Below are 72089 nucleotides of genomic sequence, written 5' to 3'. Positions count from 1 at the left end.
GTTGTTGTTGTTGCTGCTGCTGCTGTTGCTGTTCCTGGCTCTTTTTTTGTTGCATTTGGCTCTAGCTCTGTAGCTGCCTCTAGTACTATCCATGGCTTCAACACTTTCCCTGGCACGGGATGTGTCAGCATTGTCCCTAGCTTCAGCACTATTCCTGGCACTGGATGTGTCTCTGCTTCCAACCTAGGACTTAGTTCCCACAAGGATCCGATGTTCAGCTCCGTCTCCGCTTCAAGCCATGCATCAATCCTTGGCTTTGCTCTAACTTTTGGCACCATCCCAAGCTCTAGCTTTATTCCAAGTAAGTCTCGATGTCTCTCTGCCATTAGATGTTACTCAAGAACTCGGCGTCGACCCAAATTTCGGCATCGCCTCAAGTCCCGGTCTAGCTCCAACTTGTGGCATTGTCCATTGGGGACTTGCCGCCAATCCAAGAAGACTTGCGAAAACTTCAAAAATAGGAATAAGATTGAAGGCTCTAAAGCATCCTTCGGCCGGTTTTTCGTACTCACTTCGAAATAAAGGCGAACCACTCTAAAAAATGAAGGAATTGGACCTCATTGATCCCACCTCGAGGCGAAAGTTTAAAACTCGGAATGTCCTGACGGGCATCCAAATTAACTCGAAGATAAACTCTCCATTACCAACTAATAGTGTGGAAGAAAGTGACAACGACTCTCCCATAATTAACTACCAGTCTGTCTTCTCTTCGTCATGGGACTCCGTTAGTGTGTTCGCAATCGAAGAAGAAGAGGATGTGGCCAATTCCATGAAGGCCATGCTAGAAAACATGGCGAAGAACATGCAAGAGATGATGCTAAAAACTTTGGAGGAAAAGTTGGCAGTCGCGGGCTTATCTCATGAATCCCCGGAAGAAACTTCTAGAAATGCCGGTAAAAAATCGATCAATTTAGAAGACAAAGTTTCCGAGCCAAAAATTGATCTTGGCAAGGCTTCGGTCACCAAAAACTCTACCGCGGAGCAGGAAATCACGTTAGACGCTAATAACCCCACCTTACTGAAGTTATTTTAACATGTGCTCACTAAATGGGAATCCGCCATCACGAAGCAAGTTATGGGTTACGTGAAACCGTACACCGCAAGAATTGATGCTCTCCTATTTTTGGCTAAGTACCAACCTCCGAATTTTAATACGTTTGATGGGAAGCGCTAGGCAACATCTAGCCCATTTCGTGGAGACATGTAGTAACGCCGAAACTTACGGAGACACGTTGGTTAAGCAATTTGTTCGTTAGCTAAGGGGAAATGCATTTGAATGGGACACGGACCTTCAACCAGAATCAATTGATTCTTGGCCGGAACTTGAAAGGGAGTTCCTTAGCAATTTCTTCAGCATCAGGCGTAAGGTCACCAAATTAGAATTAGCCATTACATGCCAACGAGAGAACGAGTCAGTCTCCGACTTTATCCAGCGGTGGAAATCGCTTAGTATGAGTTGTATGGAGAAAATCCCTGGAAGCGAAGCAATCACGACATGCATGGCGGGAACGATCTACAAGATCAAGATTATATTGCTTCCGTTCAGGCCCACGACATTTAATAAGGAACTCATAACTTATCCCCACGGAATCGAAGTGACGAATGTAATTGAGGATGCAAGAATGAATGCCAAGAAAGGCGACGACGTGGTTTAATACCAAAGGATGAAGAAACCTGCTCCGAAACAAGAAACTAAGCAATCAATGGTGACCATGGTTGTTCCTCCACCTCAAAACTACAAAACCAGAAGGGGCAATGGTGAAGGCAAGGAAATAATACCGACACTCTTCATGAAAGGTTGGACAAAGTTTATTCATTCCCGAATGAAGATTTTAAAGCCATGCTTGAAAATTGCTTAGTAACAAATCTCATCACTATGCTCGAGTCGAAGCGTCCTGAGCAAGTTTGAAAGGAGGGGGAACCAAATTATTGTAAGTTTCATCATTGTCTTGGTCACCATACCAGCAAATGTGTTGTCTTAAAAGATAAACTCGAGGCATTAATCAAGGATGGAAAGCTTAAGGCTAGCGAGGACATGGATGAAACGGTCAACTAGACTTCAATCAAAGAAGATCTTCCTGAGGCCAGAGTTCTCCAATTCGAAACCTGCGATCCGATCACAGTCATGACCCCTAGCCAAGGATGCGAACCCTTAGATTCAAAATTTAAATTCCTCTATTTGGAAATCCTTACATGCAGCCCTAAGGTCGATGAAACGTACCTTAAAACCGATTGTCCGATCATTTAAAAATCCAAAAGGGAGGTTCCCTGGCGCAATCTCGCAAGTAGAAGGAGGACAAAGTGTGATAACAATTACTCACGAGAAGTGCAAAGGGCAGCGGACAAAGAAGACTATGCGATTTAGGGTCAAAACAACGGAATTTATCGTGAAGAGGCTACTCGTGCAAATGACCTTCAAAGAATTCTTAGCTACTAGGTTTAGACTAAGTCCAGCTTTAATAAGGACCTTCCTAGTGCTGGAAACCCTCTATGAATTCATGATGGAGGATTAGAGGAAATGTCATCCGAAGGAAAATAAGGCTCATAAACCGAACATATGTCACGAATGCTCCGCCAACTCCAAGCAATTTATCTGTTATCAATGTTCGTCCATGTCCCCCATTCGCGCTGCTTCTCAAACGGGCTGAATTATCGAAAATTTGACGACCAATGAAACAATGACACGTCATGCTAAGTCAATAATTAGCCCTAGGGCAAAGGACGATTATAGCCCTAACTCTTAGGTTTCCGACGCCGCAAGAATCAAGTCAATCAGAGGTCCGACGTTCGAAATACGATCATTATACGAAAATTGTTCAAGGTGAATTAGGGATGAAATGGAGAATGCTAGAAAGTTAAGGACTAATCATGCCAAAGCCAAAATATAAAAGACAATACATAAATGATTGTTACAGCCCATCCAAAAGCTTGCAGCCCAAGTGTTTTGAAAGCTAATGTAATTTAAAAGGATTCACCTAGCTTTGAGACGGTAAAAAGGAAAGTATTCTAGACTAAAACAACACCTTTGTACGCAGAATCAAATAAGAATTGAATTAACGAGAAATATTTGATACAAAATCATCTTCAAAATAGGAAAATTATATAATCACTCATTTATGACCCCAAGTCTCCTCAACACTATAAATAGAGGTCTCCTCTTCACAATTCACTCACTCCGAATTTTGGAGAAGTTATAGAGCTCTCGTTACGCCGCCCGAAGGCCAATACGTTGTTGGAATCCTTCCGTCGATACCCTAATACGTAAGTAAACCCAGCCACCGCGTATAAAGTATAAAGGTATAAGCTAAAAGGTCTATGGTAAGGTATAGTAGGAAGAAAAACTAGTTAGCATTGATCAAAGGATCAAATAGTTGTGAATTCCACCCCTTCTGTAATTTTAATTGTTTGAATTGCTAATAAATTAATTTTCATGCATTGTTTGTATTCCAAATACTTGGCTTGTTTTTATTCGCGTCTACTGATTGGCGCCCACCCTGGGGCAATTTCTACCCTTTATCTTTCGTTAATTCAGGAAGCTACTTGGAATGGAGTTGGCTATAAACTACCGTCAAAGTCGATGGCGATCAAATGACAGCTGTAAAAAAACGCTCATAAGCACGAGCTAAAACTGCATAAACCGCTCTTTAAGTATGAGCCAAAACTGCTTAAACCGCTCCCAAGCATGAGCCAAAATTGCTTAAAACATCATCTTTGATCATGATTTTGGCACCTCAAAATTGTCTAAATCAAATCGAAGACTTGTTGGGGGGAAAAGGCACAAACATGGGCATTTGATAGAAGGAGCGCAATTTGATATCTATTTTGACAATGACCGAAATGTAGTATAGGTGAGGAGCACGCGCCTCTTTCCGGTCGGTCTTCGAGTTCCGATTAAGGATTTAAAACATAATGGGGGTGAGAAGTATTTGAGCATCTACGGCCTAACGGGCCTACAAGGCTCGCCCCGAAGCCGAGCGGCTTCGAGGTGGATCTCGATCTAGAGAGGGAAGTATTCGCACTTCTAGAGAGAGAATGCCCTAAGTCTCATGTGTGTCTCTTACGGATAAGTCTTGGCTTATCTGGGACATCTGAGAAGGGTCTTTATATAGGAGAGTGATTATGGTTGACTTAGACTATCAGTGCTGTGAAAGCGACCCGTACAGTTGTGAGGCCGTAGGTCTACTCGGCTTTGGGCGCATTCGGCCTCTAGAGGAGGGCAAGGCCGATGCCCCCTGGCGCGTAGCCTCGCAAAGGGGACGGAGCCGCTGCATATACCTTGCCGATCCAAAGCCGAAGAAACCTACGGCAGCACGGTCCAAAATACCTAAAAGTCCTCATGCCAACCTACGACAAACATATGAGGTCTCGTTGCTCTTGACCAACATCTTGACCTTTTATGGGATTCAGAATCCTTACCTTTCCCGAACAAGGAGAGACGTCAGGGTGGGCGTACCTCTGAACCGACGACTTACTAGCGCTAGGATGGGCGCACCTCTTAACCAGTCAAGGGTGGGAATCCCTCTTAACCGACAACTAGCTCTAGGGTGAGCGCACCTCTTAACCAGTCATCTACATCCTTTGTGGACTGATCCTCTCCGACCCGAGTTGACGCCATGGTGGTCTTGACTCTTGACCGGTGCTAATGCTGGGGTGGGCGTACCTCTTAACCAGTCGTTATATTCCTGGGGTCCGAAAGTTACCTTTTGCATTGCCTTGATAATGGGAGCCACCAGGGTAGGCGTACCTCTTAACCGGCGCTCTGTACCTCTTATGTCTCGGCGCCGCAACCGCTCTGCTGCTTGTAACCAAGGTCGATCCAGTTAAAAAGGTCAAAAAAGTGACTGATCAATTCATATATTCGATCTGTTTCATTCGGCCTCTCAATTTAGCATAGCGTTTGTGCCAGGCTGGGGATGAGATGGTCACAGACCCATGCCCATCAAAGTGCCCATGTGGCCTGGTCTATATGCTTTATAAGCCAATAGGATAACCAATCGGAGGATGCGGCCTCGCTCCATGGCGGATTTCGGTTAAGACTGGCCTAGTCTATTTTCACCGAGAATCCTTCCAGTCATGCCTTAAGCATATTTGTCCGTCGGGACTAGTGCGGGGTGGAGGCCGAGCGGACTAAGATTTGAGGGTCTATATTCATTCTTTGCTCGAGGCCTCTTACGAATTTTTACGAGTGTCAAATGATGCCGCTCATGGGACTTACACATAGATTATTTTTCGTGCCTAAGAGGGGCTTACAAAATATTCCGCGCAAGGCTGAATAAGATTGCTTTCAGAAGAGCCCTATTAGATGGGATCTCATCCTATGCTAGCCAAGGATGACTTTCAGTTGTGATGAGACTTGGCAAAAGGTCTTGTGCGCAACAGTCGGCGGTGCTAGAGAGAGGTGGAACTTCTCACGGCTTGGTGTATCCTTGGCTTGGTACGGTTCTTCGGCCTTCGGGATGCCAATATCCGATTTGGGGAGTCCAACTGCTCGTGCGAGAGACTGGAACTTCACTTCGTTTTCGTTGCTACTGTTGAGGAATCTACCAACGAGGGTCGGCTTGGAGCTCATAGCAAAGCTTCCGGAGAGTGCTCTCCTTTTTGCAGCTGACATGCACGGGACGCGCTTCATAATCAGCCTATCAGCTTAAACTGAGACAAAGATGACGGCTGAGCGGGAGGTCTTGCACTGCCTTAATTGGAGAGGTCGATTGGGGGCCGAGCCGAACGGGAGTTTAGTTAGGTGCTCGGTCATTTCTTTCTACTTTACAGACCCTGCTGTGCTCAGACTGCACATTTCGGTGGTGGCTTGTAAGCCCTTTTCGGCCAGGATATCTCCTGAGATGGCGAACTTAAGTGTTCGAATGAGGTCGGACAGTTCTAACTTATGTTCAATTATGGCCAGGGTTGGAGCAAGTTTCCTAGCTTGAGGGCGGTCAACCCTAGTTGCAGAGAGTGCCTGGCTAGCGCAGGATGCTGGTGGAGGAACTTTGTCATCTTTTCTGACATGCGTTGAATCAAAGGCCGCAGTGGGAGCTGCAGGGGAGGGGAGCGGAAGTTCCTCCTTCCTCAAACTTGCCTGAGGAGTAAGGGAGGTGAGGTATCGCTCCAACTCCATGAAAGTTCCTCGATGTTGCGGAGTTCCTTCGAGAATTTTCCTGAGGATATCGAAGGGCGGGAGGTATTCATCTTCGCTATTATCGGTGCACTTTTTCACCCTTCCAACGCTATTCAACTTCAGCATCTTGGCAACAACCTTAGGTCCATCACGATTGAGACTTGTTCCCGTCAGGGAAACCATGAAGCCGCGTGATTTATAAGTCCTATCTAACATATGCTAAGGGCAGAAACAGATGGTTCTAAGCTGTACTTGCGGCTACTAGCCCTAACAGTTCTATCGACCATGCTATTGACAAGTATTACCAAGTGATAACTAGCTAGGGGTTTATGGGTTCTACTCACTAACCTTTGGTGGGAGATGCCTGCATTCCTGATTTCGTACGGCATGACTTTAGAGCAGGGCGGTCCTCGGCTGACAGTGAAGGAGGACTCGAGTACTTCCAATAGTGGCGTATGCATCTCCTTCGGCGCATTCCCTCCGGACTTGAGCTCGGCGAGCTTCTCGAACTGGGCCGGATAAACTAATATCGACACTGCGGCTTCTGCCAGCTCGGCTTAAGGGGTAATGAGGCCACTGCAAGCGTCATGATCCATTTTTAGGGAATGTCTGGTAGCTTGACGTGAGGCTTTCGATGTCGTAATTGCTCTCAGCTGCATGAACGAAGAGTGCTCTTAGGGGTCGGCTAATCTGTTGTGCACTTTTGACCCTACGATCTTCATACGACGTTTCCTAGCTTCGGCATGGGTACCATGGACAATACCAATACCATTGAAAGTGGGAAACTTTAAGGCTTGGTAGAGGAAAGATGCCACGCCGGAGAAAGCTGATATCCCTTTTCTGCCAAAAATTGCATCATATTATGTAGGACCTTCTATGATCAACCAATTGATCATCTTTAAGGCTTTACGAGTTCTGGTCCCAATGGTGACGGGGACGAGAATTCGATCTTTTACAGGGATTTCAACCCTACTGACCGCGTAGATCGGTCCTGGTGGTGGTGACATACGTGAGTCTATCAGGCCCATGGCCTTAAACACATGGTAGTAGAGGACGTCGATGGAGCTGTCGTCATCTACTAAAACTTTCATGACCAACATATTGGCTATCCTCATCGGGATAACTAGCGGGTCAGAATGCGGAAACTGGATACCCTCCAAGTCCTCCTCCGAAAAACTTAGGGCTGTGTTAAGCACTACAAAGCGGCCAACGGCGGCACATGCCTTTCTCTTTACTGGCGCTCTCTAGGCCGGTACGTCGTATCCAGTGATTAGATGTATAGTATCCCTAGCCATGGAGGAATCAGGGTCGGATCGAGCAGGAGGGTCTCGGCTCGATGGCAGGAGGAGGAGCATGGCTTAGAGCTGAAGGAGGTACATGTGGCTGCCCGTATGCAACATTGTAGTACATAGCGTAGCCGGTTGGAAATCCATTATGCGCAACTGTAGATGGGTTTGCCATGTAGTATGCGGGCATCCCCGACATATGGGTAAACTGATGCGAAGGGTAATATGGCTGCGTGAAAGTGTTGTAGTATGATGCGGCCGAGCTCTGTGATGGAGGGGGCGGCATTCTTTGGTCCAATTCTTCACGGACACGAAATTGGATATCTTCTTGCAAAAGTCGAAGCGACCGGCATGTGCCTAGTCGTGGAGCGCCTCTAGGCGATTGCGGAGAGCGAGGCCGAGGTTGGACGGGTAACGGCCTGTAGTATCGTCCAATCGAGGACGAATTCTTTCTCTGAGCCTACGGGTGTCATATGGTAGGGGAATGTCGGCCTGACGCCGAGAATCCTCTCGTATCCTCCGCTCTTTGATTCTTTCAAGAAGCTTTTGTACGTCGTCAAACGATTCTGACCCCTCTGGGACATTACGATTCTTCATTGTGTGCCGGAGGTCCTGGCCGGGTCTAGATGACCAGGTAGAGCGGCCTTGAGGTCATAATGTAGCTTCTTGTTGTAGTTGAGTCTGGGCGTGCCTGGGCAATGGAGCAGGCCACGGAGCCGAAGGCATAGGTTGCGAGTGAGGAGCGACCTGATTGCGGTATGCATGGTTCCTCTTGAGGAACTAGATGAGTGACTCAAACTGTTGTCATGTGCTTTCCTGTTGGCATATCTGGCAGGTCTTACGAGCCTCATGTTAATATCATTTTGCTCCTCAAAAGGAGTAAGATAAGATCTCCAGTTCCTATTCCAACGGTGACCGGTTCTGGTCCTAGGGGAAAAAACAGGTGATGCGGTTTTCGGTTCTAGATCAGACTGGGCATTAGCGAACCTGGTCTTCATGCTTGCGAGACAGCTGCAGTAAGTCTGTTGGACTTATGAAGAAAGTTACCCAAAAAGGCAACTGTGAGTTTGAACTTGGAAAACTCGATGAAGACTGATGCCGGAAAAAGGTAACTTTTACGTAATCCTCGCAGTCGGCGCCAATGTTTCGACAATGTCCGAAACGTAGTATAGGTGAGGAGCACGCGCCTCTTTCCGGTCGGTCTTCGAGTTCTGATGAAGGACTTAGAACAGAATGTGGGTGAGAAGTATTTGAGCGTCTACGGCCTAACGGGCCTACAAGGCTCGCCTCGAAGCCGAGCGACTTCGAGGTGGATCTCGATCTAGAGAGGGAAGTATTCATACTTCTAGAGAGAGAATTCCCTAAGTCTCATGTGTGTCTCTTATGGATAAATCTTGGCTTATATGGGATATTTGAGAAGGGTCTTTATATAGGAGACCGATTAGGGTTGACTTGAACTGTCAGTGCTATGAAAGCGACATGTACAGTTGTGAGGCCGTAGGTCTACTCGACTTTGGGCGCATTTGGCCTCTTGAGGAGGGCGAGGCCGGCGGCGTCCGTGCCCCCGAGCCCGTAGCCTCGCAAAGGGGACGGAGCCGCTGCACGTACCTTGTCGATCCTAAACCGAAGAAAACTACGACGGCACGGTCCAAATTACCTAAAAGCTCCCATGCCATATCAATATCAATAAAATCAAAAAAAGCATCTCCATTTTCTAGGAGCCAGATTCAACAGCCAAATATACAAATGTGAAAAGAAATACTGTCATGCTTCAATTCATTAAATGGAGGTAATTACATAAAATATAGAGGAGCCGATCCAGTGATTCTGCCAGTAATTACCAAAGAAGAAAATTTCTTTCCTTCTTGTCAACGTGAAATTAAGGAGAGAAAAAAGGCACAGTTACCTCTTTCCATTAAAAAAAATTCCTTTGAATGTGAAACGTCACGTCACTGTCTTTAGGCACTTGTAAAGAGCTAAGATAAATTCTTTAAATTAGCGATGAGATGGCCTTGGGGAAAGCGGTGCTTTCGATTTCGGTGAAGTGACGACCTCCAATGCAAGTCATCAAGTGATCAAGTCGGAAACTCCCCGAACAACACCCAATCAAGAAATATTGGGGCAGCCAATAGTGTCATAAATATGATGTGGAATCCAACTGTCAATCCGGAGAGGCCGAGAGATGAATGGAGCCGACAATCTAAGCCGCTGCCTAGCAAGGAGCAGGAGCTACTGTCAAGCCGATGGGACAAACAATCCATTACATGGACCAAATAGAGCTAATGTTGACCTGACCTGACCCGAGCTGATCAAAGACAAACCACTTGTGGCTGCCAAGCTAATTAACATCACTACGGACCAAGCGGAGCTGGAGTCTAGCCTGACCCGACAAACTGATCAGCAGAACCAATGCAGAGACAACCATGAAAGCACCAATCAAGATTGATTAGAGTAAATCGCTTGTGTCCACCAACATAGAAGATTTCCAACACGTCGAGACGAGTTCAGAGCAACAAACAAGCCGCCTACAAAGCCTACAGTTTGCGAGCTATTGGCGAATTGCTGTTTGCAGTTGAGCTATGCATCAAAATTACCCAGCCATCTTCATCTCATCAACTAAATCAAACAAACAATGACACAACCAGAGGATAAAAAGATCATCATCTTCTACCCAAAGAAATCAAACTGTGAACTTTCATCTGGTTCATTCAAAGTCCAAATCAAATCTCCTACATCAAAATATTTGAAGAATTGAAAGAGAGGATGAAGGAATTCTAATCCTTTCTTCCGCGGTTCATATCACCTATGGAGAAGATGAAGCATCACCAAAAAAAAAGAAATCATACTCTCCACTGAAAGAGGCGGCACCGTGGTGGTTGATTCTCAGAAGTGTGTTTAGGCTATAAGGTTGTGTATTATTCATTAAGCTATGATACAACATTAAGAGATAGATGTTTGTACAATTCCAATAACTAATTAATTAAATACATGATCAATTATCATAACAGATTACAAGTGTAGCTTATAATGTTACGATAATATGATTTGAAATAATATACTGATAGCAAGAATGGGCTGAGATAACAATTGGGCTGAGACCAATTGGGCCGAGATAACAATTGTTCACAGCCCAAGTTTGGACTTCAATGCCATAAACCTAGATCAGGGAAGAGGCTTCGTGAGCGTGTTGGCGTACTGATCATCGCGGCGACATGCGCCACTCAGAGAGCGCCAGACTGAACGCATTCCTGGATGAAATGGTAGTCGATCGCAAAATGTTTCATGTGCGAGCGAAATACTGGGTTGGAGGAGAGCTGTGTTGCTCTGATATTATCACAATAGATGATGGGGCACATGGTGGTGGACGACTGAGCTCGCAAAGAAGATGAGTGATCCAGGCTAGTTCGGAGGCAGTGTTAGCCATGGATTTGTACTCAGACTCTGTGGACGACCGAGCAACTGATTTTTGTTTCTTGGAGCTCCAAGAAATCGCATTCCGGCCAAGATATATGACATAGGCGCCGATGGGATGGTATGAATCTTTATCTCCGGCCCAATCGACATTCGAATATGCGTGAAGAAGAGATGAAGTCCACTGATCAGTAAACGCGTGCAAGCTCGAATTGGAGTGACGAAATAGCTATAGACCAATTAGAATTTATCTCTGCCAGATTCTCGCAAGGGAGAGATTAATTGATTTTTTCGGTCAATAATTTGTTGTTTGGTGTTGAGAGTTGCAGCAGCAGTAGAAGAGAGGAAGAGTCGATCTCTCCATCGAGTTGAGATCATAAAGAAGACGAAGAACTAATGAAGAAAGAAAAGTTCTATCCAGCCTTTGAAAAATAAGAAAAAACCTTTCAGGCACCACAACAATATCAAATTGTTTAAAGAAGTCCTTCATATTCTCACACGAGGGGTCAGTTGGAATTTAGCACCTGACTTACCAAAAATAAACTGCGAATTCAGTCCCCAAATGATAATGTATGTTTATCAAACGTCCCTCGTTGGTCTATACAAAGAATTCTAACTCATTGAAACAAAGATCATTCAATGGATTCTCAAGAATATCAAAGATGATTGAGATCCTCAAATCAACGCTCCGCAACGAGCTCATAATCAAACTTCCGTAATGAGCCTTTAAATTAAAATTCAAACAATGCTCCACAATGAGCTCATAAACTAAAATAAAATTCAACGTTTCGTAATGAGCCTTTAAACTAGAATTTAGCACCTGACTTACCAAAAAAAATTGCGAATTAAGTCCCCAAATGATAATGGATGTTTATCAAATGTCCCTCGTTGGTCTATACAAAGAATTTTAGGCCTTGTTTGGTTCGCAAGATGGGTTATTTAGATTTATCAATCATATTTTGATACAATAATATATGGTTTCAGAATCGAGAAGTTAATGTAATTACCTGTTTGGATAGAACAAGATACAACAACTTATTATCTTATGCAAATCATATGCAGTGTTTGGATATACTGACTTAAGATATGGTTTGAAGCCGTCTTTTACGTAAATACCCTTTTTACAACAAAATGAAGATTTTTTTAAATGTTTTTTGAAACTGTTTTATTTATTTGACGGAAATGAACATAAGTAGCCTATAATTTATTGTGAAATTTATGCAAAATTATTTATCAATACATTCTTGAACATAAGTAGATATTGGTTAATAAAATTTTATGCAAAGAAAACATGCTTGTTAGCTAGGTATTGATTAACAAAATTGTGAACTTTATGCAAAACTATTTATCAATTCATTCTTAATTATCTTATTCAGAGAAAACATGCTTGTAAAAATGCAATAAACAAGTAACAGTTGATGTTTCAAGAGGTAATAAACTAGATATGTTAACATAAAATACCATCTAACTGCCCTATCATTCGGAGTGGAGGTCGATATCCAAAAATTACGCTTCATAGAAGCGATCGACCAACCACCAATGTACGAATAGCCTTTACATCAACTAGGCATATACAAAAAGGCTTAAACAAAGCCATCAACAGGAAAAAGTTTTACAAAAAGGCTTTACACAAAGTCATGTTAACAGAGTTTTATAAACTTAAAAACTACTAACTAGCAACAGGTAACAACCTAAACAACCTTTCTCCACCAGCCTTCAAACCAACTCCACCTCCTCGACCTCACTAAAGAACATAGAAAGAAATTAGTTAACAAAATTTCAACTAACAGGAATAATTAAAATCAAGATTAATGAAGAAGATTACTTTACTTACACATTTCGACCAACTCGACTCAGTATCTTCAACACCCATTGCTCTCGGTTCTCTTCAGGAAACGACCAGAACTTGAGCACTCCATTTTTAGTTCTAAGGATATGGTCTAGTGCATCACATACATCGTCAAAATCAAGTGCAAACATCCTCTTAAGCTCTTTAGTAGCATCTATCCTTAACTAAATCTGGTTTGCATCAAATTGGAGATGTCATCCAGTATGGTCGTCAGCTTCTCCAAATGGTGGTTTTGCTCCTTGAAATAGTCCATCATCTTGTCACCAAATTAGCCTACGTCAGAACTACCATTTCCATCTTCAACATGCCTCTTCCTCTTAGTTCCACTCCCACCACCACCTCAACTGCTAGTACCCACACTTTTTTGAGTATTCTGTGTGTTTCTCTCCTCATCAGCATCTTCAAAGCTGACATTTCCATCCTCAATCTGTCTCCTCAACCCTTGATTCAACCTCCATCTCAGTCGGTGTAGCACTCATATTCCTGTTGGCAAGGTCCAATCCATAGATCTCGTGAAGCCTGTCATACAACGAGAAAGGCTTGTAACATAGATCCTTGGCAGCTGGGTTAGCCTATGACAAAAAAACAAAGTAATCACAAAGCACTTTAATAAATAAGTCACTAAGTAAAGCATTCACAAAGCATTGATAAATAAATTACTAAGCAAAGCATTCACAAAGCATTGCATAAATAAGTCACTAAGCAAAGCATTCACAAAGCTATCCATAAGTATTCACTAAGCAAAGCATCAATTTAATAAGCAAGTATTTACTTACTGCTACAAAGGCATCCCAAACCTCATCATTGTCCACCTTCACCGTGCAGTTATCATCATTCCAACCGAATCCACTAGTGCCCTTCATGATAGAGTAAATGCTATACAACCCCTTGAGCTTCTCGAGAGTGGACTCGATGTGGGGTTTCACCTTGATTGGAGGCTGAGCATCAGAAAACATCATATTGAGCTTCGCTTTGAATTCACGGAGGACGCCGGGCTTGAAACCTCCGGTGTCACCCTTATTCTTCTGAGCATAAGCTTCCTCAAGGCAATCAACTAGAGCAAACTCTTCTGCTTGTGTCCATAATCGATGAGGAGCTTGAAAACACAAACAAATGGTTAAGTGTGAAATCCTAACATCTTCGATGGACCTATAAACTCATCAATTTTTGAAAGCCAAAAAAAAAATTAAGAACCCTAATCCTAATTCGCGAATGAGAACTCAAAATTAACACTAAATCATGAATAAAAAACTCAGTAAATGACATGATTAAACAATAAATAGGAAAAAAACATGAATGGAAACCAAATCGGAGGAGCGTTCAAGTTTCTCGGTGGAACTGAACGAGGAGCGACAAATCCACGACGAGTTTCAGGCGTCGTTCCTGCTGCAGCGTGTTCGGCGGCGCTCCAACGTCCTTTGCACGTGGTCCTCATCGTCAATCAAACTCAGTCGGTGTTGGAAAGAGCTTTGGTTTTAAGAGCAACAAAGATCGAGAGAGAGATGGAGTTAAATGAGAATAGTGTAGGGTTTTCGGTTTTTATATGGCTGTAGAAGATTAGAGGTAGAATTTGTCTTTTGAGAAAATAAGTGAGGATCGAGTGGGAATTTCATAGGTTTTTTGCAAAGTCAGCGAATCCATTTGTTATCGATTTTGCCAGGAAGTGCTATCAAGCACTTACTAATTAATCTGCTACCAACCATATTCGAGCTCGAATCCATTTAACTAATCATGCGAACCAAGCATCGGATTAAAATGAATTGGATTGACGAAATCTAGTCCAATTCTTAATCCTAGCTAATCTTGCAAACCAAACGAGGCCCTAACTCATTGAAACAAAAATCATTCAATGGATTCTCAAGAATATCAAAGACGATTGAGATCCTCAAATTAACGCTCCGCAACGAGCTCATAATCAAACGCTCCATAATGAGCCTTTAAACTAAAATTCAAACAACGCTCCACAATGAGCTCATAAACTAAACTAAAATTCAACGATCCGTATTGAGCCTTTTAACTAGAAGAATTCACACCAATGCTCCGTAATGAGCCTTCAAACTAGAAGAGTTCAGGTCAACGTTCCGTAATGAGCTTAGATACTAAAATCAAATTCAACGCTTCGAAATGAGCTTTTAAACTAAAATTCGTACAATGCTCTGTGATGAGCTTATAAACTAAAATCAAATTCAACGCTCCGTAATGAGCCTGTGAACTAAAAAAATTCAAATCAACGCTCCGTGATGAGCTCATAAACTAAAAGTCAAATTAATATCCCTTCAACGGATTGGAACTTAGGCAAATTTCCTCCCAAGTAACGAGGATAAAAATTGCTACATTGATTGTGCCTAAAAAAATTCACTTGGCTAAAACTAAAGCTCTATTCGAATATGCTCTGAAGCTAACTTGGTGAAGAAGTAAAGCGTGAGAAGAACTTTCAAGCTTCAACCATTTGAATCATTACGCAAAACTCAAGTTCCATGCTCGAAAATTGAAAGGGGGCATTTTTAGGCACCGAAATTTTATCAATTTACCATGAAATTAACCCGAAAAGAATATACTCAATCGAAAATGAGTGAAAATGGTAATAAAATCATGATTATTGGTTGATAAAGGCTGGATTCGACTCAATTGGAAAGAAATCAGAAGATTTCTCATCAAGGCTATTAGGATATTTCATTGACTCAAAATGGAGAGCATCTCAAATGCTTGGGCTCCAAGTAATAAAAGTTTCACTTTGGTCCCTTTTTACAACTATAGATTGATGCATTCTCCTCATTGACAGGGGGAGCTACGCTTCACGCCCACACAAGGGGGCCATATGCCTTCAACTCTGATACACATAAAAGCCTCATGCCTACACGATGAGAGCAGAATAGAAAAGTCTACCCGAAACTACTCGCGACGTAATCAACACGCTCTAAAGTTCATACGGAACTCTCAAATAGCTTCAAGAAGCTAACGTCAATCGAGAGAATAATAGAAAATATAACCTACATATTCAACTATTTATATTTTAAGATTAGTAATACAAATCATTGATTATTTTGCTAACCCCTACATATATGGTAGCCAAATTTTTGGATCTACATGCATAACTTTTATAATTTGTTTTTTGTATTTCTTTTGATTGCCTTGGTCAGGCGCATGTGTCTAAATAGCTACATATATTGTATATTAAACTTTTTGATAATTCGCCATGTAGTTGAATCATTGTGTGATGGTAACAATGATTTGAAGTATTAGGAGTTTTTTCCGATAATTATCGACAATTTACGCGACTCAACTCGATGTTACCAATAATACCTTACGGTTCTAGTGTATAAATGGGAGTTTTAATTTAATTTCTTTTCTCAGTAGTGTTTTGTTATATCAACTATTTGAAGCATAAAAAGACAGGTAAAGAACATATAAAATTGTGTGCAAGTCAAACTCTTATTTTTTTTTACGCACGTTTCGTTCAATATATAATGTAGTATATATGCAAATGCAAAGCACCTAATTATCGGGATAGGAGATAATTAGAATTAATTACAAAAATAATAATATTTTTTGATAAATAGACAGAATATATTGGAAAGGGAAGGTTGTGGAGATAAACAAAGAGTTCGGGTTTTGAAAACCCGAACTTCATGTAATTAGGGATGATTAAGGGTGTTTAGGGCTATTAATTAAATTCGCGTTTCTATTACCCGAGTTATATCATGAAGAAATGATTGTCTAATGACAATTTTTATCAAATTCGGGTTCTGGATTAGAGATCGTGTGAGGAATTGAAAAAATTTACAAAACCGTAATCGGAGAATGCGAACTTGATAGAAGATCGCATTCTGGGAATGCGAACTTACTTTGGACAGAGGCGACAGAAGCTTACAAAAAACGTGATCATGGAATGCGAATTTGGTTTTACAAAATTGAAATCCAGGAATGCGAACATGGTATTGAAATCGCTCCCAGCCAAAAACGCATTCACGGAATGCGAACTTGCTTTTTTCCACTGCACCATGCTCAGTCACGTTACATACGTGTCGTTTTGGGGTTAAAAACAATCTTCTTTTTAAATTGCGTTCGGATAGAAACATTCTATCTTGTGTGCGGTGGTAATATTTACTCAGTCTTCAACTCTTTCCGTCTCCTTCAAAACTTTGTTCACAGTCTTCCAACTCTCTCCGTTCGTCTTTCTTCTAACTATCACTATCTCTCACTCAACTCTGTCTCCCAAATCTTTCGTCTCTCAAAACCTTCTTCATTTCTGTCTCCTAATTATTTCCGCCTCTCCTCGTCTCTCAAAACCTTTCTCCAAAAACTATATCATTTTGGTGATAATCTGTATAAATTTTATTTTATATTGTTGAAATTGAACGGATTACAAATTTTGTTAGAATCTTCGTTCATCATCATACTATACTAATTAAGGTATATTTTTTTCTTTATTATATTTTTATTTGTGATTCATAGAAGTTGCATGTTATATTGATTAAGCTTAAAAATAAAATTAATTTAGTTCTTATATTTTTTTTTAACAGAATTTTTGTTTGATATTTATGTTTTATAGTTTTTTTACGGAAAATTTGGTATATGTTATTGCATATAGTGAATTGGAACATTATTTTGATTAAATCATATTAAAACTATAATGTTGAGGGTTTGGAATATTTAATTAATTGAGTACATTATATATTATTTAAATGATTCATGTTATTATTTTTTATTTTTTATTTTGTTGTATTTTATGAATCTAATAAGAAATATTCATTCACGTTTAGGTTATGGCAGCGTCTACATCAGGTGGATCCCAGAGATCGTCGTGGGTTTTGCAAGGACCTAAACTGCGCGATCTTCTGTGGATGCAGCCGCATCATCGATCTGCACATATTTTTCAAAATATATCGATGTACGACAAGGAGTTGGGAGTCAGAAGGTCGGACGGAGTTATCTGGGATTTACTGGAGGATGTGGATTGTTGTCCAGACATCGTTCGAGCACACATTGACATGCTCGGGTTCGGATTGTTATCCAGGATCGGTAAAGTCCAATATGATCATCATCTAATTACGGCGTTGGTTGAGCGTTGGCGGCCAGAGACGAACACATTTCACTTCTCCATAGGAGAGGCCACCATTACGTTACAGGACGTGGAGGTCCTGTTAGGTCTACGTGTAGACGGTGATCCGATCACAGAACCAGATGGGGTACCCCAGGATCCACCTGAATTCTGCCAGAGATTGTTCGGCTTCCTTCCGGAGATTCATGAGCAAATTGAAACTTTTAACCAGTATGTCCCGGCTACATAGTTTCAGGCATTGCAGAGGGCGCGATGCTTCGTCGCATACTTGCTCGTTGGGTGCTTGTTCTGCAATAAGAGAAGCACACATGTAGATCTTTTTCTATTGACCCAGCTAGAAAACGAACACGTTTGTGGAAGGCTTAGTTGGGGCAGCGCCCTTCTGGCACATACGTACCGCCGGTTGTCTGTTGCTGCTCATTTTGAGGCTAAAGATTTTGATGCATGTGGGCTCCTCATCCAGACATGGGCTTGGGAGAGGATCGGTAGGATTAGACCGTCATTTCGTCGTGAGCATGTAGCGCCAATAGTCGGTCTTCCCGTAGCTGCGAGGTAAGCTTACGTTGATTTATCATTTCAATTCCCATATTAGAGTCATGTATTTGTTTAACATGGTTGGCAACATAATGGATTTCCATTTTATTTCTTCATGCAGGTGGAGTCGACGACTGAGGAAAACATAGGTCACAAGCCACAACTTTGTGGGATCAGTTGTCATGGTTGGGCCCTGACGACGTAAGTTCCCAATGAATGAATCTTATATTCGTCATTTTTTGTATTTCTACTTAAAAAATAATGGTCATATTTAACTTTCATATTTAAATTATTATTCTTTCAGTTCGAGTGGACGCCCTACAACGAAAGGTACGACACACTTCCAGAGGGTTGTCGTGCATGCCATGATATATGGGCGTCTATCACATATCTCCACTACTACCATATCGTGGAACTACACCAACCAAACAGGGTAATGCGACAGTTTGGATTGGTGCAGCCTATTCCACCCGCCCCTCTTCTTGATAAAGAAACGCGAAATCGTCTCCACGCATTGAAGAGATCATGGAGGAGTAAGAATTGGGCAGATAAGCATGCCGCATACCTAGATCATTGGAACATGCGGACACAGTACGTGCAACATGGTAACGCTACTGGGTATTTGACGGTGGAGAATAACTACTACAATTGGTACAATAGGCGGACCGTCCATTTTGTTGAAGATCCCCATAGTCGGCGTCATACGACGGGTTACCGTGGCCACACGTCTGTTGTACGGTCCATGGTGCGTATATTTAATTACATGAATACTATACTGATTTTGACCAACATTCAATTATCAATAAATCTTATGTCTTGTTTTATAATTGTTTGTAGTTGGGAACATTTAGCCGTATATTTAGTAGGAACCTCCCCCGGAATGATGACGAATCCAACTGGACTACGGAACAAATAACGGAGACGTGCCTGGCTACTGGTACACAGGTCTCCGACCCGACAGTGGGGTCTAGTCAGGGATACACACAGGTGGACCCCTCCCAAGGATATGACTTGCCCCATGCTCGTTTACGCTATGCCCGCCGCAGGGGACAAAGAGCCGTAGATGACGCTCCTCCACCTCCAGAGCAGTTTCCTCAGGCACATGAGGAAAATCTCTCCGAAACAGCTGGTAGAACACCCCAGGAGTTCTTCACAGGAGTGTCTTTTGATATTTTTGGAACCGGTTCAGCCACATCGGCCGCTACGTCACAACATGCGACGTTTTCGAATTATCCCGCATCCCGAAATTTGTCTGCGCTCCTAGATGATCCACAATGTCTTTCACAACCAATTGAGCGGCGATTTCTCGATATTGGGCGTCGTCATTCAACCAGCAGTGACTATGCTGGTCTAACCCTAACTGGGCAGTTAGAATCTCCAATAATCGATGATACGAATCGTGTCGGATTCGGTGCTCATACGAGTTCGCCTAGCAGTTTAGGTTTTGGATTGTTTGCGAGATCATCTACACAGGGAGGTTCTTCAATGCATGGGGTTCAGCCAGTGGAGGATCAGATAGTTGAATTTCGTGGACACCCTTATAATTTGCGTGAAAATAGAGGAAATCCCCCCATATATCCCGGGAGTTGTAATGAACCTAGACATATTGGAAGGGGACATCGGAATCATTAGTTCTTTTATTTTTTTAAATCACAAATGTACTTGTTAACTTTTTAATAATATCGTTATATATTTTTTTTAATTGAAGGAAGTTCATGGTTAGGTAATCGAATTCCCAACCTACTAAAATGTTAGGTTAAAAAAAGTGATGGAAAAAAAAGAAATCAAAAATTTATCTATCGTTATCATGATCATCATCGGAGGACGGATTTCCATGTAGTCTGTATAGGTCGTAGATCATGTTTATCGGCAATCTGCCCGATGGCGGGTGACTTTTCTTACAGCCAGTGATAATATGATCGAAGCTGCCGCATCGACTGCACGTCGGCGCTCTGCGGCCTTTCATATTTGCGTAGTCCATTGCTCCCTTTTGTCTTAGTAATCTTTTCCGACCAGGACCGGAATGGTGAATCATCCGGGTGTCATCTGGTAAAAGCTGCCACTGTACATTTCGGGGCCACAAGGAATCGTCAACCGGGTTTAATTCACCACCGAACTGCTTCTTCCATCCCTCCGTTTTGTAGCACGGAGCAACTAAATCCATCAGGTCGTACTCAATTGTTGCCGCAACGGCTATTGCATGCGAACATGGGATACGATATGTCTCCCATTTCCCGCATGTGCATTTACACTGTCCGAAGCGAACCGTATATTTATTTCTGCCTGATCCAGGACCATGTAATGCAGTTCTCACACTGTATTTAAATTCATCTGATCTGATCTTCTTCACCTTGTGATTCCTGGCACGCATCCTATACCTCTCAAACTGCTCCATTGGTTTCGGTGCAATGACTTTGCCCCAGTAGCTACTTTTTGTTTGCTCTTGGTCAAAAATTTTAATAGCTTTTTCGTGCGTTGCCTGAACGAAGGCCCTTATCGGCAAGAGACGGTCACAACGCAGAACGTTGTTGTAACTCTCTGCATTATTCGATGTAGTTATGCCCCACCGGTAGAATTCGTCTTCGAATAATGTCCATTTCTCAATCGGCAGTTTACTAAGCCACGTACAAGCGGCTTCACTTTTATTTTGCAAAGCTTCCCATGCAGCACGATATTTACGCGGCTGAATCTTGGTTCCGACGGCCCAACTACAAGATTTCAACCCTTTTATTTTTTTCATCTTGGATAAGAGATTTGCACGAACGTGCAATATACAGTACCTGTACGAATTAAGTAAATTTAAAATTACAAAATGAAATTGATAATACATCTTAAAAATTAGGATTTTATCATTACCTATGAACTCCCTACCCTGGAAATTTTTCATCAAGCTTCTCCATCGCAGCAAGAATGCCCTTATGACGATCTGAGATTATACAAGTGACCCTACGCCTCAAAATAAATTTCTTCAGGTATTTCAGGAACCAGTACCAACTGTGCGTAGATTCCTCGTCTATGATGGCATATGCGATGGGAACAATCCTTGTGTTGGCTGTCTGGACCATCGCAACAATCCTCTTTCCCTTGTATGCACCACGAAGATGCATAGCATCGACAGTAACTACCGGGGACTGTGGTCAAAGGTCGGTTTTGTGGCTCCGAAAGACCAAAATACGTACCTGAATAATATACATTAATAAAAAACTATGATGTGTAAAATTCTTAGCATATTAAAAAAATATCAAAGCACGGTTCATACCTGAAGATCTTTTTCGTCATATTTACACGTCCGTCCACCTTACGAAACTTCCACTGAATCTTCGTCCCATCATTGGAGTCTTGAAGAGCTTTCATATAACTTGGTAACTCCCGGAAATTTGACTCCCAATCTCCGTACACCATATTCATTGCTATTCTTTTACCGTCCGAAGCTTTTTTCTTTCCAATTTGAACACCGTATACTCTTTGGACGTCCTGTTGAATACTCTTTATATCGTAATTTGGACTATCTCGTATAGCGTCCGCTATGACATGGGCAACAAGACTTTGCGACACATTCATGTCGTTGCCTCTTGTATTTACTCCGTGACAATTGTGTTCAGGATACCATACAACCACTTTCCAGAAATCAATTTCGCTATCCACCGAAACTCGGATCCTCCAGTTGCAATCAATATCGTGAGATCGCTCTTTCGAATAACCCGGCTTCCGTGTAATGCATTCTGCAACCCACGTTTTCTTGTTGCTCTCCTTAACATAGTAGCCTCTACCGCGTTGGGTTGACCACCTAGTTATCGCATCATTAATCTCTTTCTTGCCCTTACTAAAATTCGTTCCGATCGTTATGGAATTAGGGTCGCCAGAATACTTGGTGGGTGCAGTTGTCATGCGGCGATTTGCTACGATGTCCGGTCCTTCCATGCTGCTGTACACGTGGTAATTAGGTGGTACATATGTTCCAACAGGCTCGATGTAATCCTCGTCTTCAGAGGACATGTATTCCTCGTCGTCAGAAGTCTCGTATTCCTCGCAATCTTCCTCCGACTGGATCAATGGGAGTCCCGACAATTCTTCCTCGTCACTCTCTATCCCGATGTCATCCCCATTGTCACAAATGTCTACCTGAGACCTACTTGACTGTACTTCGGTATGTATCCAGATATTTCTGCGGGGTTTTGGGAGGGAGCGACAGAGATGAAGACTTCACGACTAATTGTCGGAATTCGATATATCCACGATAGTGAATCGTCGTCATGGATCAGTATAGGAGCTTGCCTTTCGCCGTTGACGTCCGTGTACACAAATTGGAGATATAACTGTACCGACTCTTCAATACGAATACCGACATTATTATACATTAATTCTAAGAATTCCTCCAATATAAATTTAAATAAAAAAAAGACATATTTGTGAACAAATAATTGGGATAAGAAACACTTAAAAAAATGAAGAATAAGTGAAGAAGAAATGATTATCTGTTAAAAAAAAAAAAAAATTATGTAGATGATTTATGTCGAAGATGAGAGTATTTATAGGGGTGGGATTCATCTCATTCAATCGTTTAACTAACATTCAACTCACAACTAACAATATCATGTTCATAACTACACCATCATGTGTCTATCTACGTTTTCCGAATTTTTTATTATTACCAAGATCGCATTTGGTGAACCCGAACTTGTTTAATTTATAATTGAAAATAGAGATCACATTTGGGAAACCCGAACTTCATAAGATCGCATTCCCTGTATGCGAATTTGTTAAATATTTTTATTAATATGAAGATCGCATTTCCATCATCCGAACTTGTTATTTTTCTTAAAAAAAAATTGAAGATCGCATTTTCAGTCTCCGAATTTGTTAAATTTAAAAAAAAATAAAGATCGCATTCTGTAAACCCAAACTTTATTTTTTTATTTTTTTGGAAGATCGCATTTTGTGTACACGATCATTTACAAAATTTCATGTTCGCATTCTACGTACACGAGTTTCTTAATCTCAATTACCATGTTCGCATTTTGAGAATGCGAACGCGTTATTTTTTCTCCACATCCTCCGTTCAAACAAGAAGACTGTAGCGGACTCGAGATAATTAAGCATGTCACCAGACTCGTGTAGTACTCTGATCAGTTGTGAGTAGATAATGTATACATGTAATGTAAAGCGTGAAGGCTGATGCAATCTGTCTTTTAAAAATCGAAATTAAATTTATATATTATTAAGCATATATCTCAGAGATAATTTAAATTTATATTCAAAAACAGATCAAATTCAACACATGCATGTATATATTTGCCGATAAAATTTGACTGCTATAAAACTCATTGCTAGTACTCCGTTGATTTTCGAAGACCATGAGTCGAAAAACCGTCACTTTTTATCTCCATTAAAAACTACCAAATGTGATTCGTTGGTTTTAGATACATTGAATAACATAAGATATTATGAACACATAGCAAGCTCCGATAGGGTATGGCATCTTTGATACTGGCGAAACGATCGAGTTTAACATTTACAATTTTCTTCTTTGTTCTCGATCTACTTTCGAGGATTAATTGGCTTTTGGAATCGTCAAGGAATTCTCGATTAAAATAGGTTGAATGGAGTACTAATACTACTCCGTCTCTAATTAAGTGTCACATTTCAATATATTTTATATTAAAAATTACATAAAAAATATGACAAAATTAATTAGGAATAGAGAGAGTATTATTTTCGAAGTTTTATGTGTGAAAAATTTGTAAATTAGATACGGAGTTAAAACTTAAAGGAGTATTGGAAACATGGGGAAATATCAAAGAAAAAGAGATCCTAACCTTCCAAATTTCATCCGGCGGATCGGGATAGTCGATATTTGCAAACCCAATCATATTTTGATTAACTCAGATAATTAATAAAAATTAACATTCATCAAGGAAAAAAATCAAACAAAAGGAGGTTTGCGTAGCATTAATGAGTATTCCCTCTATCTCTTTAAGTGTCATTATTGACAATTATTTTTGTCCTTATTAAGGTAGTTTTTAAGAATTTGAAATGAAATTATACCATTATCATTTAAAATACTTATTATTCTCCATTCTCCTTCTATACTATTATTTTTGTATTTGAATAGATGATATTTTGAGACGTTTTACACATATCAATATCATCAACTCCAATACATTAATCATCTTTACTTTATAATTCTACCTTTTTTTTTCTTTATAAAATTATTAATTGTGTTGGGAAGAGGGTGGGTGGAGGGGTAAAAAGGTAAAAAAACGTATTGATATTCTAAAAATGTCATCTATTTAAAGACAAAAAATATCTCCAAAAATGTCATCTATTTATATACAGAGAGAGTATGTGTTAAGACTTTTAATTTGAGTTCTTTTTGTCTATTCAAATATATCATTATCTCAAATTTAAAATATTTTAATATTTTTATTTTCTTAATTTTGATGAAATGAGGAAAAATGACACTTAAAAAAAGACGAATAGAGTAGTAAACATACCACTTCAAAATCAACGAGTGTCGTGGCACTTGACATTAGCAGGTTTTAGGGTTTTTTAGGGCTAAGAACATGTTTAAGTTAATTTGACTCATGTATCTTTTGTCGAGTCTGATCTGAACCATCAGATCGATCTGGCCTGAACCTGACATTGAACCGACCATTGAGCATGACTAGAAAATTGGATTTTAAATCGTGTTATTTTCTCTGGTCCACTTCAGATGTTGCATAGTATAAATTTTGAATATTAATGAAATGATTAGTTAATCGAAATAATGATTTGTTTGTCCTTATTAATTATAAAATTTATTATATTATATATTTTTTCATGTTAATAGAATGAATTATATAGAGGATGTGATTGAAAAATTAACTAAAATATAAATAAATTTTATGAAAATAACACTTAAAATGGACTAACATAATTTTTTTACCTGACATTTAAAGTGGAGTTGTAAGGTGGTCCAAGCTAATGAATTTATGCCGTTGATGTTAGTTGACAGTTGACACATTTCTATGAATGTTATCTGTAAATAAAGTTTCTCTTTTTACTATTTTTGTATTTAATCAGCTTCTAAAATTTCTTTTTGTATTTAATCAATTTTTAAAGTTAATTAATTGGATCCAATTCTTTACACTCGTTCAGTCCAAAAAAATGAAAAAAAAATTATTCCCTTTTCTTTCAGAACAATTAAAAAATATATGGAGCTAGTTTTTCTTGACCTGATCAAACCTAGCTACTTACTAACTTTCATGACCCTTGAATCTCCTACATTTTGAATTATAATAATAGTATACACAGATACAGATAATTCCTGATCGCCTCGTCTCACCACATTCACATTTATGTTCTAACCTGCCTTTTGCAATGTTCTTTCAGACAGGTCAAAATAAAAACTCTTACACTTGTTTTTGTGGCCCTAAAAAACGGGAGCCAATTGATTTAATTGATTGTGATAATTAACACTCTTGATACTCAATTGACTGTGCTTACGATCTCTAAATTTGAAGTTTGCTCGAATATTTATATTTACATGAGATAGAATTTCATGAAAATAACAATATTAATTTAATAATATTGGTAGTACTAGCTTGTAAAGTTTTGGGTGACGTTATATATATTCTTTTTTGAAGTAAGACGTTATATATATTCCGTGTGTTTAATTCTTATTATATTAATAATACATAGTTTGTTTGTTTGTTTTTCTCCAAACATTTTGGCTTCTTTATGTCAACCTTCACGTGATTATTTGCATGACGTGTTAAGCAGTACTTAACCTGCTAATCAATGAATCTTAATTATAAGACTTAAAAATTGATTACTTTGCATTATTGTTTATTTGACTACCACTTCGAGTAGCCCATGGTATATACAACATGCATGGTTGGAATTTGGGAACCCTCTTATCCTTAGTTGTAGCCCTCCCCAGTTAAGCATTTGAGAATTCAAACTAATAATGTTAATTACAATACTAATTTATCCACACCCAGCTTTCCGGATCAATCACTTCACCCCAATATTAATTATATTAAACATTATACCTAAGACTAGTAAAGATGTGTATATGATATATCTTATAAATGTTTGTGACAATTCTTAACGAAAAGAATTGTCAATGTTACTTAAATATCTAAAAGTACTGCTTAGTATAGTCAGTAAATATCTAAAACATGCTTAGTAATGAGAACGAAGCTCGCTCTCTCAGTTGCTTGCTACACATGTTTTCGTTGAGCTTGACGCTCTTTTAGTAGTCTGTGGGAAGTTCTTAAAAATGAGCCGGGTTTGCTTTTTGTCTCGTAGAAAATCTCATTCTTGAGATTAAAACACTTATGTTCTCACGTTTTACTTCTTATAAGTTTTTATATACTATAAGAGATTGTGATCACTTGGCCAGTTAGCCCATTGTGTCGCGAATCTCCAGACCAATGAGCTTGGTCGTTTGCCTATCTCCTTAGAGCTTGTGGCCAAGTTGACTTTTGTATTATATATCTTCATTATGCGTGTTAGGAAAGTGGCATATTGAATATGACATTCGAATTGTATGATAACAATTACTTTGTGCGTCAATTTCCGATTTCGATCGATTATCTATATTATTGACTGCCAAAATTGCGATCACTACAAAGATTAAAAGTACATTTTCATTTGGCAAGTGATGATGACAATCCTGATTCAGCATATATGCATCTACTTATCGTCAATTGACGAAGAAAATGATAAGCACATTGTAGCGTTGCCACATCATAGTTGACAAAATTTTGGTTATTATTCTAATAACTAGCTAATATGTAGTGATCAGCAATATTGTGGTTTAGCTTAAAGTAATGCTAATTATTTTTATTGTTATTTTGAAAGTAATGCTAATGTTGTGATGCGCGTAATATATGTAGAGACGAGGAAATTCGAGGTTATGTTTGTTAATTAATTAACTCCCTAAGGACCCTAATTAACTAGGTACAGATGACTTGTGACTTGTTAATTAACTTTCTTTTTTAGGTCTCCGTAAGTATTATTTTAGGAAAGAGTAATTTTAATTGGGAAAATTGAGTTTATATCCGGAATTTTCCCCTATTGTATTGAAACTTGAGTTTTTATTCCCACGGTTTGAAAACGTTAAAAGATTTACCCTTCTACCGTTAATTCATTTTAGGTGGCAATTACTCATCCTACATGTCAAAATTAACCAATAAATAAGTGGTACGTGTCACTCTTACGTGGACAAACTGCCATGTCATATAAAAATATTTTTTTATAAATTTCCGAAAAAATTAAAATATAATAAATTTCATATATTTTAATAAATTATAATTTCATATATATTTCTAAAATAAATTTAAATTTAATCTAATTTTATATAAATAAATTATATTAAATAAAATATGAGATATAAATAAAAATTAATAATTAATTTAATTATGATAAAATCTTGTTGAGTGGTAGGAAAATATTAAATTATTAACAATAAATATTATTATAATTTAAGATTTGACTTGCATAAAAAATTTGAAATTTGAAATTATAATAATATTTTTTATTAATAAATAATATTTTTTATCATTAAATAAAATTTTATCATAATTTAAATAATTATTAATTTCTATTTATATCTCATATTTATTTAATATAATTTATTTTATATAAAATTTATTATTTTTTATATAAAATTAGATTAAATTTATAAATTATATTAAATTATAATTTAATAAATTATATTAAATTTATTATATAAAATATTTTTTAATTTTATAATTTTTTTTAGAAATTTACTTTTTAAAAAATGACGTGGCAATTCTGCCACGTAAGAGTGACACGTGTCACTTATATATTGGTTAATTTTGATATGTATGACAAATAACTGCCACCTAGGACGAGTTAACGGGAGAAGGGTAAATCCTTTTAACGTTTTCAAATAGTTGGGATAAAAATTTAAGTTTCAATACAGCAGGGATAAATCTCCTTCATTGTGAAACGGTGGAAGTAAAAACTCAATTTTCCCAATTTAATTTGTTTTGTTTTTTTATGGAAAGTAATTGTGTTTTACTAAAGTATATTTTTATATGTTCTTTTTATTATTATCTTTCACCAAAAGAAAAAAAAATTATTAAACATAAAAATCGAATACCTATACAATTTAAGGAGAAATTCGACTCCCACGGTCAGAAGGGAACCGGGACTGATGTAAAAGCATTACACCTCTTGTTGTGTTTAATTAAAAACCCATCTAGTTTATGACATCTCTACTAATTACTCAAAATAAAATAAAATAATAATAATGTACACTTCTCGATCGAATTGACCATATTATATATAATAAGATCGTCAGCTCACACGACCATTTTTGGTATTGCAAGTTGTGGTCCCGTCAAAACAAAAAATTATTGCAAGTTCTGTTAATTATGCAAAAAAAATCATTTATACTAAACAAATAGTTTTTCTCCATAACTATTTATGTTTGAAATTTTGGTATTAATAGAATTGAAAAATGCCGTTCATATTCTTTCAGGCCTTTCAAGAGCCAAAATCTACGAGATAAGACATGACAAGTGGCAAAAATAAAGATTAGTGAACTTGTATTATATGGGAGAGAGACGAAATCACCAAATTGATGACAGGCTAAGCTAACTAGTTTAAAATTTAAACTACTCCGTCATCAACTTGACATGCTACAGTTTGGTGATAATTAATCTGCAGTTAATAGATGCAAATATAAACAGTATAAAATGAATAATTTGAAATTTGAAACTGGCGTATTATGTAGGAATAGTTTGTTTAATGCAACTTGCATTCAGGAAATTGGGGAAGATTTTGTCTTGTGTTACAAGAAAAGCAAAGAAAAATAAAGGAAAGAAAAGCTTGCAGTTGAAGAAACAACGCTCTTCAATGGATAAGATGATCAAAGTAGAAATCAAAACATTCTTACAGGCATTTTTGAGTGAGTTGAAGGGTTCTAAGGTGTAAGAAACAAAGACAATTCAAGCTGGAAGCAATGCAGGAAAGATTGAAGAAGATTTTGCAATTGTGTCTGTGAAGAATGAAAGTGCACATCGGAAAAAGTTCAAGGACCTCGGTGTCTCTGAACGAAATGTCGAGGGTGTTGCAGTCATTTCCAGCCTGTGCGAACTCGAGGGTGTTATAGTCATTTCTGAAACTTCTATCGCCGGAAATGCATCAAGTTCGCACACGCCAGACGACAAATAGTCGGACCACAAGACGACATACATTCGACTCAGGACGATCTCGACTACAACGACATTTCCGGTAATTCACTCACAATTCCCTTAAATGAAAACGCCCAAATTGGATCGAGGGTTTTTATTTGAAGAATGCTACAATAATTTCAAAGTTTCCGTTTTTAGCTTCCGTCAAGAATAAATTAGGGTTTAGCTGTTCTTTTGCTATAGTTGATGAAAACGAGTGATTCAAAGTTTCAGTTTCACTATATTGGACACTACGAATCGACTGGTTGAATCAATTTTATCAATTACTTAGTAACGAATAATATGCACGCTCGATCAGCTGTGTTCTTGAGTTTACTGCAAGAAATTAGGAATTTCTACTGTAAGTTGTTTTTAGCTAGGATTTTGATTCAGAAAACACACATTGGTGTTTGTTAAGATGTTTGTATGCAAACTTGGTGATGGAAGAGTTCAAAAATGATCATGGTGTCAAATATAGCTAGTTTAGCCTATTTTCTACATTTTTTATTCAAGTTTTCGTTCAAGTTGATGAAATGAAGAAGTTTTTGTTAAGAAAGTTTATCTTTAGCATAGTCGAAGTTTCTACAATGGTGTTATGTCATTGAAGCTCTGAATCAAAAGTCAAGTACAAATCAACTATAGGCCTTTTGCGATTGTTCTTCTGCAATATTCAAGTTCAGTTGCAGTTACGGTAAAGGTTTCCATTTCAACTTTCTACAGACAAATTTGAAGTTTAAAATGGAATATGTTGAAGTGGAGAGTAAGCAAAAATTGATCACCTTGAGCATTTTGGCAGTTTGTGCGTTGAGATTACTATATAAGATCTCTAACTTTCCTTTTTCGATTATGAGCTTTAGTTGAATGAAAAACCAGATCTGAAAAATTCCATTAAAGTTCATCTTTCTATTTTACCAGTTTTAAATAGCCCTTTATTTTCTGTTGCAATGGTAATTTGAGAGATATTAAAACGAACCTAAACTAGTTTATTTATGATCCAAACACTTTAGATACCTAAGATTAGCCTCATAATAGATTCATTTTCTTGCACAAATTCGATTATTATCCTATCAGTTACAAGGATTTCAGTTTTATTGCTCGTTTTGCTCTGTTTTCTCTTGCTTTGATCATTTTATGCTTGTATTTCTTCCTGGTTAGAAGCACAGGTGTACCAACAGTAGTATCCAGAGCCCTAGATTTTAGGTCCTGAGGAAAAGCAAAGGAGAAGATGGCTTTAGCCTTGCTAAACATGGTGTTAGTGAGTTACTTGTAGAAATAGAGCCTATAGAGGCACAAAAGAAAAAGAGACAAGATGATATAGAGAAAGATAGAAGGGCACATATATGGTTCAGAAGTGTTATAGATCTGAGTGTGCTTAGGAAAGTTGTTGGTTGCAAGTTTGCAAAAGAAATTTGGGATACTTTGAAGGTAGAGTATGAAGGAACAACTTTGACTAGGAGACTTAGGTCTAAGAAAGCAGAGAAGTTGTTATGAAGAGACTGTTAGTGGAGCTAGGACTAGAATAAATAAAATTTTATAGCAAACTTTATAATGTAGTTTGAGTCGAAGAAAAGCTAATAGATAGGTTGTTAGGAAGAATGCCAAGGAGGTTTGAGAATGTCATTTTTGTGTTAGATACAAAATTCAATAGAGATCCATAGTTGGTGAGTTTGGAGGAGTTTTTCAATACACTGGAGATTCATAAGAGTATGTATGGAATTAAAGAGGAGAAAGAAGAAACTGCAACATTCAAAATTTAGAGATTCAGGCATTTGCAAATACCACCAATCAACATACCAGCCAATGAGTACCAGTCAAGACAAGAGAACAATCCTAGAAGCTCTCAAACTATTAACCAAGCTCAATCAGTCTAACCTATTGCAAGTCAAATGGTGCAGCAACAAATGCCACAGACTCATTTAGTTTATCAAAATACATTCTACTAGCCTAATCAAGCCTATCAGAACCAATCCTATTAGCATTTCAACGAAAGGCCACCAAATCAAACCTATCAGAATCAATTTTACCAGCAGAATCAGCCTTGGAGACCTAGAGCTTATGGTGACAGGGGATTCAACAACTTTTAGGGACACAAGCCTCAAAATTGGGGTAATTTTCTAGAATGCAGACATTGTAAGAAGCATAATCATTCTGAGGCAAGCTATTTTTGGCATGAGATGGCTATCTGTAGCTATTGTGGGAAGAAGGGTCATACTGATATAGTTTGCTATAATAGATGGTGTGATGATCAACAAAATCTACGGAGTAGGCAGTTTGGAAGACTGCCACCAATCTATGATTTGGAAAGATATAATCAACAACATTAACATCCAAGCTAGAATGTAAATTTCACTCCACTTGGAAAATCTCAGCAACAACAACCTACAACAACACAATACCAAGCAAACTATGCTTCGGCACCACACATTCAACAATGACAAGCTCCAATAAACCAAATGCTTTACCCTGCAACACAAGCTATCACAGGATATCCACCAATGCCTCAAATTGCCTATCACCAAAACTGTCCAAGCTCAACCAGTCCTGCAACTAATCTTGAAACCCCTGCAAATCAACCAAACACCCCAAACACTCAAATACAAGAACCTGAAAACTCTCAAAGTAGTTAGAAAAATGAAAGTCACATTGAGGAAAGTGCATTTGTGGTGGAAAGTTGTTCAGTTGGGAAAGTAGAAGAAAGAAAGAACACTTGGATCATAGATAGTGACTGCTCAAACCATATGACCATGAAGGAAGAAGTATTTGTGAAAAGAAATCAAATATTGTTGCTTCGGTAAATTTGGAAATGGTGAAATGGTACATGTGGAAGGAAAAGAAACTGTGGAGCTAGAAACAAAAGTTGGTAAGTCAATTCTGAAAGATGTTTATTACATTTTTGAGTTGGATTAAACTTTGATTAGTTTAGGACAATTGATGGAGAAGAAATATGTTGTTTATTTTAAAAATGAGGAATATATGATATTCAATGCTGAGAGAGAATTAGTCCACAGAGTTCCACATACTAATAGGATGTTCAAGACCAGAATGGAAGATGTTGAAGGAGCCTTTTATGGAAATATAACTAAAACAACGCAGTTGTGGGACCAGAGATTTGGTCATGCTGGAGTTGATAACATATTGGCAATGCAAAAGAATGAAGTTGTACAGAATATTCCAAAACTCTGTGCAAAGATGAAGAAAGTTTGTGAAGCATGTGCAAAAGCCAAGAGCCAGAAAGCTTCATTTCCATAAAGTCATTAGAGATCAACTCAGAAGTTGTAGCTAGTTTACACTGATGTGTGTGGTCTAATAGAAATTCCATCTGTTGCTGGTAACAGATATTACTTGGAGTTCACTGATGACTTTACAAGATACTCCTGCATTTATTTCATCAAAACAAAAGATCAAGTTTTTGGTATGTTCAAGAAGTGGAGAGCACAGGCTGAAGCTGAAGATAGATGCAAATTGAGGTGCCTTAGGAGTGATAGAGGTGGTGAATACACTTCAAATGAGATCAAAGAATACTGTGATAGAGAATGCATCTTCCAACAATTGATTGTGCCTTATTGTCCAGAGCAGAATGATGATTCAGAGAGAAAGACTAGAACAATTGTTGAAATGGGAAAATCTCTAATGTTTGGGATGAATGTCCCTATAAAGTTTTGACCTGAGGCATGTAACACAGCCGTCTACCTGCATAACAGGTTGCAAACTAAAGCTTTAAAAAGAAAAACTCTATTTGAAATGATGTTTGGAGTTAAACTAGTGGTGAGTCACTTGAAAGACTTTGGCTGCATTACATATGCTCATATTCATGAGCAAAAAAGAAAGAAGATGGAAGAGAAGGCTATGAAAGGGATTATGATGGGATACAGTTCAGGACAGACAAAGGGTTATAGAATTTAGAATCCAGTGAAAGAAAGGATGATAATCACAATGAATGAAAATTTTGATGAAAATTCTGAACTTGAGTGGAGTGAACGAACTGTGAGTGATCCTGGAAGAGTATTTTGTGAGATGCTAATGGAACCAATTATTGATGAGATTAAAAGTGAGACCTCATCTGATCATGAGAAATCACTAGAATCTCCTAATATGTTTGTTCTATATGTTTCAGGTACACAAAGTTTAACTCCAGGAGGAGTTAATAATGTTCCAACACCATTGTTAACATCTCTTGTGACTGAAGGAGAGAATAGTAGTTCAAATGATGCACCTGATTCACCAAATACAGGAGGAGAGCCATTATTCAATGAAGGAAGTCCACAGAATTCTGGAACTCAAGCAACAAACATTGATACAAGAACTCCAAAAGATTTACAGACCAACAAGAAGAAAAGCTTGAGTGAAATCTATGAAAAGTCAATGACAGCTCCTAATCCAGATGTTTTGGAGTTTATCTGTGTAGTTGAGAATTTTCCTGATACAGAAATGGAGGAAGTTATGTTTGTTAGCATAGAGCCAAGAACTTACAAGCAAGCTAAGAAAACTACAGAATGGAGAGAAGTAATGAAAGAAGAGATGGATGCCATAGAAGAAAACAAGACTTAGTTTCTCTGTGACAAACTTTCAGAAAATACCAAGGTTATTGATACAAACTGGGTGTTTAGAACCAAACTAAATGCAGATGGAACCATAAACAGATACAAGACTAGATTGGTGGCTAGGGGCTACAAGCAAGAATGTGGAGTTGACTATGAAGAGGCTTATGGACTTGTTACAAGAATGGATACTGTGAGATTGTTATTGGCAAAGGCAGTAAGCAATGGCTGGAAAATCCATGAAATGGATGTAAAAAGTGCATTCTTAAATAGTAATTGAAGAAGAAGTGTTTGTGAAACAACCTGAAGGTTTTGTTGTTCTAGGAGAAGAACAAAGTATATAAGCTTGTAAAGGCTTTATATGGTCTGAAATAAGCTCCGAGAGACTGGTACTTAAGAATCAACTCCTATCTTCTGGAAAATAGATTTGAGAAGAGTCAGAGTGATATGCCAAGCATCAAGGAGGAGAAAAATTGATCTGCTCACTCTATGTTGATGATTTGTTGTTTATTAGCACTGCACCAAAGCTTGTTGAAGACTTTAAAAGGATGATGGAGTCAGAATTTAAGATGACAGACATTGGGTTAATGAAATATTTCCTTGGTCTTGAAATATAGCAAAAAGAAGATGGGATTTTTGTTCACCAAAAGAAATATGCCTTAGATATGCTAAAGAAGTTCCAAATGGAAAATTGTAAAGAGATATATACACCAATGGAGGTTCAACTAAAGCTGAAGCCCACACAGCTTAGAGAAGAGTTTGATTCAACTGATTATAGAAGCATGATAGAGTCATTAATGTACCTGTGTGCTTCTAAGTCTGACTTGGCTTGTACAGCCAACATGCTTGCTAGTTGTAGTTCAAATCCATCAAAAGAGAATGCTTCTTATGTTAGAAGAATCTTGAGATTTGTGAAAAACAGTTGTAACTATGGTTTGTGGTATGAGAAAGGAGGAAAAGGAGAATTACTCATGTTTTATGATGCTAGTTATGAAAATGAAGAAAGATATAGGAGTAGGAGTGGATAATGCAGCAGTTTTGGCTCATGAGTCTTCTCTTGGAGCTCAAAAGTCAAAAAATAGTTGCTCAATCAAATGCAGAAGTAGAATACATTGCAGTCAACTTAGCAGCAAAATAGGCTTTGTGGATTAAGAAGATTCTGATAGACATTGGTGAGTTGAAAGAATCATGTGTTCCAATTTATTGTGATTCCAGTTTTAAAATTTCTATGGCTGAGAATCCAGGTGATCACTTCAAAACAAAACTTGTGAACATCAAGTACCATTTGATAAAAGAACTGATTGAGAAGAAGGAAATCAGAATGGTGTATTGCAGAACAAATTTCCAACTTGCAGATATTTTCACCAAGTCATTTCAGAAGTGGAGGTTTGCAGGCTCCATTAAATAAAAGATGAGCTGTTGGAATAGCTTGTTTAATGGAACCTGCATTTCAGAAAATTGTGGAAGGCTTGTCTTGTGTTACAAGGAAAGCAAAGAAGAACAAAGGAAAGAAAAGTCTGGTCCGTTATCCGTACGGATCGGACCGGACTTATCCGCGGGCAGTCCACAATTTAATATATAAATATATTTTTAATAAATATATATTAAATAATTCCAATAATAAAATATTTTAATGAATTTAAAAATTGAAAAGAAGAAAAGCATCAAATATTATTGATTTAGTGTAGTTGTATTTTCTTTAATATGAAATACTAATGATATTTTATAATTATGTTTGTTTTTAATGATTAATAGTTTGTTATATAATTTAAGATTTAAGAATTTTTTTATTCCGTAGTCATTTTTTATGTTTGAATAAATAAATTAATAGATATATGTGGTCGAGAAATTGGTATATGCAATTTTTTTTACCTTAAAATAGAAAAAAATCATAGATATATATAAATGTGATTTTTTTAACAAAATGCGGAGTATCCGTAACCGGTCACGGGCGGATATGAACAAGAAAAATAAAGTCCGTAAGGTAAACGGACATGTCCAGTTCAATCTGTTATCGGGACAAGTCCGTACGGAGCGGACCGGACCGAGCCGAACGTGTCCATTTTGATAGTAGTAGAAAACGCCCAAATTGGATCGAAGGTTTTTATTTGAAGAATGCGACAATAATTTCAAAGTTTCCGTTTTTAGCTTCCATCAAGAATAAACTAGGGTTTAGCTATTCTTTTGCTATAGTTGATGAAAACGAGTGATTCAAAGTTCCAGTTTCACTATATTGGACACTATGAATCGACTGGTTGAATCATTTTTATCAATTACTTAGTAACGAATAATCTGCAAGCTCGATCAGCTGTGTTCTTGAGTTTTACTGCAATAAATTGGGGATTTCTACTGCAAGTTGTTTTTAGCTGGGATTTTGATTCAAAAAGCACACATTGATGTTTGTTAAGATGTTTGTATGCAAACTTGGTGATGGAAGAGTTCAAAAATGATCATGGTGTCAAATGCAACTAGTTTAGCCTATTTTCTACATTTTTTATTCAAGTTTTCGTTCAAGTTGATGAAATGAAGAAATTTTTGTTTAGAAAGTTCAGCTTTAGCATAGTCGAAGTTTCTACAATGGTGCTATGTCATTTGAAGTTCTGAATCATAAGTCAAGTACAAAGTCAACTATAGGCCTTTTGTGATTGTTCTTTTGCAAGATTCAAGTTCAGTTGCAGTTGTGGTAAAGGTTTCCATTTCAGCTTTCTACAGACTAATTTGAAGTTTAAAATGGAATATGTTGAAGTGGAGAGCAAGCAAAAACCGATCACCTTGAGCATTTTGGCAGTTTGTGCGTTGTGGTCCCAAAAGTGCCTTTTCATTTGCTTTTCATTTTCCTACCTATAATTTTCATTTTAAACATCGTAAATTGACTTATGACGTCTAGGTTAGTTAGAGATCACTATATAAGGTCTCTAATTTCCCTTTTCCGATTATGAGATTTAGTTGAATGAAAAATCAGATCTCAAAAATTCCATTAAAGTTCATCTTTTTATTTCACCAGTTTCAAATAGCCCTTTATTTTCGGTTATATTGGTAATTTGAGAGAAAGCTTAATACTAAAACGAATCTAAACTAGTTTATTTAAGATCTAAACACCCTAAATATCTAAGATTAGTCTCAAAATAGATTCATTTTTTTGCTTAAATTCGATTATCATCCTATCAATTACAAAAATTTCATTTTTATTGCTCGTTTTGCTCTATTTTCTCTTACTTTGATCATTTTGTGCTTTTGTTTCTTCCTGCTTAGAAGTACAAGTGTACCAACATATTACACAATATGCATATAATAATTTCTAATGAAAAAAATAGTGTGCACATAAAAACTTTTCTGATATATATCTTTAATGATCCTTCAGGAAAGAATCTTCATCATATGTAGACTTCCTCTCACACAAATCGATTATCGATCTAGCGTACATGATATTACATGTACGAAGTTTTGACTATGTTTTAGGTCATTCGAAGATCTCACAATCGACAGACGAAATACATGAGACTAATCATTCATGTAACTGTCAGCCCATGTACGAAAGTTTGGCTATACAAACTAGCTAGTTAGGTAAATTGATGCGTCAATAATAAGTTATCAAAATATCATTTAATAATCGTAAAAGTAATTATGACGTATAATCAATTCTTTACTCAAACATTTGCTGATTACAAACTTATAAAAAGAAACGGCCAATTCGGCATTTTCCAAATGACCTTCGCTAGCTACCATTTTTCTTTTGAGTCAACACTTTATAATTAGTAATTTAATTATAATCTCAAATGTTAAGTAGTGCTGAATCGGATTTTGACAAAGAATGTAATGTATATAATTAACTTGTGGCACAAATTCAATCCCAAATTGCAAGTAACAAAACGTGTCGTACGATCCTATAAATGGCTATAGATTCCCATCTGCTAATCCAAACAATAAGTATTACGATTCTCATGACATTTTTTTTCATTTCAATTAATTAATACCATTGATTACATATCAGAATTTTTATTGATGAAAAAGACTTCTTGTTGTCACATTCAAACCCTAAACCGACCATATAGTTTAACTTCTCAAGCTGGAGATAACTATAACCAACGTCTAATTGTGTTTCCTAAATTAATTATTTATTGAAGTCTCGTGACCTTTCAGTGTGTCGATAAATTGATTCCCTTTTTCTTTTATTTGCCAAGAGGAAGATAATTCATTCTTTTTGTAAATTAATAAGATGACAATTAATTATTTGAGATAAATTTTTAATATTATGCTAAAGATTTTTGTTTTTCACTATAGGTTTTCCACATCACAGACTAATTTCTTTACTTTCAAAGAAATTAATACGTGGGTTTTTTTCTTTTTCTTTTTTCAATTAACATGAACTGTTCTCTGCATCACAATAATAGATATATGCAATATGAAATTATATATGTTTTAATCCATGAAATTAGATTTTTCTTTTCTTCCACTGGGGTTTTTCTCCGCATCACAGTATTTTTCACCTCAATAGAATATTTTCCACTAACATGTCTTTATTTTCTCCGCACTACAACTCAATGTCTTATTCAAATCTCTGTGATGTTTCTTTCAATTATGAGTAATTAATGAAAGTTTGCATGCATGCATGCATTCCTCTATGTAAATAACCCAAGAATTAATGAAAAATTATTGTAATATTCAAGATGCTGGTAATTTTTTTTTGAAGTTAGCTGCTCATAATTATTAGTAATTCACATATATATTTTTAAAATATATAACTTTTTTTCATTAATTAATAAATAATTTAATTAATTCGTTTTTTTTTATCATCAGTCTGATACTGTAAAAAAACTGGAGCGCTCAAACTTAAAAGGAAAACCCAGAAAATGGCAGAGCGGACGTGAAGAAAGTATGTCACTTGATTATTAAAGGTAAGAAAAAGGTGAAATATATAAATAAAAAATATATATATATACACCATAAGTGAATATTACAGAATGTATTTGAATCTTCGATATATGAGATCCCAAAAGTGAGGAGATGTATCTTTTTCAATCTCAGATAGTGGGAAACTTTGACTTTTAGACTTTTAGGTTTATATAATTAGCTGTATATATGTTTTAGGCCTCCAAGTTTTGGTGGTGTTTAGAGTTCCACTGATATTAACCATTGGTATTTGGTACTCTACGGCTTTAAAATTAAAAGTGTAAAGAAGAATAATAATTTATTGATTTGAACAAAACACTTCTATAATTTGTGATTGGATCCTTGGCTGACTTTTGTTTCAAACTAATTAAGTTTGTTAGGTTAAAAATTCATGCAAGTTGGAAATAGTAGTTAGATTTAGATACTGATGTTTCATTTCTTTTTTTACATTTTTTTCCCATAAAGGAAAATAAGTTCACTGTTTTTTAAATTATAAAAAAAATTAATATAATTCTTTTTTTTTTTTTATGTCAATGAAAAGACAATTACAGAAAGCAAAGAAAAAACCAATATACATATCCATATGTAAATCAAATTATTCTTAAGAAAAAAAAAAACACCAATTACACTTATCCATATCATGTTATTCAATATTGGACATGTATATTTCATTAATGATAAATTAACCCAAGAAAATAAATGAGAACCATTGAAACTAGAAACATAATAATTAAGCAATTTTGGAAAAGAAAAAAAAATCTTTTTCTTAAGAGCGGACTTGTGCCAACCAACCTATCAACAAGCCTAACCGACCAATTGCCTTAACCATGGTTGCACTGTTCATAATATTTTCGCATTTAATATTCATTCAATCATACATATGCTAAGGGAGGTGTCCCCTAATCCAAATAAAAAACAAATAAACAAAATAGTTTAAGGTCATTGATGAATATTCAACTTCCCCCACCACTTTAAATAGATAACTTCACATTGCATATTCCAAACACAATCCTTCACTTGCTTTAACTAGCTGATTTATCATTATAACATATATACATTCTGCAAAATGAGTCTCCCTGAAACCCTAGACAAAACTCTCCCAGATGCTTGGGACTTCAAAGGCCGCCCAGCGGAGCGGGGAAAGTCCGGTGGCTGGGGCAGCGCCTCCATGATCTTAGGTTTTTAATATATATATATATATATTTGAAATTAGGTTTTTAATAATTATCTCATCAATTAGCTAGCTAGCTAGCTATATATACACATTACAATATAATTTTTATCTTCAGCTTACATTATAATTTATTAATTCTTCGTAATAATATATTATAGGTGTCGAGGCAATAGAAAGACTAACAACACTTGGTATTGGTGTTAACTTGGTGACTTACTTGACTGGTACTATGCATTTGAGTAATGCTATCTCTGCCAACACCGTGACCAATTTTCTCGGTACATCTTTCATGCTCACCTTGTTCGGAGGCTTCGTCGCCGACACCTTTCTCGGCCGGTAAACATCAAAAAGTTTTTCTCTATTTCTTTATAATTATCTTAATGTTTTTCATTCTGCTAAGTCATTTTGTAATTTTTTTTTTTTCTTAATATAGGTATCTCACAATCGCCATTTTCACCACAGTTCAAGCAACGGTAAGATCTCCAAACAATGAACATCATTATTGCATTATTATCTCTAAAAAAATATCTTCTCTAGGAATTTGTCTTTTTAGCTTTCTTTATTCTATAATTGAGATACGATCTCAAGTCTTGTGCCTACTAGCTAGTACAAACAATACTCTATGATTGGGTTAGAATTACGGCTCTCTCTTTTCTCTTTTCAATCTAGTTGTTGGTTACTTATTCTAAAATAAAAAATACAACTAGAATGACCTTTTAATTTATTTTTTCATCTCTAAAAATTATTTAATTCTAGGTTTCTAAATTTAACATTTTTTTTTCCATTTTTGTCCATCCCAGGGTGTGACGATCCTAACGATCTCAACGATAATCCCCAGCCTCCGGCCACCGAAATGCACCCCGGATAGCGACGGAAGCTCAACATCATGCATTCCGGCCAACGGCACACAACTGATGGTCCTCCACATAGCCTTGTACCTCACCGCCCTAGGCACAGGCGGCCTAAAATCGAGCGTTTCCGGGTTAGGGTCGGACCAGTTTGACGATTCGGATCCAAAAGAGCGATCCATAATGCTTGGCTTCTTCAATTGGTTCTTTTTCTGCATAAATATTGGAGCGCTCGGGGCAGTCACGGTTCTCGTGTACATACAAGATCACGTGGGCCGAGACTGGGGATACGGTATATGTGCATGTGCTATAGTCTTCGGATTATTGATATTTCTCTCGGGGACGAAACGGTACCGTTTCAAGAAGTTGGCCGGGAGTCCGTTGACACAGATTGCCGCCGTCCTAGTGGCTGCCTGGAGAAAGAGGAATATGGAGTTGCCGTCCGATCCGCTATTTCTTTACAATATCGACGGCGTTAGCGGTGGAAGGATGAAAGGCAAGCAAATGTTGCCCCACACTGAGCAATTCCTGTGAGTGTTGATTTTTCTTGACCTAACTTCATTTAAATTAAACCATATATATTTGAGATACTCCAGCAAATCTAGTTGGTAGGTTTCAATTTAAAAGTTTTTTTTACTATTATTTTTTCTTCTAAAATGAAAAGGCCATCGGTAATTATTCGTCAATTTAACTTTGTCCAATTTGGTAAACAATCGAACGTTAGAATTACGCTAGAATTGTTGATTTGTTAGAATTATGATCAAGTCTACAATTAAATTATTATCAAAAAAAAAAGTCTATAATTAAATTATATATATTTCTTAGTTTAATTGTGCACGTACGTGATGCCTTCATAAACTTTGCTAACCTAGATAGAAATTACATATAATAACGATTTGCCGACTGATTTCTTAATAATTGAAGCAACTTGTTGAATCATCGATTCAAGTTTAATATAACAACTTTTGGCTTCACGTTAAGACTACAAATCCAGCCAACACTACACATGTCTTATAGTTAATGTCCCATATTAATTATTACTCTTGTCTAAGTTCATATCATGGCAATCTTTAGATAAGGTGGTTGTGGTCCTACTTAATTGAAAAAATAAAGGGCATATATATAACTCAATAATGTCAATTGAATGAAGTCGTCTATCTATAGGATACACACTCTCTCCAAATAATTATATTACATTATTTGAATGATTTTTCTAAGAATGTCAATGTATTCACAAGATAGTCTCTCAATCAATACTCGGGCACTATTAATTAGCTCGGTGTAATGACTTATTATGCATACCGCTTAAGATTAATTTCATGGGGTCACAGATATTCGAAAAGACCTAAAAATGATAAAAAGAAGAAAGAATTGAGTCATGAAAAGCGATAAAACATAGACGGATGAATATATTATTCCTAATATACGAATTTACTCAAAACTCTCGTACAAAGTCTAAACTAATTATATGGATTTGATTGTATTAATGTAGGTTCTTGGACAAGGCAGCGATCAAGGATCAAGACATAATCGAAAGTGGCGCGACAAACAAATGGAACTTGTCATCTCTAACTGATGTTGAAGAAGTGAAAATGGTAATTCGAATGCTGCCAATTTGGGCGACAACCATAATGTTTTGGACAGTCTATGCTCAAATGACAACTTTCTCGGTGTCACAAGCAACAACAATGGACCGTCACATTGGTTCCTTCCAAATCCCGGGAGCATCCCTCACTGTGTTTTTCGTCGTCAGCGTTCTCTTAACCGTCCCGATTTACGACCGACTTGTTGCCCCAATCGCAAGAAAACTACTCCACCATCCACAAGGCCTTACTCCCCTCCAAAAAATTGGCGTCGGTTTAGTTTTAGCGATTATTGCAATGGTCGCAGCAGCTCTTTGTGAAATTAAGCGATTGGGAGCGGCCAAATCGCACGGCTTGACGGAGGATCCGAATGCCGAAATACCCTTAACGGTATTTTGGTTGATGCCACAATTCATACTTATTGGCATAGGTGAGGCTTTGACTTACATTGGACAACTTGATTTCTTCCTAAAAGAGTGTCCTAAAGGAATGAAGACAATTAGTACTGGATTATTTTTAAGTACAATTGCATTAGGGTTTTTCGTAAGCTCCACATTGGTGACAATTGTTCATAATGTTACATACAAGAATCCATGGCTAGCCGATAACATCAACAAAGGGAAGCTCTATGATTTCTATTGGCTATTGGCGATTTTGAGTGTGTTTAACTTCGCTATATTTTTGTTTTGTGCGAAATGGTATGTGTACAAGGACAAGAGGCTTGCTGAGGTTGGAATCGAATTGGAGGAAGATGATGGAGCTGCTTTTCATTGAGCTTCTTTTTTATTGTCTCTTTGATTTGTCATATATATATGTCAAGCTTGTTTTTTAATCTCACAAAGTTTTTTTTTTGTTTTCCTTTCTTGGAAGGTCTTTTTGGCTTGTAACAATTAAGTTTGTTCTCTCAATGTATACATGCATAATGTAAAAAGCAAATAAAATGAAAGAAGAAGAAAGGTCAAAATTGACCTTTTGTTACATAATTTAGAGTCTTGCATTTTAGTTTATTTTTTTATTTCCAAAGATACATTTTTCTGATGTTTGTGGGTTTTCGATCTCACGACTTAAGATGAATTACACATAATATCTATTCCTAAACGTATAATCTATTCACCAAAGTCCGTTCTCTTAAGAATCGAACTTGTGACCTCATACAAGAAAAAATGTATTAACCGTTAGGTCACTTCATAGATGTGGCTGATTCAAGTTCAACACACAACAAATGAAATTTGTGGGAACTTAATAGAAACATATTACTTCTTGAGCAAATTGGTATACCGAAAAGATACTCGTTTAGATATATACTTTCGAGTTTGATATATATACATATACTGATAGACTGATATATATACATATACTGATAGACGATATTGTGAGGACCTCCTAAAAAAGAGCGTAAACATGGTAACAGTACAATCGATGTTCGAATCCATATATTATATTTTTCTCTGTCTCAAAATAGATGATGTGTATGTTGTTCATCTTTAGATTCACTCAAATGCACATGAATTTAGTGAATAATTTTCACTGGATATATACATGTATGTTTAAGTGAACCTAAAAATAGAATACATCATATATTTTGAGACATAATTTGTATAAATTCTCAAGATTAAACAAGCGAAAGTATAAAACTATGTATTTAATTTGCACGAAATAATTTTGCCTTTAAATACCTTCTAGTTGAACGTTTTCGAGCAGAACCATAGTACATACAAATGTTTTTTAAACATAATTAAGATAGATCTCTCATTACAAAACATTTACACATATAGCAATGTTACAGAACGAAATCACGTGATTACAAATTAAGTGGATTATATTGCTATAATCCCGGTAATTAAAGCATCTTTATAGTCACTTGCCCTCTCCGTTGTCCCATAACTGGGATACAATACCACCTTGTCGCTACCTGTCACCCAAAAATTAAAATAAAATATGATTGCTATATATGTTCTCCTCTCAAAATATTTCTACTTGTTCAATTATTAGTTTGATGACAAATTTTGATCAATCATACAAGATGTTATATTAAAAAAACATTTTTTGTTGGTATTTCTTCTCAAATTTAATTAGTAAGATGTGTCTAATTAAAATTTAAGAATCCATGTTTATGGAATAATTAGAGAGCCAAAAACGAAGCATGAGTAATATCTTGTCCCAAATCTTGGATACATGAACATAAATGAAATTGCCAGTTCAAAAAAGGTAGGGAGCAATCGAAAGACAGCCAAAAAGATTCATATGGCTCCTAGCTAGTAGTAATAATCTGCTGTAATGTGAATATATGCTCTTAATTATTTTTGTAAAATGAAAATATCTTCAGTTTAAAAGAATATTAAAATATTGTGTCAACTGCGACATGGTAATATTATCAGACTCCTTCCATCTAGCAATATATATTTTTTTAGATTTTTTTTAGTTTGTCTCAAAATAGATGACTTTCATATTTTTATTTTATGTTAACGATTTTCATATTTAATTTAAATCAAAATATGTTAAATTTTTTCTTTAACTTTATTTCATTATATTAATAGCTTAAAAACCATATATTGACGGATAGAGAGAATACTATATAGGCTCTTAACTCTAGAAAAAAAAAAGTTTTTCCATAAATCTATATACATTTTGGATTGCTAACATAAATCTTTGAACAGTAGAAAATAGCTAATACCGGAGAAATAAACAATGTGTTGGTTTTGCTTGTTTCACCAAACCTAACATGTTAAAGATGATTGGAAGTATGATTTGTTTACGAGTGAAGTCAGCTAGAAAAGTAAAGTTTGAGAAAGAACAAAGCAAGCTTTCAAAGTCTACATTGGTCAATTTTGGTGTAAAAATTGGTGTTAAAGCATTTCTAAAGTGTGTGGATGTTGGTGAATTGAAGGAATTGAACACATAATGGATTAAATGAGTTACAATGAACTCTGTAGAAAAACTAGTCTGTTTTATTAGTTTGGATGAGACTGCAGTCAAAAACTGAGGGATCTTGCTGCAACTGGTTGAAACTATGGGGATTCAATCAGAATTGAACAAAACAAGCTTGTCTACAGTCATTGGCATAACTCAGGCCATAGCGGGAAATGATCGTGATGATGTCGCATATCCATCTATGGTGTTCAATTAACCTACATTTCGTTAGAATAAAAAGGCCCAATTCAGTTTTACAACTATTCATTTTCTGCGAATTTAGGTATTTTCTATCTTTCGCTATACTTGATGAAATTAATTAATTGCAGAGTTCATTTAGCTTTGAAATGGTACTCTAAGTTGGTTAGTCAAGTCAATTTTAGCTGATAACTACTAAAGAATAAAGTGAGTGCTCGATCTGTTCAAAGCTGAAAAATGGTAGCTGTGAATTGAGGGAAAATTATGCAGCCTACTTTTGTTGGATTTTTCATTTCAGTAAAGTCACATTGTGCTTTTGTAAGTTGAAGAGAGGGTGTATGATCGATTGCAGCAGAAGAGAATACATTTTGCTATTGAATTGGCATGTTAGTTTATTTTCTATCAAAAACCAGTTATGAAATTTATTTTTCAATTGAAGTTAAGAAGAAATAGAATAGCAAATAAGTTTATTTTCAAGTTTAGAAGCTGTCTGCAAGATGCATTGAATTCATTTTCATGGCTAAATCGAAAGTCAACTCCTCAGTCAACTGCCAAGAGATCATTCTCTGATTTGTTGAAGATTGAAGGTAAAAACTCAAATTGCTGCATTTGTTTTACCAAATTACAGTTATCTCTTTTACTAGAAGTTTAAAATGCAAATGAAGATTGTGGAGCAAGAAAAACCAGCCATCTACAGCCGTCCAATTCTAGACAATTTTGCCTTTTTTGATTTTGAGAAATAAACAACTTCTGGTTTAAAGATTGTAAAGCCTTACATAACTGTTATTTTCAATTCTGTGACAGTTCTAGAGTTTTATGGAGTAGTATATAAACACTCTTGTACTCAGAAAACAATTTGAGCTAGAGAGCCGCAATGTTATGAAATCAAAGCTCCATTTTATTTTTCTCCAATTTTATTAAATGAAGAGAATATTTACATTTTGCCTTAGTTTCTAGTTTTAAATAAAAAAAAAACCATTTTCATAATTTTTATTAGATAAGCGATGATGTTCTCTCCTTTATTTCCTTTTCCGAACAATTGGATTGTTGCTTCACCTGCATTGGGAGCTCCGGTCCGTCCAACACAATGAAGATTGATAGTCATGTAAAACATATATAAGAGCTAGGAATACCAATAAATCATTTTTTCTTAAATATAAATAAAAGTATAAATATAGATACTTTTTGTTGGATTAGATTGTCTCGGAGAACTTGAAGTCATTGAAGGAATGATGGCTGTAACAAAGAAGGAGAAGAAGAAAGCAAGAAACAATTGTGGCTTAGGGAAGAAGCAATCTGACTTGAAGAAGAAGAAAGTTGTAAAGAAGAAGACAGTCTCGACCAATCTAATCGAGAAGATGATCTTGAAGGTGTTAATGAAGATTCAGAAGAAAGAAAAAGCAAAACAATGCATTAAAAGGTCAAGCAGTGAAGAAGAATATGAATCTGCAGAAAGGATGATGGCGCACATCGTCAGAACCTCGAGGACCTTGGTGCATAATTTTCAAACGTCAAGTCAGTCTGAAGAAAATAAAGACAGCTTCCCACCGGTCGGAGCACGATTTGGCGGAGGTCATGCGACCATGGAACGGACTCAGGGTAAGGTCAGGATCAACAACATACCTTTGGATTGACGTACAATTCTCTCTATCAAAAGTTCCTAATTTCTAGGGTTCATCTTTACTGTTCATGCTTTACATTTTCAATTCGGTAATCTGAATAAGATTAGATTAAATTAGCAATGTGGTAGCTTCACTTGACCATTATGAAGTAGTTTTGTAAGCTTTAATTAGTCTGACATGGCCAGGAATTCACAATGTGTGCTCGAGTTGGAAATTATGAACTCGAATTGAGGCTTTACATTAGAAGTTGTTGCAGTTGGAATTGTTGATTTAGAATCGATATAGAAGTGTCATTAAAGGTTTCTGAATGCTAAACTTGGAATTCTAAAGCTTGTTTGAAAAATATTGTATTGGTGGGTTTGCTCTGTTTTTTAGTTTCAGTCATGTTCGAAGCAAAATCGAGTTAGAAATTTGTTTCTAGTCAAGTTAAATTTTGTTCAAGTTCGTAGAAGTATTTAGAAGATGTTCAAATGTTGTTGTGTGATTGATCAAGCTCAGAATAAACGTCAAGCTTAAAGTCAACCAAAAATGGCTACTTTGTCGATTTGGAGAAGACGATGTCAAACTGTAATTTCTGTCTCAATAATAGCTTTACCAACAAGTAAACGTGTTGATAATTACATGGAGTGAAAAGCAAGCTGAGATCATAGAAGATTCGAAAAGAAGAGATAGTGTAAAAAGAAAACCATTTCTAGTTTTGCTTTTTTGATTTTCTATATTTTCTGTTTTTTGAAATTCCAGCTTGTAATTTTTTTTTTTAATTTCATGTCAGCTAGGTTAAAACTTTTAGACGCCTATATAAACATTTGTAATTTTCTCTTTCAAATTTAGAATGGAAAAATTCAATTTCAGTATCCATTACTCATCTTTTTATCGGTTTAAAAGCTCGGTTGTATTGGCATGAGTGAAATCCCATAATCTATCACCCAAATTAGTTTGTTTAGGTCTCAAAAAATTTAGATACCAACATTAAGCCATTAGGAATCGAAAACCAAATCAAAACAATGATGGATTTGATCATCTTTTCTGTTTTAGTGTGTTTTAGCTTCTAGTCTTTATTTTCCTGCAATTTTGAGCATTGTGTGTTATTGTGCTTGTGTTGTTTAGCTTGGATCTTGTATCTTCCGTCTTGAGGATACAGGGTTCTTCTAACACTTTTCAACCTTTTGCACTCAGGTGTATTTTGCAGTAACATCAAAGGACTCGGATATCTCAGAATCTATAGTACCTGCAATGGATTTTGGAGAAATATTAGGAACTTAAGTAAACTTTTCAAAACTTTAGTGGCTCAAGTCAAGTATATATTTCAAATATTTAATGACTTGAGTGGATGTATAAAACCTTTTGTGGTAATCTCATGTTCCCTTCATCATTCCGATTTTCGGTTTTGTTTTCACTTATTATTGATTTTGTGATAATTGTTTAAGTGAAAGTTTTGTTGTCCTAGATCTGTCGTAAACGTATGTGGTAGTGAAAATAATTAATTATTGTCATCATTTTTATGTTAATGGTGAACTAGTTGATATGGTTTTTATTGTTGTCGAGCAGAGGCTCAATTGTGTCAAAGCAGTGACAACGAGTAGCGATAATTATTTTCCATGTATGATGTTGGTATTCCTAATTAACTTTTCGAGCCAAATCGAGAGAACACTCGAGTCTCGATGTTCTCCAAGTTCAATGTTTAGTTTCCACTTTTCGTAATTAGAATCGTGTGGTTTCAATGATGTATTTTTTTTTATATTTACTGATGTATGTATCCACAGCTAATAACTTTCGATTGGCTGAGGTTCCGTAAAATCCTATGCTAGTTTTTTTTTTTTTTATTGTATATGCTAGTTGAATTGTGTATGTTGTAAATCTAAAAAATCTATAGAATGTCGTGGTACTATATCTTTTGTTTACTAAATTGGTAGTCCTCCTTTGTTGTACCTTTTTTTTTTTCTTTTTTTTTTGGATTAACGAAAAAGGCTTTTACAGTATGGCCCAAACAATTGTAATAGTTTGTGGTCCATGAATGATGAGTACAGCAAGACCATCAAGTACTTATTGTTAAGGCTGAGTTTGCTTAAGAAAAAGCTGATATATGCCTTTTTGTAATGTCAGCTGATCAGTTTCCTACAACCAAAACCCTAAAACGATCATACAATTCTAGCAAAAAGTAAAACTTTGAAAAGAAACTATGAAAAAAAATAATCTATATTTCCAACAGATTATAATTGGATGTACAAGGGTTCCAACTGCTCTATATATATATATATATATATATATATAATTGAGACAAAAATTCTCTTGTCCTGTCATGTTCGGTAGTCATCGACAAACACGACATAATTCGGTTGACTTGAAAGAAAAACAATGCAAGGATGAGGGCAGGAAAATTTTTCTTCTTTTATTCATTCATATATAGCAAATAAAGTACAATGAATCAGCAAAACTAAATTGTCAGCCAATGGCGAGTACATTGATTCGACACTAAGCTATATTGCAAGGAAATGAGAGAGAGAGAATTACACAAGACCTCAACATTAGGAGATGCATAATGCCGCAAGAAAATTTGTTGCAATCTTATAATCTGTTGACCATTGGCGACCTTGGGCTATGATCTCGGCAAATAGCCAACCGTGAACAGTAACAATCTGGTATATCTATGTGCATGACTTTTTCCTCTATAAGATATCTCATCTCTTGCTCAGTCTGTATCACAAAGTTTGTAAAAAGACTCAATTTCATCGATATATATATACAAAAAAAGGAGAGGCGAAAAACACCGGTATGATTCCCCAAATACTGATCTATGAAGTCGTCCTGCTGATTAAACTTCTTTTCTATGTTTTTGTTAGTGAATGTAACTCATTAAGGACTTTCTCCTAACAATTCATGTTTCTAAAGCAATGTCTTGCACGAGTATGGATGGAAAAAAGAAAATATGGATGTTTCCACTATAACATTTACCACGCTAACGCATGAGAAAACTATATATTGTAGAAATAAACTAGCACATCAGGGAGTACACACCTGAACAATTGACAAGGTCTTCTTTGAATTCACCGAATATTTCTGGGCAACCATCCCACTTTCCTTGCTCTCGTGCTTCCCAATACCCCCCAGTGTAGTGGAAAGGTCCGTCCTCACCTTTTCTCTGGAACCAAAGTGGTTGCCATCCATTTTCTTGTAATTTCCTAGACTATATAACATAACAGGATGAAAAAAATGGTCCTTAAATAAAAATCCAATTTTTCTATGTATGTTTCAGGAAGATATTATAACTTGATTAAAGTCTCAGTTAATTTAGATGTTGGTTGGAGTTTCAATACTAGTCTGAGAACTGTCTGAAACAAATATGGAATGATGGGGACAAAGAAGTACAACTAAGGAATATCCAATTCGAAATGAGACACCAATCATACCATTCTTTGTCGTCTCTCCAATCTCTGTTTCTCCACATTTGCCTTCTCATATTCCCCATTTTCTAGATGTCGCTGGTCTGGTCTTAGTCTACAATCGGTGGGTGGGAGCTTCTCCTTAATCCATGACAAAATACCAGTGTCAGAGTGGTTAAACATGAAGAAAAGGAAATTGACAATGAATAAGAGAGTTAAATTTTATGCATTGTTTCTACCTTCAATCCTGGAGTTAGCTCATTCAGAGTGATTGCAAATGCTGATAAGTTGTACCGAGTGAGATTTGGAGGTGGTTTGTTACTTTTCCATAGCAGGGAGGGATTAGATGAGAGATTAGAATCTTTCTGCTTTGTAGTTCCGTCACCATAAGTGAAATACATGCTATCATCCCATTTCCCAAATAACGTGGCAACCTTTTTCCCCGATGCATCTTCAACAAAACCGTTAACCTAATTCCATGCATGGGGAACTGTTAAAAACTAAATATTGAATCGGTTGGTGATCAAAATCCACGAAAAGTGAAAGTTTATAACATTGAATCGTTACTCACTTGATGAGGATTCCGGTCGAGAATAGACTGCTCTTTGAACTTGAGTTTGCATGAGTATTCACGATTACCACGTATGTCCATTGTTCCATGATGATCGCAATACACTTTACCCAGGATGAGATTATAAATACTTGTTGTAACCTGTGTCCAGCACAATTTCACAGTTAGAACTAATTAAGCAAATGCTTGAAATGCTCTCTCTCAAAAACAGTTGCCTACCTTGCTCCACTGAAATATTTCACCATCGTCAAACTCTACGGTTAATACTCCAATAGGGTCAAGCTGAATTGACCGGCCCCAAAACTTTGATCGGAGGTTACTATCAGCCCAGAATTTCCATCCTCGGCCCTCACAGTGACAAGCTAGGATGGTGGGGTGGTGACTGACCTGTTTCAATTGAGAAGATAATTAATGAAATTGTTAGATGTATGTGTTAGACTCTAATTACTTATTCTTCTTTCACCAATTAGAAGTACAACAATACATATCTAATGTAAAGGGTTACATCTTAACAACCTTTTCAGAGAAGAAGCGCACTCCTTTCTCGGGATAGTCGGCTTCATAAGTTTCTCCAAGTAATGGATTGAATGGCTTACAGTGCCGACCTTCAGAGGAAGCATATCCAGAAACCGCAAAAGCTGCAACATTTAATATTCTTTGAAGACTGTTACCCTGATAGCGTAATACAAAGAGAAGGAGAATGTCAATCCCAACAGTTGTTTGGATAACAATCTTTCATGCACATGATCTTTCTTGTCATAATACTCCTAGAATACAGAAGTGCATGTAATACAGATAATAAAATCAGCACATGGAGTTGAATTTTCTTTGAACTTGATGGATAATAAGGGGAAATCTGGAATAATTCCTTTTCATTTCTTAAATTAGAAGTGCCTTGACTAGTACACAATTTTTCACTATTGTTATCCTCATTTATACATGAAAACCCTACCACTGAGTTCCATGTGAAGTACAATCCAACACAATGATAGGAAATCATACACATGGACAACTTGGCACAAGCAGATGAACATAGCACTAAAGATGCAAATTATACTTGCGTTCTACACTTATCAAAAGTCTGAACGTTTCACTTTAAGCCAAAATAGTCAAATATCCAAAAGACAATATTCATTGTTAGTGTTTGGTTCCCAAAATTTGTTTCTATCACATGTTTCTCATATACCTAAACGTAACAGCAAAACATAACTAGAATGTATGTTAAAACAAAGTGTCAAGGTGATCATAAAGTTCATAGATTTCAGAATGTACTGACCATTTATTTTGAGAAAATAAGCATATCAACAAAGAAGCATTGTCAGAGTCAAAAAGTATTGTATTCCAATCTTACAGATTTTCCATACTCGTATGCTTGATCCAGCAGGTGAGAGTACTCCAAGTCCTCGAAGCACTTCTGAAGGGATGACGTAGGTTCATTGAAGTAAACTGGAAGACAGACTCGTGATAGATCCTTCCCCACATTATCTTTTATCATAGACCAAAGGCTGACCCCTTTTTCTTTCTCGACAGGATCAGGAAGCTTTGTTCGCCGTTGAATATGTGGAAGTGTAGATTCAGAAGAGTCCTTCTGAGTATGCATCTTCCCCACATCATCAATCTGATTTTGAGATTCTTTAAGCGATACTGACTGATCAGTAACTCCACTTATACTAACAGAAGGTTCGGTAAAATATTCTTTTGTATCATAAAAGGATGTTTCTTCTTCATCGGACACATCCTCAAGCTCTTGTTTCTCAATATCGTCGGATGATGCAGTTGTGCTGCATTCTACGTATGGAGGACAATTAGAAACTATAATGACCATGCAAGATTTCTCAGATGACAGAATGATGCAAAATATTATCCATTCCACAATAAAGATAAAAACAGAAACCAAAAAAGTTCACCACTTTCACAAGCAAGCCATTATTAGATTCTTTACCAGATCAATGGTACTTAAATTACATGGATAGAAATAAAGAAAACAAATGTAAGTTGGAATACTTCAGAAATTTTATAAAATCATCAATATGGAACCTCAGGTTGACAAAGTTATCATAATCTAGTCCAAAGAGTCCTTGTAATATTTTTCAGTCAGATAGAAATTAATTCACAGAATTCACAATCAAGAATGCCATTTTCCAAGAAGCTAATATCTTAATAAAATATAACTTTTTCCCCTTCAAAGAGTAGTACAACTAATGAAAATCAGCAATACCACTATATTTTCCTCGGCCTAGACGGGATAATTCATTCTTTGTCAATACAAATTCCCCATCATTTCCAGAGGCTTCAGCTTCAATATTAGCTGCCTGCAAACAACGAAAGCTCTTACGGTGCAATAGAAAAGTGAACTCAACACAGAAACATATTTGATATGCATGCCTACTTGCAGCAATGTAGTATGCATTGTCATACAAGGAAAGAATGAACTAATAAAATAAAAGATAATAGGAAGCCCACAATTACCTCCAACTGCCTCAAAGTATCAAACAAATTAGATCTTTCTTTGCAAAGAACTTGAAGCTTTCCTTGTATATCAGAGAATTCAGAAAGCACAATGTGTTCACATTCCTTGACAAGATTTTCATCAACTCCCTCATCCAACAAGCGTTTTTGAGCTTCTCAGTGGACACAGATAAATCATTTGCAGCAATGCAGATGTTTTCATTCAGTGGTTTCAGGGGAAACAAGCTCCTAGTCGAGACCAATGCTTGTATCCAAGCCACACGATCTTTCTTTAAGTCAGTTCTTAGATGAAGAGTCTTTGTCGCCGTAAAAATGTAAAACCGCCTGTCATCGGATCTGCTCTCCCGAAATGAAGAGATCTGCAGCAATATTTCAAAATTCAATCTCTCTAACATAAAACATTCTAGAAATGGGGAAAACAAAATCATAGTCTCTTTGAAATAAACATAATTCAGAGAATGCACGCAAGAGCGGAGATTATAAACTAAGACTGAAATTACAAATGCAGATGACATATGAAGGTTATAACCTCGTGAAGACTTTCTATTCAAAAGATTCAGTAGAACAACAAATGATAGACATGCCCCCCAGAAGATTAGCAAGTAACTTGAAATCAAGCCGTCCACTATCAGCTCAACAACCAATAACTCACTTTACAGCAAGAACCCAATTCACCAAAATGCCAAATTCCCAGACCTTCTCTGCTCCTACTGACACAAGTGCAATATTTGCAACATTCAAGCAATAAGAACCCAGAATGTAAAGAAAAAACAAAACACCAAATAAAATTCTTAAGACTACCACCGTAGAGAGAGAGAGAGAGTGCTCAAAATGAACTGTTATAATGACAAAGATTATGATCAAAATGACACCTTTTGCTTAGTTGTTACCGAAATAGTTGTCGAACCGCTAAATCTTCAAATAGGTTTGAATTTCCCAGCCTACAGGTCACTCATGGCCCCAGTCCCAGTCCCCACCATTTTTTAGCTTAAAATCAAATCTAAGCCTTCAAAAACCCCAAAAGCTTTTACAATTAACAGCTTAGTGCTTACTATGCAAATCCAATCCCATCCACAAAAACCCAAAACAAAGAGACCGAATTCACTGTTCAGTGTTCACTCAACGAAAATAAAAATCAAAACTTTAGACTTCCAGCAAGAAACCGACAGCACCCATCCTATCTGGTTCACCGTTAAACTGTTCACACTTTAGTATTTTTTATGATAATCACATTTTTCGAATTTACTTGCACAAAAACAAAAACAAAAACAGTATAGGAGAAGGTTAAAAAACAAAAGATATCAAACGTAACCAATGAGATAGATATCTTGACCGATCAGAAAAAAAAAGATGACGCGACTATACCTATATATACGCCTATAAATACAGGCTACTATGAGAAACCACCTGTTGATGTGACCCACTCGACATTAACAACCAGTTAAAATCTTAAAACTGAAAGATTAAAAACAAACAAAATTGAGTTAAAAAAGTGAAATTTCATAGATCCTACAGTCAATTACAACATACAATCCTTTGGTTATTATCTGTTAATTTACTCAGATACCAAAGCAAATAGTATATGGTGTTGGCACAATGCGAGGTTTGATTTTTTAAATCATTATTCCATCGACTCATTAATGTATTCGGGCAACAAAAATATAAAACCGCAATTGGTTTGGCGAAATTTTATTCAGTAAGATTATGGAATAATGAGTTCTTCATCATTGCTGGAAAATCAACGGGAAGCAGTTATCGAAGAAGAGGAAGGATGGTAATTGTGTAAATAAACAGATGTTAGAAAGTCGACGTCGTTGTCGCCTAATTATATAATCCAATGTACTAGTATTAGTAATTTAAAAATGTAAAGTTTACCTTTAACTTAACGATCCCAACGGCTGTTGGTTTCCCGTTATTTCGTCTGTAACCGCCATTGTTTCCGTTTTCGATCCGATTGGCCGACATTTCTCCGATCAACCTCACATCGTTGTTCAAAAGCAAGCTAAGATTCTCCGGCCGCCGTATCTTCGAGTAAGATAGCACGCCATTCTTAAGCGTGAACCATCGAGATCTCCACCCCTTGCTGTAATTCGTCCACTTCTGGAGCACTCCAGCGACGGCGACAGCTCCTTCCAACGCCGTGATTCCGTCAGATCCACAGAACGTCGACGTGGATGTCGCCGGCATGCTCCTAGCTCTTGTCAGAGGTAATTCCTCCGGCGACTCGTTTCCACCGCCGTTTCCAATACTGCTCGGCGATTCCAATGAAATACAACACAATGGATGCAATTCCTTAACTCTCATTTTCTTTTTTTCAAAATCAAACAAAACTCAAATGAGAATTATTAATTTTTTATGATTATTCAACAAATTTAATTAATGCATTTGTTAGTAATGAGCATTTTAGCATCAATGAGGAAGAAACCTGAGCTCTGAAAAACTGAGAGAGAGAGATTTCTAAAAGAAGAAGAAACAACTTCAAATCGTGGCAAAGTATAAAATAAAATAATGAATATTAGTAGTAGTAATTAAATACTATTTTCGTCCCAAAATATATTCAAATTTTTTTAATATAAATTATATGTAAAAATATAGTAATTTTACGACAAACAGTAAGTACAGTAAAATAGTAGTAGTACAATTTTTCATTTATCACAAATTTTCTCATAATTCAAAATGTCATTGCTTGCTTGGCATAAAGTTGTAAAATGGGTCGACTGCTTTAGATCAAACTAGATCGATAATTTAGTTTGGTTAGTCCTTTTTAAAATAGAAATTGTTTCTTGGAATCATTTGACTGGCTAACGTAGCCTGATCAGTTTCTCATCGGTTAGTCGTATGGATGCTTGGTGGAGAAGGAAGTCCAGTGAAACTTGGTTGGCTCGTCTCGAACCGCCTTACACAGGATAAAAAACATATTATGATTAGGAATATCTGGGACAACTAGTTTATATTGGGCACAACCCAAAGTCTATACAAACACCTCTCATGGCACTTTCCTAATCTCTAAGTTCTCATAACTCACACACAAAAGTTCTATTCGCTTCTCGACAAAGAGTACATGGGATTTTCTCTGATGACGCGCCATTGATCGCCTATCTCAAGGCTAATCTTACATATCAGTCTTAGATCGTAGATGTTCAAATTTGTCATCGCATCTCTCTCCGTTCTGAATGCTGAAAAGGGTCGATTGAACTTGTGTGCTCTTCTCACGTACTCGTTTCATGGACGAAAGATGTTTGATTAAAGTCCTGCAATATTTTTTGTGAATTTTTTAAGTCATATAATAGGTGTGCTTCGATAAAATAGTACTCTAGGACTAAATGGATAAACAAAAATAACAGTAAGGACTAAATAGTCAAAATTAAACATTAAAAGCCAGCGAAACAAAGTACTTAAATGTAATTAGGGACCAAATAAATAGGTAATTTTGTGAAAGGACACTCGAGCGAATGAATGAGCACGCTTCGTGTTGTCCTTTTGTTGATGCTAAAAGCAAGGCGTAAAGTAAAGACGTTACTTACGTCTAAATTTTGTTGACATCAAGACGGAATTTAGTTTATTACTATTACTACTATACCAAGTACTAGTAGAACAACTCCGTCACAACTTGAAATCATGAACATTCTTCTTGTCATGACGTCATTTAGCTCACATATCTAAGCAAATTAACTTCAAAAAAATAAAAAATCAATATATAAGTACTTACTCTGTTTCTTCCAACATATTTCGAGGATCGATCAAGAAGACCATCATGCAAATGACGCATGATGAATGACTCATTCATTTATAAATTCATTGAATTTATAAATTTTACGCAATAAATTTATTGAATTTGTGAGAAATTGAGTTTGTTTATCATTATTACAATCAATAGTTCTATTGGTGATTTTTTGGAGTGGGAGATCATAATTTAGGTGAACAATAATCTTAATTTATAAAATGGATAAATATTTTAGAATTTTTGAAAAGGAGTTTTTCGATAATATGTTAGAATGAAGGGGTTAGTAAAATTGTGGACAATTATCTTGATTTATCAAATGGATAATTTTTTATTTTTTTGGGATAAAAAATGGATAAATAATTTAGAATAAAATTTTTGCATCATTTGCATTAGTATCACATATTTTCTATATTAAGCTCTACTCAAACTACATCTCGGAGAAGTAATGAGTCTGAGTCAAACACCCCATTATTTGACGAGCAACAAATTATTGACACATTGCTATATTTATAGCATCAACAAATTCATACTTCCTTTGATTTTTCAAATGTACTATATATACATCAAAATTAAGTGCATGTGGAGTATCTAAAATGTGAAAAAAAAAAAAAAAAAAGGAATATCTAAAATGAACATTAAATAGAGAAGAAAAAATATAAAAAAAGGAAGAAAAATGTTTAAATTCTAATGATTCACAATTGGCTTGACTAGGGTGTGTTTGACTCAGACTTTGAAGGGGTGTTTATAGAAATTAATAGTACTAATAAAGAAAAAATGTATGGGAGACTTGGATTTGAGTTTGATATAAAACCCACATGGAAGATCTTTGTTAAAATCAGAAAGAATCATAGTTTACTACTTCTAGGGATCTTTAGATTAATTATAGTTTCAACTAAAATTCAAGCCTACTAAATAGTGGAATAATAATATGAAAAACTTGCCAAATACTACTTCTTCCATTTCGTAATATTTGATATTTTGAATTAAAATGACATGATATAATTAATCAAGAGTATTGAAGATTTTTTTGTGAAAAAAATATATCTAAAATTTTTTCAAATTAAATAAAACATGATATATATCTTAAAAGTTATTTTCTTTAATAAAAATATCCTTACTATATCTAATTAATTATATAATATCATTTTAATACAAAACATCATCAATCGGGGAGTATGAAACATTCATTCTTGGTTCATCGGTTGGGACAAGACATTGAAGGATAGTTTCCATTCCATTGATAAGAATCACTATATATTAATATCAAAAAAGAAAAAAAGAATCACTATATATTTCATATATTTTTCTATTAAAGATTTGAACATTGGTAGCTAATCACATTGCGCAGAAGCATGGCTTAGCTTGAAAAAAAGTTTAATATATATATAAAGAAATTTTCATGTTAAATGTGCATCTTATCTTATTTTATAAAGAAAATTAAAATAATTTTTTATTTGTTTCAATTATAAATTTTATTTTATAATCAGAACTCGACACTTTTACTCTATTTTTATAAATATTAATTATAAATAATATTCTATAAGATTAGAAATATTAAATTAATTATTATAATATTATATTCCTCATTTTTTTTAAGTAGTCAGATGCCAAATTTATATATTCTTAATTAAATCTAAAAATATTTTATTTTATTTTATTTAAAAGAAATTTCCTTTTAAAAAAAGAAAAAAAATATTTGACATAAATTTTAATATTTTTTTAAATAAATTATTAATTATTTATACGATTTATTTATATATATTTTTATAATATGAACTTCTTGGACGAGGTCGAGAACAACCTTACTCATCTATGGCAATGCTTGCACAATTAACTAGCAAGGTCTCCCTCCGGATGGTTCGATATAGTTATCAAGGATTTGGATTAATACAAAACCTTACTTAAAAGAATAACTGTCGGCCCTTCAAGTTGTCAAATATATATATGATTTTTTTTAATTAGTGAATTTTATTCAACTAACTAATGATATACAATCGAATTTATACAAATCCAAATCTCACCGTCTCCCAAAAAACAACCTACTTACATCTAAATACGAGTCTAATGATCTAAAATATCCATAAAAAAATCCCCTTTATATGATGCCGTGGATACTATTAACAGGGGAGGAGAACAAGAACAGTATCTAAGAGAAATTGAATTTATAAATATATGTCGACTGACCTTTAATTATATCAGCTTGGGATATTCTTTACGAATCAAATCAAGTTTTATAAATCAAAGAAACACTAAACCCCAAAAATAATGATGCCAAGTAGACCTGCTCATGGATCAACCGAATTGAAATCGATCCTGGTCAAATCTTGAATTGGGCTGGTCAATTCTGGTCGGTTCGTTGAACCGGTCCGGAACCTGTGACACCAAAGGTCATGGTCGGTTTGTTATTATGAACTGTTGAACCGGAAGTTCATATTCGGGCTGGACCTGTTCATGAATCAGATTTTGGATCGGTTCAAAATCGGTTCATAAAAAAATTCATTAATTTTATCAAATACTTAAAATTTCTTATAAATATTTTCTTAAATTTTATTTAAATATATTTAAAATGTTAAAAAATAACTTAAATAAAAAATAAACAAATTTGAACTTGAACCGGCCTTGAACCGATACTAAACCGGCCTTAAACCGGACATGAAGGTTCATTTACGGTTCAATTTTTTCGTGAACTGGCCCGAAACCGTCTTAAAATACGGTTTATCGAACCGGTCCGGAACCGTCTAATATTTGGTTCATGGTCGGATCACTGAAACTTGACCCTGAACCGCCGGTTCACTGAACCGGAACAGGCCTAATGCCAACTCTTTGTGAGACCATAACCTATCATATTATCTCTAAGCCATGTGTCTGTTGTATACTTCTTCCGTTTCAAAATATATACAAATTTTTTAATATAAATTATATATAAAAATTTATATTTATTTTGGGACGGTGGTAGTATATGTAGATATATGTATTATCTTCTGACCCCATAAAAAGTATGCTTAACTAAATAAATAGAGACAGTCCCAATCACAAGTCTCTTCTAAGGGCAATTTCAGATCCTTATAATTAAATTAGCAAAAAAAATTAGCTAGTTTCAATGAGTGTCACATTAGGGAACACAAAAAGATATATATATCCTCTTTGCATACATAAAAAAAATATCCTCTTTCCAAACACAAAAATAATAAAAGTTGTAATATGTTTCTTTATCTATATATATTTCGATAATTTGTGTTGTTAATTACGGGCTATATGTTGGCCATAGTGGGGAATGCGTGTATTTAATCTGATTGCATGCACTTATTATGATAATCACCCAATGAAAACTCTATCGAAATTCCCATCAATATTTCTTCAAATAATAACTTATTATTGGAGCAGTATATATATACCTACCTATTTTCCACAGAAATTACTGTATTAATAACCGTAACATATAAGTTTAGGGAACATGTTATTGATGATACCAATATTTTATCTATTTGAAGGATTATAAAATTTATCCAAAATTTATTGACCGGTGACATCGTTAAAATGCTAAAAGTTACATTAATTGTAATTTTCTTCTTTATAAACAGAAAATTACCGTAACATACAATTTCTTCATTAGCTTAGGTTTTTCTTCTTTTTTTTTTTTTTGAACTTTTATTCATTAGCTTAGTTAATTAACTACGAGTAGTACGTGATTAACTTTCTAAAATTAGATGTGCTTTTAATTAATTAAAGGAATCTTAAAAATTAAAATTAAAATTAGATACGCCACCAGTAGACAGTAGTCATTCCCAAGTTACAATGGTGTGCAAGCTAGTGTACTTAATTTATATTATATACTGTAATTACTTTTCATTTAAATTTCAAGAAAACTTTATTATAAGCCAACATAAAACTTTATTATAAGCTTCACATGCAGGTCGAAATAAAGAAAAATATACAAATCCAGTCATGAGGGTTGCACGTGTGTATGTCTTCTCTAAAGGTTGGGTTAAATAATTTCGATTTTTTTTTCCCCGAGAAGATTTTACTTCGAATTTTAATTAACATCAAAATTTCTTCTAAAAATCTCTGGCATATGTGTATATAATATTATATAACATAACAGTAGCCTCAACCGAGTCATATGAAGCAGTAAATATTCGAGATCATCAATTTGATATTTTTTAAAGCAGAATTCGCTGCAGAAATTAATCAAAGATATTTATATAATTTATATTTATTGGTAAAGAAAACTTAATTGCCAAATGGAGAAAATAATTAATTTTGAAAACAAAGAATGAATTATTGTAAAGAGATGAGTGGGGGCGATGGATGAAAGAAGGCAACAACTTACAATCAAATTCATGTTTCTTAAGTACTAAACACATAAGCAAAATTTTCTTCCAGATCGGAAACAACTAAAATAATATTAGCTATAAGATTTCTGACCCCCTCCCCACTATATGTCCTCTCCTTGCATGTATAATATATATTGAAAAATCATATATATATTTATATATATTGAGGTAATTAATTAGCTCTTCTTCGTTTGTAGATAATAGAGATAATAGGTTCTGTTGAACATAAACACGTCAGTAAAGGTTTGTGTAGAAATAACACGTTTGGGGAGACTTCTGTTGTAAATAAAACAGGTTTGGAAGGATTGTGTTCGTTTTAATTGATTTTTAGCTGACTCGGTGCTTACGTCACAGAAAGAAAGCGACATTTGTTATCCATGTCAGACGTAGGTTGCCAATAAGAGCCTCCACAAGATTAAGGTAAAATCAATTTTAATATAAACAACGTATTATAAAAAGTGGAAGTTGATGCTCACCATTTTAATAAAAAAATTTAATTTTGAGACCTAATTTTTATATATAAAATGTAAAAAAAGTATAAATAAAAAAAATACATTAAAAGTAAAAAGAAAAAAAAATAATGTGGATCCATCAATACGTCAAATCCTCTTACTTGATCTTCTTAATACTTTTTTAATTCACCCTAACAAAAAAGGTTGGGACCAAATCGTACCACGTCAAACTAGACTCTCCTATTAAATAGCGATGGTGGTTGCCGCTGGTGGTTAGGGGTTACCTTTACCCAAATTAACCTGGGTATTTGATTCAAATTGATATGTGAGTTCGATTTTGTTGTGAGTTACTCCTGTTTATACAAAGTAATTGGGATTGCTTTGCAACTGAGCAATAGTACATGTTGACTATGGAATTCAGTTCATTCTGGGTTCGGTTTTGATTTTAATGTTGGACGAACGATTTTGATTGTATCTGGGTTTGCGTTATAAGGATTCTTATTCAATAAAACTCAGGAGTTTTTTTTTTTCTTTTATGTTAAAATGGTGCATATGTAATTTAATTACTTATTATTGTGATCAGTAAAAGAATAAGAAGAAGATGGCAAACGCCAAATTAGTGAAGAAGAGGAAGAAGAGGAGGACAAACGATGTCGGTTTGCTCAACACAAACCCTTAATCTATTATCCCTAGATAATATTCACCATTCTAAAAAATATACATATATATCTTCCATGCACGTTCCGTTAGTTTAAGATATTAATTCGTGTGGATATTAACACCATATGAAAAGTTGAGAATGAAATATCTTTTGTGATCCATATTAATGTAGGTAATTTTGCTTTTGAGAATTATAGGTTATCTATGTATATATTCATATTAAAATTTATCCATATAAATTTTAAATGCTCACCCCATTGAATTCGAATTTCCAACCCTCTCGAGAGGAAATATTAAATTATTAGATCATTGTTCAGATGATCACGAGTTTGAAAATTATAGTTATATATACTTTTTACATCCATAATTAATTAATTATTATTTTTTTATCTAAAATATATGGAAAAAATGATAACTAAAGCATGATGGTAGTAGGTATTATCATATAAAAAATTTACTTTGTAGTTTATATATGCTACATGTAAATGGTATAATCGATAGATATTTATATGTTCTCTATATCTCGCACTATATATCATATCGATCGTATAATTATTTTATATATTAATCATTATAGAAATATGCCTCTCACCAGCATAACATGTACCTGTATGCCCATTTCCCAATTATATCATCATGATCTTCCTCCAGACATTTTTCTATAATTTGTGGGTATGATATCGTCTCTCTTCCTCTCATAAATTCAATTTCAATTAATCAACTTTGATTTCTAATATATATTATATATATATACATATACGAAGTGGGATATATCCACATAAAGTATAAATCTAAAATACTTACATCAAATCTCAACCATCTACCTTTTATAAAATTAATGGTTCAAATTAGTCTTAGGGTCCGTATGTTACAACTTTTGGAAGTATTTTTAGAGTACTGTTGGGATTCGAAAAAATAATTTGAATATTTGGTTGGATAAAAAACTGTAACTTTTCTCTTTTTTTATACTGCAAAAATCTAAAAGTACTTTTTTGCCATACGGTCTCTTAATAAATCTCTCAACTTCCTTTAACATTCCGTTACGTATGTCCTTCAACCTTTTTCTTTTATTTTCTGGATTTTACCAACGAGAGTACTTCTCCCTAAACCAAACTGTATTATGGAACGATGTAATTATGATTGATATTTTGCAAAGAATATCCGATTAAATACTTAAGTTTTTAGCTTTTGGGTTTTGAAGTCAGTACAATTTCATCTTCTGAATTTGCTTTAATGTTTGCAATTTCAAAGGAGCAATTAAGTCGGTAAATTTAACTAAAAAAATACTGCCCAAATAGAACTTTATTCCTATCGATCAACACTTCAGAGTTAAAGTTCTGATGATCATAATGTTAAAAGAGAACTCAGAATCAAAAGAAGAGAACAACATGTTACACGATTAAGATGCAAGCAATCCAATTGAAGAAGTAATCGGTTGGGTGAAGAAGCAATCAATTTGGTTGGTGGAACACCGGATCAGTGATGAAAGTATTGAATTTCAACAAATTAAATCGAAAAGCAAGATTGAATCCCGTCATCGGTGAATCAGAAAAGGGGGAAAAAGATAGAGGGAGACACCTAACGAAATACTAATGGAAGTTAAGTGATTTATAAATACTAATGTGAGCCATTGATTTAATATAAAATACTACCTCCGTCCTAGAATAGATATAAATTTTTACATATAATTTATATTGAAAAAATTATAATAGATGACTAAAATTTGGTGTAAATATTTTAAACTTACATCTAATATTAAATTATATCTCATCTATCTCTCTATATATATTATTACTTCTTTAAATGAGAAACAAAATTGGAGCTTTTATTGTTGCAAAAAGAAAAATAGAATAGTTTGTGCTTGAAATTGGGCATCATTATTAATGAGGAAGCATCAAAGAAGAGCATATTTTTTATTATGCCACATTGCAATTCTTATAGTATATACAATCAATTTGGTGACATGAAGGCAGGGCTATTTTTGTGTCACGTGGATTTATTTTTATGGCAAATATGTGTACCATTTTTTTGTGTCAAATATTGTTGGTTGATATATAGTGATGGTAGTTGGTTCCATTTTAGTAATAATAATTATAACTCAGGAAAATGAATTTTATGTCGAAAAAAAAAAGTTATCAAGAATTAATTAGGCTTGTGAAGTTGGAAAAATTGATTGATATAAGAAATTTAGCTATTGAGTTGTATATTTGAATTCACTTAATATTTTATGAAGATGATAGTTAAAATCGCGATCATATGTTCCCACATAATCTAACGTATCAATTTTTATCTTTTCAATCGGATAGGTAGGAGCGATCGAGATTTAGTGCCGGAGCTTAGGATCGCTATCCATTCCTACCATTTTCACTTTAAACTTAATTAAGTTTTAGAAACCTTTTAGTCTTTAAACTTTTATAATATTTTTTTCAATCATTCTTTCTCAATATTATTATATATATTTAATGTAAATTAAAAATAATAATAACTTTCGGAACTTAATATTCTTACCGTTTTATCGTTCCACGTACTATTGAACTTAAGAATCCGATTTTTATTATTTTGGTTATATATGGATAACCACTATCCTCTCCATCCTTACCTTACAATTAATTATGTTTTGTGTTTAAAATAAAAAAACAAAGGAGAAAAACACTTGGGGTTTCCTATTATTTCAATCCTGTTACTAATAAATTTCATACCTAACAATCACTTGTATTATTAATTTTCTAGCCTATAATTTAGTCTAGCAGCTATTTGTCATATATTCAACTTTTTTTTTTTGATGAATTGTCATATATTCAACTTAGGCATATCATTGCAATCACATAATTTAGAAGCAAATGATAAGCTGTGACCATGACCCCAATTAAAGTCATCTCTCTTATTAGGCTCCCAAAAGCTACGTCTCATTGAAATTTATTGCATGTTGTACTAGTAATAATGATGAGCAATCCAAGTTCTATAGTATAATTTAATCAAAAGTAATCATGTTTGGGTCCAAGGATTAGTCTACTTATGGAGCTCTCTCTTGCTTGACAACTAACTAAATTAGTTTCTTATCGACTAACAAGCTAAAAGTTGTGAACGTGCTTGTCTATTCAGTTTTAAGATGTAAAATAGTAGTTGCCAAATAACTACTATTCTTTGGGATGTGGAGAAACTTTACGCGTGAATTACTTTGTGAATAAATTTATTCATTTCATTATCCTGTCGAATTCAAATAGAAAACAAAATAATTTTATCTCATTCGTTTTTCTTATCTTTATCCTAGTTACTGTCCGATCGATTTTATCAGATGTGCCAAACGGGAACCTTATAACGATTAGATTTTTTCTCTTGGACCAAAATGTGATGCAAATGACATAGATAAGGGTACAAGTCAAATGCAGAGAAAGTAAAAATGAACTGTAAATAGAATCAACAGGAGAGCATATTGTACATGAAAACAAAATGAGCCTCAATCAAGAAAACAAAGAGCCAAAATAAAAATAAAAATAAAAATTACTCCTTCATCCATAAACAATCATCGTATCTCAATACATCATTAATTTAAGAATATATACATATATATAACAGTGTTCACGCAATCGGTTAAGATCGCTTCTTTATTGCTTAAAGATCACAATTCCAAATCACGAAAATAGACTCTTGTAATTACAAAGGGAATACTATCTCCATATTCCTAAAACTGGAGCCTTAAAGCACCGAGATGTGTCCCGATTATTTGTGACAGGATACTTCATAGTGAAGGGAGTATCGTTGTATTATCCTTTATCCTACCGACAACTATCATGAGATGAGATGAGAGCCAAGTGGGGGCAATGAAATCAATTAGGAGAAAACTTGCGTACATTTCTATCCATACCTCACCTACTGTTCTTCCATTTAAAGGCTGACAATTGTAATTTTGTGTGACTTGGAAGCCAGCTCAGTCACCTAGAACTTTAAAATATCTAAACTACCCTCATCTCTCACACAATCTGTATCGTCCGCCTTTTCTCATTTCTCTCTTTTTTTACTTGATCTCCATGATCTCCTAAAAGTTCCATTGTCAACACAAATCGCTCTAGTGATCATCAATTATTTTAAAATAATTAACCAGAAAGCAATTAATCAAATATATCCAAAATCAAACTCTCTTATCACCTCAATCCTCATCCTCATGACTCATGAGTCACCGGAATTCTATTTATTAGTTATATGATAAATTTGGTTTTATTGTTAAATTAGGATTAAAAATGAAGAAACAAAATTATGTTTCCCAGCAAAATAAGGCAGAAACAATCTATTATGGTGGAGGAAATGTGTTTGGTTATGGGCGGTTCATCTTGTGTGGAGGTTGTATTTGACAAATTCAGAATACCCAGATCAGGTATTCAACAAAATCGGCATTAACACTTGATATCCAGATTAGAAATGAAGAAATTTATATATTTTTATAAAAGAAACTAACTTTGTTTCCGACTTCGATATTCATTCCTGACCATAGGTCACCGTTTGACCGCCTCTTCAACCATGACTACAATGCACAATCGTTTCAATTACAGAGGATCCAACAATGATTTTTTTTTTTGGATTTTGTTGATTTTAGATATAATTTTTCTAGGACTGATCTTTTGATTTATCTGTATAAATCAAAATTATTGTCATGAGAAGGAGACATGATTTTGAAATATTGCTTAATTAATTGAGCTTAATTATGTGTGAAGTTTGGTGATGAAAAAATGATGACGAATTGGATTTGGGGAAGCAGATATTAGATTCAGAGAAGAGAACCACAAGGAAAGAGACAAAAGGAATAATTTAGTAATTTTATTAAAAACAGTAGGTAAAATATGTATAGAAATGTATGTAAGTATTCTCCATCAATTAGAGCCCTAAGAAATAGTATTGAATGTACTCTTTCTAACTTGTCTCGATGATGCTATAGTAGTATATACTCTCTTCCAATATTTCCCTTTCAGTGTTGTCAGTCTTTCTTTCTTCTTCTGAAATCTGATTCTGAACACTCTCTCTGTTTCAGGTCTCTGTTTTCCTTCAGTGATTATCAATGATGATCATCAACAACAATGCTTGCTACTATAACTCCTAACCCACCTCAAAAGTGGTCCTAAAACTCTAATTCAGAGTAATTTTCTCAAAAGATGATAATATAAAAAAGTTGAATTTCGGAATATTCCACTAAATGGGTCAATTAAAAATGAAAACTTTTTTTTGAAATATGCAAACTATCCCATCAATTAACTTCTGTCACAGATTAGGTAACCTATGTTTGAGTTTAGTAACTGGCAGACTTAATGAAATTTTCGAAAACCCTGAAATGAAAATCTAGCAAATCCAATACAAAGAAAGATACCTAGCCAATTGCCACAAGCTCCCAAAGTCATTCAATTGTGTGGTACAAAATATACTACTACTACCTGGTAAGCTTCACATGTTTGCATCACTTTTTTTCTTGGGGCTGCATTCACAACAAGCTAGTAAATAGACTGTTACCACAATGAGATTAGCATTATCCACACACAGGCTCAGAATTTGTCCATAGTCGAGTCACAATCATAGGCATCCTTGACTGGTCTAAACTTAATCATCTAAATGAATGAAATCCCAAACAAAGAGGCAGAAAAGCTACCCAAATAGTAAATTTTAAGACCATGTGCTAAAGCTTTTAGTCAAAGCATTTCTAATTTCCAGTTGAAATTCTAAGGAACAGCACAGCATAGACTAAAATGTTGCTATCATTTTGATCTCTCATTAATACTTGTGTAAGAAACAGATGTATACAAATGCAGCTTGGACAATGGTGTGCAATATTTTCAATCAGAATCTATCAAGCGGTGAAGCAGTATTTCTTACTGCGCGTGAAATTCATCTAGACATGTTCTATAAACTGAATCTACGGAAACTAGGAATTTTGTTTCTGCCTATAGAGAAATAAGAGAAGGATATCCTTATGCACAGAGATGGTGAAATAAAAAAACTACTTAAAACAAATGTAAGATAACTTCTCGCCTACTTAGTTTTTGCCTTGTGGCATAATGTCATTTAGAGCAATGATGGATTCAGACTGTAGCCCACAAAAGTGGACTATTAAGTTTTAATTTGTAAAAGCAGAACAGCTCTAATAGTGATTCTTGTCTAATAAACGCATGTCATATGCCTATGATTGGATCTTTTTCTACCCGGGCCAACATCCTCCCAAAGAAAAAAAGCTTAAGCTAGGTCTCTTTTTCTTTAACCCACACCAGTCAAAGCTCGCACCATACTGCTGGAAAGTGAGATTCCCAGGAATTTAAACTAAGATCATTGAAAGCAATGACCAAAAACACATAAGCGGGTGTCCCCATGAGTAGACAAAATTGGCAAGCTCCAGCTACATATCCACATCCGAAAAAGAAATAAACCTAATCCCCAAAAAAAAACTCTTCTATTTCCAGTCAACTGTAATTTTAGGGACCCGCCCATGATAGTTCTACATGAGCAAGAGTTAAGAAGAGAAAAGGAACGCTAATCAATAAAGATTATGCACTAAAAGCAATAATAAAAGTAGACAGACATTTGCAAATTAGCTAGTAAATGGAAAAGAACATCTTCAGTTTCTACAGGAAATGATGAAACTCTAATGTTAATGCTCACTGAACATATTAAGACATGAAACAGGATCATATATATTTTTAAGCAAATGAAACAAGATGATAACAGTAATAAGAAACAGACTAGGAAATATCGGAAAAGATCATGTTGGGTTGTGTTTGCTTGTGAGTCTTCGTTATACTGTAAGTCACCACATGTCTGTTTGCACGTCAACTCCAAAAATAGTTGAAAGTTCTAAACAGCTTTTTATTTGCCCATGTTTCACATCCCTTAAAACTTCATACTACAGAAGTCATGCAACAAAGAACAACCCATCTCAGGCACCAATTTAGCAAAGACTTACAATGTCAAAATCAATCAATCAGTTGAGCAACAAAAACCTTATCCGATAAAGCTTACCATAAGAAAAGCACATGTTTAGGGAATGATTGAGCTTAAGTGCCTATTCATTCCAGTCTTTTCCTACAACTTTTCTAGAAAGCGCAATTCAAATTTTGAAGACTTAAGTCTTATGGCAATTAATAAAACACATTCAACAAAATAAAGGAGGTTTAGTGAAAATTCGGAACACAACCATATCTCTAGATGCAATCATAAGATAGGGGATCCAATGAAAATAGAAGGGTACTGATATCAATTTAGCAAATTCGGGTTGTCGGTCAAAAACTACCAACCATTTTCGTCTACCAAATTTGGGTTTAAGGTAACTTAACAAGATCACCAATATACCTTTGGAAATAAAGTTAAAAATTAACAACACTTCTCACATAGCAGCATGTATACAAATTTGACTATGTTCACTTAGGTTTCAACCAGGCAACCTCCTTATTTCATGTACTAATTATCGGCTGAGCCGATAAAAGGATGCTAAAGTATTTCAGTTGCTATATACTGATCTATGGAATATGAAACTAATTCATTCAAAGATGAGAGTATTCACACTATACAGAGCTGGTTCATCTAATTGCCCGAACACAATATTGTAAGGACAAAATTTCTGATAAGTAGACAAATGAGAAAACTAAAATGACTTTGATATCGTCATGTGAAAGATAAACTGAAGAAATGAAGTTAGTTGGGATTGCATAACACACATACCTCCACGATAGATCAAAGTCTAGATTTTTATATATCAATCTCGATTAACAGAAGGTCTGTGCAAGTCTATAGATAGATAAATCAAGTGATACACACCCAGAAGCTGAATAATCTACTATTCTACTGCACTGGTTGAAAAAATCGGATGTTTGAATACAAGGTTTCATCATTACAAAAATGCAATTCTCCCACATTTGTTGGGATATAATCCAAGAATTGTGATCACAATAAAGATATAGGAAATGGTGTCTCTAACCTTCTAAGTCAAAATCTTATAAATCGAAACACGACGACAGCCTCAGCAACACCCAAACACGCCCCAGAGATGACGTCTAATAAATAATGCCTCCCCAGCAACACTCTTGACAAGGCCGTAACCGCCGCCCAAACCCAAAACGCAAACTCAACGACCTCCGCAGTTCTCGGTTCGATGGCAAAACCCGATTCCCACACTTTCGCGCCAAAATTCACCGCCGTGGCAACGAACCAGACCCTCGACGCGTGACCGGAGGGGAAGGAATAGCTATCCGCATGGACAACGGCTTTCATTGACTGATGATTGTAGTGAGGGCGGGAACGGCGGAAGATGATTTTGACGAGGCCGACTAAGGGGAGATCGAGGAGCAGGCCGGCGATGAATGGATAGAGGAATTGACGGTGAACGTCGACGGCTGATTCGGAAGTAGTGCGAGCGAGGAGGAGGGCGAGGGAGATCGGGAAGAAGAGGCGGAAATCGGCAGAGTATTCGAGGAGGAGGAGGAGAGGGATTGGAAGGAATGGTTTGGTTAGGGTATGAAGGCTGTGGGAGAGTCTCTGATCTAGATAGATGAGTGGTGATGGTGGTTTAGTGGCGGCGGCGGCGGCTGCGGTGGTGGTAGTGGTTGTTGATGACATTGTGCAGAGGTCGTTGGCTTCTTTGAGAGGTGGTTAGTTAGTTTAGTTAGTTAGTTAGCTAAGAGCTCGGACGACGTCGTTTAAAGTCGCTGATTATTTATTTTTATTGGACTCTAAATTGGGCTTGAGAAAGACCAATAAGGCAATAACGTTCTCCATTGAATAGTTTTGCATGTAATGGGCTTAAAGTTGGGCCTGAACAAAGGTAGTCTTTGTTAAAGGACCTTAAACTAAATACTTAATTTTTTTTCTTAGAAGTTTATTGTTAGATCAAAATCAATTATCTGAACAACTCACCTAATTACTATATATATCGATATTATTCTATTCTCTCTCTTTTTGTTTTTTATTTTATGATACTATTCTATTCTCCCTGGATACAAGTGATAAAATTTTGAAATGCTTAAGCTCAATATATCAAATATGCAAAAATCAATAGCATTTTCGCGGTTTTTAACGCCTCGCGTCCTTTAACTAATAGCTCGGAGGTTAGCTTCCAAACCTCTACGAATAGTATAAATTCTATGATCAGTTATCCACTCTTCATACGGCGACAGTTGCCTGGAAAGACCTTACAGGGCTGGCTCATGGGCATGTGTACCATGAGCGGTTGCACATGGATTCCCTTTTCGGGAGGGTTTAATTTTTTTTCTAATATTAAAATAAAGAATTTGAGGGATTTTATGTACTTTATTAATCTCAAT

The 72089-nt window shown here is 35.6% G+C and overlaps 5 protein-coding genes across 5 annotated transcripts; 2 read left to right on the top strand and 3 right to left on the bottom strand.

The window, feature by feature from the left end:
* Positions 1–20049: 20049 nt before the first annotated feature.
* LOC139881789 (uncharacterized) lies at positions 20050–22253 on the bottom strand. Its single transcript, XM_071866197.1, has 3 exons — positions 21517–22253; positions 21129–21203; positions 20050–21037 (listed from the first exon to the last, which is right to left on the bottom strand). Exons 1-3 carry the CDS (start codon positions 22251–22253, stop codon positions 20050–20052), a joined length of 1800 nt encoding a protein of 599 aa, XP_071722298.1.
* Positions 22254–34168: 11915 nt separating this feature from the next.
* On the top strand, positions 34169–35012 carry LOC139881787 (uncharacterized mitochondrial protein AtMg00810-like). The gene is made up of 2 exons (XM_071866196.1): positions 34169–34234; positions 34602–35012. The coding sequence occupies exons 1-2, from the start codon at positions 34169–34171 to the stop codon at positions 35010–35012; spliced, it is 477 nt and encodes a 158-aa protein (XP_071722297.1).
* Positions 35013–39940: 4928 nt separating this feature from the next.
* Positions 39941–43253, top strand: LOC139881791 (protein NRT1/ PTR FAMILY 6.3-like). The gene is made up of 5 exons (XM_071866199.1): positions 39941–40052; positions 40207–40384; positions 40482–40521; positions 40849–41426; positions 42389–43253. Exons 1-5 carry the CDS (start codon positions 39941–39943, stop codon positions 43251–43253), a joined length of 1773 nt encoding a protein of 590 aa, XP_071722300.1.
* A 5128-nt stretch (positions 43254–48381) lies between these two features.
* On the bottom strand, positions 48382–55933 carry LOC139881786 (oxysterol-binding protein-related protein 2A-like). Its single transcript, XM_071866195.1, is given in 12 exon segments — positions 48382–48437; positions 50225–50393; positions 50617–50730; positions 50829–51059; positions 51161–51301; positions 51380–51547; positions 51677–51832; positions 52512–52948; positions 53379–53472; positions 53630–53775; positions 53778–53988; positions 55505–55933. Coding segments are annotated over 12 exon segments (2352 nt in total).
* Positions 55934–70755: 14822 nt separating this feature from the next.
* On the bottom strand, positions 70756–71385 carry LOC139881785 (probable lipid phosphate phosphatase beta). Its single transcript, XM_071866194.1, has one exon. It carries the CDS (start codon positions 71383–71385, stop codon positions 70756–70758), a length of 630 nt encoding a protein of 209 aa, XP_071722295.1.
* Positions 71386–72089: the final 704 nt, after the last annotated feature.

Source organism: Rutidosis leptorrhynchoides, unplaced genomic scaffold (assembly GCF_046630445.1).
Source record: "Rutidosis leptorrhynchoides isolate AG116_Rl617_1_P2 unplaced genomic scaffold, CSIRO_AGI_Rlap_v1 contig195, whole genome shotgun sequence".
Taxonomy (NCBI): Eukaryota; Viridiplantae; Streptophyta; class Magnoliopsida; order Asterales; family Asteraceae; genus Rutidosis; species Rutidosis leptorrhynchoides.
Note: the sequence above shows the minus strand (reverse complement) of the source record. Positions and strands in the feature narration are given on the sequence as shown.

Bases quoted from the DNA above. Each gene is read 5' to 3' on its own strand.
- LOC139881789 (XM_071866197.1), bottom strand. From the start codon at position 22,253: ATGTCCTCTGAAGACGAGGATTACATCGAGCCTGTTGGAACATATGTA. The intron at 21,204-21,516 runs GTATGAACCGTG...TTTGAGGCGTAG, and splicing joins ATGACGAAAAAGATCTTCAG to GGTCACTTGTATAATCTCAG. The intron at 21,038-21,128 runs GTAGGGAGTTCA...TAATTCGTACAG, and splicing joins CTTGATGAAAAATTTCCAGG to GTACTGTATATTGCACGTTC.
- LOC139881787 (XM_071866196.1), top strand. From the start codon at position 34,169: ATGGATACTGTGAGATTGTTATTGGCAAAGGCAGTAAGCAATGGCTGG. The intron at 34,235-34,601 runs GTAAAAAGTGCA...CTTGAAATATAG, and splicing joins GGAAAATCCATGAAATGGAT to CAAAAAGAAGATGGGATTTT.
- LOC139881791 (XM_071866199.1), top strand. From the start codon at position 39,941: ATGAGTCTCCCTGAAACCCTAGACAAAACTCTCCCAGATGCTTGGGAC. The intron at 40,385-40,481 runs GTAAACATCAAA...TTCTTAATATAG, and splicing joins GCCGACACCTTTCTCGGCCG to GTATCTCACAATCGCCATTT. The intron at 41,427-42,388 runs GTGAGTGTTGAT...GTATTAATGTAG, and splicing joins CCCCACACTGAGCAATTCCT to GTTCTTGGACAAGGCAGCGA.
- LOC139881785 (XM_071866194.1), bottom strand. From the start codon at position 71,385: ATGTCATCAACAACCACTACCACCACCGCAGCCGCCGCCGCCGCCACT.